This window comes from Phocoena phocoena, chromosome 3, assembly GCF_963924675.1.
Source record: "Phocoena phocoena chromosome 3, mPhoPho1.1, whole genome shotgun sequence".
NCBI lineage: Eukaryota > Metazoa > Chordata > Mammalia > Artiodactyla > Phocoenidae > Phocoena > Phocoena phocoena.
Window position 1 is genome coordinate 32244978 of NC_089221.1, and position 65245 is coordinate 32310222.

At 42.1% G+C, this 65245-nt stretch overlaps 1 protein-coding gene across 1 annotated transcript; it reads left to right on the forward strand.

Annotated features, from left to right (window-relative positions):
* The first annotated feature begins 38892 nt into the window (after positions 1-38892).
* Positions 38893-60037, forward strand: OSMR (oncostatin M receptor). The gene is made up of 6 exons (XM_065874220.1): positions 38893-38965; positions 47192-47364; positions 53202-53373; positions 57603-57878; positions 59195-59324; positions 59875-60037. The coding sequence occupies exons 1-6, from the start codon at positions 38893-38895 to the stop codon at positions 60035-60037; spliced, it is 987 nt and encodes a 328-aa protein (XP_065730292.1).
* Positions 60038-65245: the final 5208 nt, after the last annotated feature.

A 65245-nucleotide genomic window follows, 5' to 3' on the forward strand; every position in this document is an offset into this window, starting at 1 on the left:
AGCTGACAAAGGATTAATCTGCAAAATATACATGCAACTCATGCAGCTCAATATCAAAAAAACAAACAACCCAATCCAAAAATGGGCAGAAAGCCTAAACAGACATTTCTCCAAAGAAGATATACAGATTGCCAACAAACACATGAAAGGATGCTCAACATCACTAATCATTAGAGAAATGCAAATCAAAACTACAATGATGTATCACCTCACACCAGTCAGAATGTCTATCATCAAAAAATCTACAAACAATAAATGCTGGAGAGGGTGTGGAGAAAAGGGAGTTCTCTTGCATTGTTGGTGGGAATATAAATTGATACAGCCACTATGGAGAACAGTATGGAGCTTCCTTAAAATCTAAAAATAGAACTACCATATGACCCAGCAATCCCACTACTAGACATATACCCTGAGAAAACCATAATTCAAAAAGAGTCATGTACCACAATGTTCATTGCAGCTCTATTTACAACAGTCAGGACATGGAAGCAACCTAAGTGTCCATCGACAGATGAATGGATAAAGAAGATGTGGCACATATATATAATGGAATATTACTCAGCCATAAAAAGAAATGAAATTGAGTTATTTGTAGTGAGGTGGATGGATCTAGAGTGTGTCATACAGAGTGAAGTAAGTCAGAAAGAGAAAAACAAACACCATATGCTAACACATATATATGGAATCTAAAAAAAAAAAAGGTTCTAAAGAATGTAGGGGCAGGACAGGAATAAAGATGCAGATGTAAGAATGGACTTGAGGACACAGGGAAGGGGAAGGGGAAGCTGGGACGAAGTGAGAGAGTGTCATGGACATATATACACTACCAAACGTAAAATAGATAGCTACTGGGAAGCAGCCACATAGCACAGGGAGATCAACTCCGTGCTTTGTGTCCACCTAGAGGGGTGGGATAGGGAGGGTGGGAGGGAGACACAAGAGGGAAGAGATATGGGGATATTGTTTATGTATAACTGATTCACTTTGTTATACAGCAGAAACTAACACATCATTGTAAAGTAATTATACTCCAATAAAGATGTTAAAAAAATAAAAAGATCTAAAACAGCCATAAATAAATAAATATCAAGAAAAGAAAAAAGGAAACCAACTGACCATAGGTGTATGAGTTTATTTCTGGACTCTCTCTGGCCCATGTAACTGTGGTTGAGTGAGAGAAGAGTGGTGGGAGATGAGGTCAGAGGAATCAAACCTGGATTGTTCAGGGTCTTGCAGGCTGTAGAAAGGATTTTTTTTAAAAAATGGAAAATGGGCAATTGTACTCAAAATTAGAAAAAATACAAAAATTAAAGCCTCCGTGATCAGATAACATTTTATAGTTACCATACATACAAGAAGTAAGAATCCTGGCAATACCCAATATTACTGAAAATACACAGTAATAGTTACACTACTTGGGAAAATAATTTGGCATCATCTAGTAAATTAGGAAAGTAGCAGAAATCTCTAACTGAGTAACTGCACCCCAAGGTAGAGTCCCTAAAGAAACTTTTGCACAGTGTACTAGGAGACATACAGAAGAATGTTCATAGCAGAACTGTGTGTTTGTAATTGGAAAAGAAATTGAAACCAGACCAAATGTTAATAAACAACAGAATGGATAAATAAATCATGGTGCTTTCCCAATGAATACACCAATGAACAAATCAAAAAGCTACACTCACCACTGATGGAATTCAGAAAGGAAACACCGAGTAAAAAAGCAATTAGTAGTAGAACACAAGCAGAATGATTACATAATATTCAAGAACACTCAAAACTAGACAACATATTCCTTGGGGATTTAAATGTATGAGGTAAAACTACAAAGAAAAGCAAAGGGATAATGAACATAAAGATCCAGGTAGTAGTTATCTCTGATGGGGCAGAGGAGTGGGAGGAAGAGAAGGCTTCCAGAAACAATGATAATGCTTTCTTTCTTTCTTAAAGTAGGTGGTTGATAATGGATCTCTCTTGAGTTATTACTATTTAAACGCCCCAATTTTTAAAAGCTTTTTCTTTTTATACTCACATAGAAACGTCAAAAAGAGCACAGAGTTCCTAGGTATCCTTCATCCAGCTTCCCCCAATGACATCATCTGACATAAGCATAGTTCAATTAGCAAAACCAGAAAATTGACCTTGGTGCAATACTATGATGTAAACTGCAGACCTTATCCAGATCTCACTTGTCTTTTGGGTTTTTTTTGTGGTATGCAGGCCTCTCACTGCTGTGGCCTCTCCCGCTGCAGAGCACAGGCTCCAGACGCACAGGCTCAGCAGCCATGGCTCATAGGCCCAGCCGCTCCGTGGCATGTGGGATCTTCCCGGACCGGGGCACAAACCCGCATCCCCTGCAACAGCAGGCGGACTCTCAACCACTGCGCCACCAGGGAACCCCCAGATCTCACTAGTTTTTACATGTACTCTTTGTGTGTGTGTGTGTGTGCATGCACGAGTGTGTGAGTTTCTGCATGTGTACACTTTATGAAGCTTTATCCCATGTATAGATTCTTGTAATCACAACCACAATCAAGATACAGAACTGTTCCATCACCACAAAGAAACTGGATAGTCACAACCTCCCTCTGACACCAACCCCTGGCAACCTCTTGTCTGTCTTCATTACTATAATTTTGCTACCCTACACATTTTTAAAAATATTCTTTTGTATCTATTTAAATTCTTTTAGTAACTTAACTCAGATGGGGAAAATCCTTAGTACCTATAAAGGTGATCCCCATCATTTATCCCTGGCCTACGTGGTAAAATTTCCCTGGGCTTGCTGAACTGTTCACCCCAACTCATTTCCCTCACCCCTGCCAAAGGCATCAAGGGGAAAGATACATACACTTTTTTCTCCTCATGAGAGAGCCATCTTAGAATCAGGAGATCACCTTGTCTTCCCCAACCTGCCCCTCCCACTTGACCTCAGGGTACTGCCACAGGTGGCAACTTTTGACAGTCTCTGTTTCAGAGGATGAAGTTAGCCCAGCGTGGGGAAAGTTACCAAACAAATCAAACACAGAGGGAGAAGTTACAGATACACTGAGATTCATTTGATCTTGACTGACAGCCTTAGGTGTTACTAAATCATGCTTCACAGTTTTCATCCCTTTCCCCCAGGCTGGCTGGTTCCTTTGGAAGCAGAGTCCCTGGCTGATCTCAGACTCCTGTTGTCCAGCTGCTACAGGTACAGCCAGTTTAGTTTGAAACAAAAGGCTATAATCCACCTGAACCCCAGGCTTGTCTCCTGCCTCTCCTGGAGGCTACCTGACCTGTCCTTTAACGCACCTACTTTCCCTCCATCCATCCTACTGGGGACAAAGCCATCCCCTACTCTATTCCTTTTTATGTAAAAACGAACAAAACTGTTTTCCATCTGGACTCTTGTAATACCCCTGATGTTTACTGCATCTTTCAAACCTGGTTCTAAACAGCCTCCAGCCCCTCCCTTCTTTCTTCCCCTTCTTTTCTTCTTTCTGGTTAGGTGTGTTTTGTTTTGTTTTGTTTTGTTTTGTTTCCATTTTACAGCACTCAACCAGGCATGTATAGGCAGACCTTGGTTTCGGCCACCATCAATCAGTACTTGGAATTGTCCTCCTAAAGGGAATCATATTTCCTTTTAAGAACAATGCTGGAATTGGAAGTTGCATTCCTGAAGAAAGCCCAGCCACAGTTAAATAGGTTTATTAAAGTGTATTCTTTAGGATATTATCATGTGATTTGAATGTTGTGGACAAGTAACTCTGGGAAAGACAGGACTTAAAGTTAATCCCCAGCCCCTGTCACTAAAAGAATGCTCAGATCTTTTTGCGGGTAGAAGGAGTTGTTTCCTAAGGGCAGGCTACTTGAGTGTAGAACAGCTACCAAATTATAGGAGAATAATGTATCATTTTTTTTAAAGCAAAGTTAAAAGAGCTGAAGGCACTATTCTCTAGCCTCTGTAAAACGAGCATAAACATGCTGTATGTGGTGATTAGTCCTGCTTGCTTGCAGATCCACCCTCCACCTTGCCATCTCCCTGTGCGAGCTGACCTGTAAGAGCAGGTTCCTTTGCTCTTCACTCAGCCCTCTTCCACAAGTTGTTGATCCAAGAGCCATCCCAATAAATGAGCTCCAGAGAACTCAACCTGTAATAAGAGCTCTATTGATCTTCTTACCTGAAGGAACAGCCTCCTCCCTTCCCTCTCATTTCCAGAGGCGATTAGTTTCAACTCCTTTGATATATTCTTTGCATATCTCTGGAAAAAAATGCTTATGTTGCTACTTTTTGAAAATTTGCTTTAGACATTATTCATCAACTTTCCTCTGTAGAGACTGAAGATGTTGTTCTTTTTTATACACACACATACATGTACACACACAAACACACACAGTACATTTTCCATTCCCCCATGGTCCAGTAAAGTTAAAATCAATACTCAGTAACTGTATTATTGTGACTCTACGTAAATGATAAAGTTCAGCAATGTAATATACTGTGATTGCTTTTCTCTACTTACGTTTTTCTGTCCCTAAAGTTAATATATGTCTTTCTTTTCCATTTGCTTATTCTTCTATGTATTTATTACTAAGTTATTTCCAAACACTCCCCCTGTAAACCTCCTCTGGATATATTCAAACAAATTAAGTACTCCATCAATTTCATCTTCTTGAAGATGACTCTTCTAAAGCCTTCTGGCCTGCAATTATCTGGGTGGATTGATTTCTAAGACTACCTCCTGTTTTCTTGGAATATCCCTTTCTTATCACCCTGGGAATTTCCTTTATATCTCTTTTGGATTGGGTTTCTTGTTTTCCTCTTTATTGGTTTACTTCCTTGTTTTGGTAGAGCATACTCTTCAGTAGTTTCCTTAGAAACAGTTCATGGGAGGTAAATTTTTTGGGATCTTGCTTATCTGAAAAATAGGTTATTTACCTTTGCATTTCGTTGATTTGGGAAGGTGGCTGATCTAATGCCTCCTCCTTCTTTAAGCAAATAACTCTGGTAAAATCTTATCTCTTATACAGATGAGGAAACTTATACACAGATGAGGAAACTGAGGGCTGGAAAGGTTGGGACATTCTTAGTGACAGAGCTGGTTTTAAATCCAGCAGACTTTCCACTGCAGAGACATGAAAACTGAAGATATCTTTGGAGTAAAGTACACTAAGTCCCCTACATATGAACCAGTTCCGTTCTGAGAGCACATTTATAAGTCCAATTTGTTCATAAGTGCAACAAAGTTAGCCTAAGTACCCAAACTAACACAAACGGCTATATGGTACTGTACTGTAATAGGTTTATAATACTTTTCACACAAATAATACATAAAAAACAAACACAAAAAATAAAGAAAACATTTTTAAAATCAATTTTTAGCTTTATTAAAAGTGACACATTCACATGATCTAAAAAATAAAATGATACTACAAAACTTATAACAACAGCAAAACCCAGAAGCTCCATGCTTCCTTCTCTACCACCATTTACTCCCCCCAGAGTCATCCTTTACTCTGAACTGTTTCTTTTGGTATTTACATTACAATATTTACATTCCTATAGGGCTTTCACTTTGTTGGGCTTATTTTCACCTAAATGATTTCTTCAAATTTTCTTTTGTTTACTTGTTTCATTTCTTCCATATTATTTAACAACTATAAAATCTCACCCCATACTGTTTTCCACATAATCAAATGTATCAGGAATCTATTAGATGCACTTATGTTGTTTTTGTTTGTTTGTTGTTGAATTTTATTTTATTTTTTATACAGCAGGTTCTTATTAGTTATCCATTTTATACATATTAGTGCATACATGTCAATCCCAATCTCCCAATTCATCACACCACCACCATCCCCTCTGCTGCTTTCCCCCCTTGGTGTCCATACGTTTGTTCTCTACATCTGTGTCTCAGTTTCTGTCCTGCAAACCAGTTCATCTGTACTATTTTTCTAGGTCCCACATATATGCATTAATATACAATATTTGTTTTTCTCTTTCTGACTTACTTCACTCTGTATGACAGTCTCCATGTCCATCCACGTCTCTACAAATGACCCAATTTCGTTCCTTTTTATGGCTAAGTAATATTCCATTGTATATATGTACCACATCTTCTTTATCCATTCGTCTGTTGATGGGCATTCAGGTTGCTTCCATGACCTGGCTATTGTAAATAGTGCTGCAATGAACATTGGGGTGAATGTGTCCTTTTGAATTGCGGTTTTCTCTGGTTATATGCCCAGTAGTGGGATTGCTGGGTCATATGGTAATTCTATTTTTAGTTCTTTAAGGAACCTCCATACTGTTCTGCATGGTGGCTGTATCAATTTACATTCCCACCAACAGTGCAAGAGGGTTCCCTTTTCTCCACACCCTCTCCAGCATTTGTTGTTTGTAGATTTTCTGATGATGCCCATTCTAACTGGTGTGAGGTGATACCTCATTGTAGTTTTGATTTGCATTTCTCTAATAATTAGTGATGTAGAGCAGCTTTTCATGTGCTTCTTGACCATCTGTATGTCTTCTTTGGAAAAATGTCTATTTAGGTCTTCTGCCCATTTTTGGATTGGGTTGTTTGTTGTTTTAATATTGAGCTGCATGAGCAGTTTATATATTTTGGAGATTAATCCTTTGTCCATTGATTCCTTTGCAAATATTTTCTCCCATTCTGAGGGTTGTCTTTTTGTCTTGTTTGTAGTTTCCTTTGCTTTGCAAAAGATCTTAAGTTTCATTAGGTCCCATTTGTTTATTTTTCTTTTTATTTCCATTACTCTAGAAGGTGGATCAAAAAAGATCTTGCTGTGATTTATGTCAAAGAGTGCTCTTCCTATGTTTTCCTCTAAGAGGTTTATAGTGTCCGGTCTTACATTTAGGTCTCTATTCCATTTTGAGTTTATTTTTGTGTATGGTGTTAGGGAGTGTTCTACTTTCATTTTTTACAGGTAGCTGTCCAGTTTTCCCAGCACCACTTATTGAAGAGACTGTCTTTTCTCCATTGTATATCCTTGCCTCCTTTGTCATAGATTAGTTGACCATAGGTGCGTGGGTTTTTCTCTGGGCTTTCTATCCTGTTCCATTGATCTATATCTCTGTTTTTGTGCCAGTACCATACTGTCTTGATTACTGTAGCGTTGTAGTATAGTCTGAAGTCAGGGAGCCTGATTCCTCCAGGTCCGTTTTTTTCCCTCAAGACTGCTTTGGCTCTTCGGGGTCTTTTGTGTCTCCATACAAATTTTAAGAATTTTTTGTTCTAGTTCTGTAAAAAATGCCATTGGTAATTTGATAGGGATTGCATTGAATCTGTAGATTGCTTTGGGTACTATAGTCATTTTCACAATATTGATTCTTCCAATCCAAGAACATGATATATCTCTCCATCTGTTTGTATCATCTTTAATTTCTTTCATCAGTAGCTTATAATTTTCTGCATACAGGTCTTTTGTCTCCCTCGGTAGGTTTATTCCTAGGTATTTTATTCTTTTTGTTTCAGTGGTAAATTGGAGTGTTTCCTTAATTTCTCTTTAAGATTTTTCATCATTAGTGTATAGGAATGCAAGAGAATTCTGTGCATTAATTTTGTATCCTGCAACTTTACCAAATTCATTGATTAGCTCTAGTAGTTTTCTGATGGCATCTTTAGGATTCTCTATGTATAGTATCATATCATCTGCAAACAGTGACAGTTTTTCTTCTTCTTTTCCAAATTGTATTCCTTTTATTTCTTTTTCTTCTCTGATTGCCGTGGCTAAGACTTCCAAAACTATCTTGAATAATAGTGGCGAGAGTGGATATCCTTGTCTTGTCCCTGATCTTAGAGGAAATGCTTTCGGTTTTTCACCATTGAGAATGATGTTTGCTGTGGGTTTGTCGTATATGGCCTTTATTATGTTGTGGTAGGTTCCCTCTATGCCCACTATCTGGAGAGTTTTTATCATAAATGGGAGTTGAATTTTGTCAAAAGCTTTCTCTGCATCTATTGAGATGATCATATGGTTTTTCTTCTTCAATTTGTTAATATGGTGTATCACATTGACTGAGTTGTGTACCCTGAAGGTTCCTTGAATCCCTGGGATAAATTCCTCTTGATCATTTTTAACCTTACAGTACAAAACCTTGAAAAGTACAATAGTACAGTACAACAGCTGGCACACAGGGGCTGGCATCGAGTGAACAGGCAAGAAGAGTTACTGACTGGAGGAGGGAGAGGAGGTGGGAGTCGGTAGAGCTGAAGGATTGTCAGCAATAGGAGACGGAGGGCAAGCTGCAATTTCACTCACACCTGATGTTGACGGCACAGATTCTGGTTCCTTGCTGGACTCAATTCTATCCACCCTCTTGAAAAAAATGACCCAGTGATGTCTGGGTAATTCTGTACCAGCTACATCACCACTGCTTTTATGCTTGCTTCTGGACATCCTGGCTTAAAATAAAGATACTGTACTACTGTACTCCCTCTATACAGTACAGTACAGTAAAGTAAACAAAAGCGCTACCACTTGTAAAGGATGCAGGCACATGAAAATATATGCCAGACACATGAACTAACTTACATGATTGGACATGTGAACGCACACTCGCATCTTTGAAAGTTCACAACTTGAAGGTTCATAGGTAGGGGACTTACTGTAATTTATCTGGAGGCGGGATGGTGTGAAGTATTCGAGGAGTGCACAGAGCAGACAGATGCCAAGCCTGAGTGTCCTAATGGAGTTCTCTGGCCGGCCTGCTGTCTAAGAGCCACTCTGAAGTGGCTGCTGCCTGGTCTGTGAGCAGCTGAGACGGCAGGTGTGGACTCTCATCATCTTCTAGGAAAACCAGAGAGCCCATCTCTTTGGGAAAACACTTGAATGATGCCAAAGGTGCTGGTCAAACCGGACCTAGATAGGTTCAGATGTGAGCCTCGCATGAACTGCATCTGCTATAGTCACCAGCACGCCCTCTGGCCACCAATATTCATTTCTCTCTGCCTGTCTCTGCCTCTGCTCTATGCTTCAGGCATGGGACAGCGAGGCTGGTTCTGCCCCAGAAAGTCACCTTGCCTTCTTGAGTGACTCCTTCGAGCTTGCCCTCTCTATGTATAGTATCATAGTTTGCTCCCTTTCCAGATTTTTAATTGCTTCTCCAACAGGGAGAAACATGGTTTCTATCATCCTTGATTTCCTTATTTGATCAAAATATTTAACTAATCTCCCATTTCCACCACACATGCGCATCTCCCTCACCCTGATCAGACTCTTACTCTCCATGCAAGATCAAGGCCGTCCCTTAGAACAGACACTCAACTCACTCTGCTTGGGCTCTGACTCCCCATGCCAAGCCAACCTTAGTAAGAACAACTTTCCTCACCCTGCTGGAGCTGTCACACCCCACATCACACCACCCTCCCTAGGGATGCCTTCCTTACCCTACTCTGGCTATGACTCTCCTACTTCAGCCTTCATATGAACACCTTCTTAACCCTACTTAGACCCTGACATCCCACTCTGAACCACCAGGTCTCTCCTGGACCCCCCAACCATGGACTCTATCTTGCTCTGTCATATCTAATCACTTTAGGACTGAATTGTTTAGGAAGGAAAGAGGAAGAGAATGAAAATATGGATTAAAAAATTTAATGGTTATGTGTTTATGTCAATGTGTATGAAAGTATGATTAGTACATCAAACCAGTGGTTCCATAGATATTATTGCTTAGGACAAGGCTAAAGTAAGTTTTTTTTTAATCATTTAAAAAATATTAATATTAACTCAGCAACTTCTGTCTGTTCCAGAGGATAAAAACATGGCATTGTTATCGTTCTTAGTATTTTACATCAGGGTGTTTTGTCCCCAGAAGTAATCTGTTGGGATGAAGTTATTTCCAAGACAGGCAACCTATTAAGCCACTATCACCCATTAACCTCACAACACAACTGGCATATCGAGTATTCCACTCTAAGTTTTGGAAAGCAGATTGGAGGTCTTTGAGGGAATAGGAATGCTGTAGACTGAATGTTTGTGTCCCTCCCAAAATTCATATGTTGAGACCTAATTCCCAAGATGATGGTATTTGGAGATAAGGCCTGTAGGATATGATTAAGGCATGAGTGTGGAGCCCTCATGAATGACATTAGTGCCCTTGTAAAAGAGGCCCCAGAGAGCTCCCTTGTCCCTTTTGCCATGTGTGGTTATAGCGAGGAGACAGCTGTCTATAAGCCAGGAACTGATCCTCACCAGACACTGAATCTGCCAGCACCTTGATCTTGGACTTCCCATCCTCCATAACTGTGAGAAACAAACGTCTGCTGTTTATAAGCCACCTAGTCTATGTTATTCTGTTATAGCAGCCCAAACAGACTAAGACAAGGAATTAAGTACAGCAAAAGGCATGGTGTTAGAGTGGACCAGCAAGGCAGAGAGAGATTCAGAAAGCAGTGCAAAGACATATTTCTTCATTATAAAGGGACATGTCAACCTCTTCATAATTTCTGAAAGACTATTGCAATAAAGGTCAAATAATTTTAAAGAAAAACAAGAAAGAGGTATCATGGCAATGAAAATTTGCAATGATGATTTTTTAAACTAGTTGGCAAGCCTCCGATGCTTAGGGCTCAAATGGGAGTGCTATTGATCACCCTGAACCTCTCCAACTGTACACTCACACACACCACCACTACCACCACCTTATCTTCAATAAGCCACTTGGGAAATGCTGATGATAATAGTATTAAATGGCGAATTCCCTGGTGGTCCAGTGGTTAGGACTCAGCGTTTTCACTGCCATGGCCTGGGTTCAATCCCTGGTCGGGGAACTAAGATCCTGCAAGCCCCATGGCGCAGCCAAAAAAAAAAAGAAAGAAAATTAAAAAAAAACAACAACAGTATTAAATGACTTGGAGTTAAAACATTTGAAACTTGTTGGAGAGGCAACAATAGAATGCTATAGGGACAGCCCTCAAAGTTTGATGGCTGGCTAGTGAAACCAGCATGAAAATGTATCCTGATGTATAAGGAGAAAAGAAAGTTGATTTGCAGGAAAATGTAGAGCTCAAAGGACATTTCAACTAAGATATTGGGGAACACACGATTTTCTCAAGATGGTTAATTCCCTAGAAAAGTATTCAAGAACAGTAATAGGAAGAATTTAACAAACTGGCAACTGAGCAGGAAACCTCTTGTTTTGAATTTATTTAAAGTAAATAGAATCAAACGGTTCCAATTACAGTAGCTGAAACAACATGTTCAGTGCTAAGTTTTATAGATTAATGCCTCTGCGGTTTATGCTCTGATACTCACAGAAAATGATTATTGTAGTTATTTGAAACAGTTGTAAATAGTGTCTTACCAAAAAAACAACTTTGCTCCTTAATAGCAAGTTATACATTATGCTTATTTAGTTTTTAATTTCTTTTTCTTTTTTTTTGTTTTTCTTTTTGTAATTATTATTTCCTTCTTTTTTACAAACCCTTGTGTCGAGGGTTGACTCTCAATAGATCACAGCAAGGGAGCTGCTCGGCTACGCATTATGCTTACTTAAGCTATAATATTGATCCTGACAGTGATACTGGATTTTTTAAGGAACCCTTATCTTTTAGAGACAATACTAAAATATTTGCATTTGAAATGATAGAACTGTTTCAGATTTGCTTCCAAGTCATCCAGTAGAATGGAGGACAGTGACTTAGACATAGAAATGGTGTAAGATTGGCCAGGAGTAGATGCTTGTGTCAGCTGGGTGATGACTACATGGGTTTTGGATACCACTTTTTAAAAATTTTGTGTACATTTGAAATTTCCCATAATACAAAGCTTTAAAAAATAAGATTAGATCCCTTAGGTAAGAAGCTGGGGACTTGTGGTGGTTTTGATGGACGTAGTCTCTAGAGAATAGAATTCAATTCATCCCTCTGATGGGTGGCAGATGAAGTCCCTTGAAAAGGTAAAGAAACCAAACTTGGCCACAGACTAACGGGCCTTCATCCTAGATATCTTAACCCTTGGTTCCCAGAAAGCCCTGAGACCAGGCTCCTCCATGACTTCCAATTTTCATGGGCATGGGCTGCTCTCACCTTTGAGTCAGGGGTTTTCCTGATTCAGCTTAAGTGGTAAGACTGATTTGGTAAAAGTCAATTGTATAAGAAGGAATACATCTATTTTTTTAATAGATTGTCCAAAAAGAGTTTATTCCAGAGGTTTCATGTTTTCCTCTAAAGCAATTATACACATTAGCAGAAACCCTGAGAAAATGTTGGTGGGAGCCTTCTGAACTTCCTTATTTACCTCTCTCTTCAGAAAAAATAAAATACTCAAAATCAGGTGCATTTCCAGATGAAAAATTCATCAGAATATTAATACTTTAACATTTAATTTGGGTAACTAATTTGAAAACTTAGTAATATAATAAAAGTTATTTCAGGCTGCTTGTTGACTTTATATCTTTTTAAATGGCAAAAGAGATTTTCTTTCCAACAATATATCAGTATTCGTACAAGACCTTTCTTTCTTTTCTAATGGGGTTTGTTTTTGTTTGTTGTAGTTCTCATAGAGTTGAAAGTTCAAGAGGGGGAACTGTGAGAGAGAAAAGAAAAAGTTAGATCACCAAAGGCTTTTGTTTGTTTGTTTTTGGATGCACCTCACGGCATATGGGATTTTAGTTCCCTGACCAGGGATCAAACCCCTGTTCCCTTCAGTGGAAGCATGGAGTTTTTAACGACTGGACCACCAGGAAATTCCCAATCACTAAAGGCTTTGATTGTTAAATTTCCATCCCCATTTAAAGGAATCTTTAGTCGTCCACACACATGGGTCCTAGCCCCTCTCTAGAACATCCTTTCTCTGCAGAAGTCAACTCAATCTTTTTAGCTTTTCCTGTTTATTTTATGAACTGGTAGCTATTAAACAGTAGGTAGGACGTGGTCATCTTTGCGGACAGCCTTGGAAGCAGCGTCAGCACAGAAAAGATGTCTGACATCTGGAGCCCAAGAGCAATATTCTAAGCTCAATATGTACATTGGAAGTTGAGATAAATTTGATTAATTTTTAGAAAGTATGAATCCCAATTTCTTCTCCCCCAGAGGACAAGTATACCGCCCTACCACACAGACTTTGGCCTTGACCAGGTGAATCTCTTTGGCCAAAAAATGTGAGCAGACATGATGAGAGCAGGTTTTAAATGTGCTCGTGTGATTTGGCTTCTCTTAGGCTTCTGTGATCTGCCATGGGAAGAACATACCCTGAGTAACCGTCCATCACAGAGAATGTGAAGATACTCAGAGCAAAACTGAACCCAGTTGAAGCCTGAAGCCAAGCCCAGGTGACCAGCAGCTGAAGCAGAGCTGTGGGCCAAAAAATATAGAAGTTCTTATTGCAAGTCAGTGAACTTCGTGATGGTTTGATACGCGGCATTATTGCCTCAGTTGGTGACTAACACAGAAATCATCTACATACACAAGGAAATTGAAACCTGAGAGCGGATGCATTTTCTAGGAAGACTGTGTACAGCAGTGACTCTTAACCTATTTTAGAGTTATGGACTTTCTTAAGATTTCAATAAATACCTTGATCTGATTCTTCTCCAAGCTTCCTTGATTCCCTATGTCTCTCCCCAGGCTTCCACGTGAATCCACCTGATTGGCAAAATCTAGAACATGTCTGAACCACTAGCTGCACGGGACTTGGGGACATGTCATATTAGCCCTATTTAGCTTTCTAGCCATTGAAACCTAGGAGGAGGTTGCAGTGAGACTTGAGGGGGCCACCCTACTCTTTCTAACACATCACCCTGAGGAGGAGTTGTTTAGGCAGGAGGGGAATGAGAAAGTGAAGCCGGGGAGAATTAGGAGAACCTGGTATCCCAGAAATTATGACAAGAGGCAGTATGAAGAAGTGAAGGGTCAATCACTTAGATTAAATGATGCAGAGAAACACTATGTAAAGTTGTAAAGAATCTGTTGAATTGGGCAATAATGATATCCCTAGAGGCCAGAACAGCGACTACTTCACGGGGATGGTGAAAAGGTGAGACGGTAGAGATAAGGAGTCCCACAATATAACTCTTTCCAGAACCTTGGTTGAGAAAGAAAAAGGAAGGATGTGGTTACCATCTGTGTGTCCTTGTGTAATAGTGAATCATTCCCCACTGAGGGACTGGTAAAGCCAGAGGCTAAAAAAGTCTCAATCTCTCTCTCTTCTTTGTCACTTTCTTCATTGTCTTCTCCTCATTCTCTGAAAGAAGGGGTCTTTTCTTGGGTCTCCCAAGTCTTCTTGTGAGTCAACAGAAATGACTCTCATATTCCCTGTGCATTTTCTTGTTGGTTTATCAGAGCCCACAACTGTGGGACAGTTCCCTGAAATAGCAGCCATTGCTGTGTCTGTGCTCCACTCTCTCCTGGCCCCGCACAGCCTGCATCTCATTACTACCTCCTGGCAAGGTCTGTCCCTCACTCTGTGCCTTCTTTGCCCTGCAGTTCATATTAATTCTCACACTGCACCCAGAGTTCTCAGGCCTCACAGTTTTTTTAAGTCAAACCATCCTTGGCCTCATGGTGTTGGTAAATATTGCTAATAATCTCTCAATATCCATCTTGTCTTCTTCCTGTTAGTAAAAGAACCTCCAAGTTTTCCCTGAGCTTAAACAGAGACTAATTAGTCGGCTTCTCAAGCAGCTAGGTATGACCATGTGATTACATGTGAACCAAAGGGAGTCTCACTCCTCCTTCCTTCTAGGTGGAGAAAGGTGATGGCTGGAGCACTGTTGGAAGCCATGCATTTAGCATGTCAGAGCTGCCCTTCTACCCAGACCACTCACCTCTAGACTGTCAAATAAGGAGAAGATAAAGTTAGGTTTTAGGTAGACCACAGTGTTTGGTCTTAGACTGTGCACTAAATGATACAACAGGCACCAGACCCATCGCTCTCCTTAGTCCCAATGACTGCATGGCCGGGCTGCCAACCTCTAGGGCTGGCTTCACAGTGACCATTGCGTCTTTCTGGTCTGACCTCTGGTCTGGTGGTTTGTTCTCTTCCTCTTAGCAGTCTCCTCTGACTAAAATAACATCTAAAGATGTTTCTCATTTCTTATGATATTTGGAGAATTGGGGGCAAGAATGAATAGCAACTGGTAGGATTCCCCTGGAAGCTTCGTTTCCTTGGGAACAATATACATATTCTCCATGATCCTCTGGCATTGGCATCAGTCAGCTTGCAACAAATCCAGGCTCTACCACTTAACAGTAATGCTAATTAACCTTCCTGTGTCTCAGTTATAAAATAGAGATAATAATTGTACCTGTCTATAAAAAGTTGCTATGATGATAGTTTTAAGCGATTACAGTTCAATGACCTTATTTTTGCAAATTTTGTGGCAAAATATGACCATATGAACCAGTGCTTGAACCCCTCCCTGGATCTTGGCAAAGATTAGCTTCACAGGAAACCCATCTCTGCCTACCTTATAGGATCATTAGAGGATGACACAATGTAGACCCACGGCCACTAGCACGTAAGGCACATTTATGCTTCTTACACAAAGGTAGGAAGCTCCAGACACATGACTCAGGGCTTGGCCAGCAGAGCAGGGTTAGGTGTCAGCCCTCACTCTTCCCTTGGCTGGGTGCTTTCAGCATCACACAAATGCAACGCTGATGGTACACCTGTGAGGTGGGTGTATTCTCCAAGGTGCCTGGACAACGGGCCGGGGGTGACTGGGAACTAAACTGAAGTCCTTTTCTCTTTCAAATTGTTATGTCACGGCACGCAGTTACATATGCCTGAGAAGAGGGCATTTTTGCTTTCACACAAAGGCTCTGTCTCTCTGCCAAGACCTGCGCCCACTTCTTGGGAACGTGCAGAGGTACCATCAGGCTGTGGGTGGCCCAGCACATTACACCAGCACCTGTGGCAGCCCTGATACCTGGCACCAAATAAGCACTCTGCACGTATCCGTGCTGCGCTCTGGGGCCTCTCATTCTTTCCAGCCTGCGTGATCTTTTCCTTACTTGCTCACTCTTGCATAACTCAAGGTCAAGTTAATTTGCATATTTTCAAGGAAGCAATCGGAAACCTAAGTTGCTCCAGGGAATTGCTTTACCAGTGTGTCCCTGGGCTTTATGGTGGGCGTCCACACAGACAGCACCTTTGGGATTTTGCCAGCCTCGTTGGCTGTCTGCATCGACACACCGCTGGGAAGGAATTTGGAGTTGCAGCACCCGGGGAACACCCAGAACTCATTTTAGGCAAAGCCAAGCCAAAGGACTGTTCCTGGCCAGTACCGGAACCTGGAGGTAGGGGGCGTGGGAGGCCAAGTATCAATGCCTCTCGACGTCAGATTTGTCTTTTGGTGCCTTGGTGCGAAAGCTTGAAGCATTTCTTAAAGAGCCTGTTCTCTAAAAAGCAGCCACTAGAGGGTACTTTAGGGTCTCTTTCTCTGCAGTCTGTCCTGCTGTGAACTGACAGGTTTGCTGAGCTGCTTTGGACCTTACCAGGTCTGCCAAGGGATTGAGGACAGTTTTACCTCACAGGTTAGGGTATGAAGGTGGACAGCAGGAGAGCAGATGCCTTGGGCACCCACCTACATTATTTCTGTCAAGTGAGTTACCCTTAGACATTCAATTTCTCCATCAAAGGAAACATACATTTAAAATTTTCAGGGCTTCCCTGGTGGCGCGGTGGAAAAGAATCCGCCCGCCAATCCAGGGGACACGGGTTCGATCTCTGGTCCAGAAAGATGCCACATGCCGCAGAGCAGCTAAGCCTGTGCGCCACGAGTACTGAGCCTGTGCTCTAGGGCTCGCGAGCTGCACCTACTGAAGCCCGCACACCACAACTACTGAAGCCCTCGCACCTAGAGCCAGTGCTCCTCAACAAGAGAAGCCACTGCAATGAGAAGCCCGTGCACCGCAACGAAGAGTAACCCCCGCTCGCCGCAACTAGAGAAAGCCTGCGCACAGCAACGAAGACCCAAGACAGCAAAAAAATAAATAAAAAATTTAAAAATTTTGATAATACAAAGGCTAATTTATACTCCCAGCAACAGTATTTGAAAATTAACTATTGATTCACACCCTCGTTAACATTGGACATGATCAATCTTGTAAATTTTTTTAACATGATGGATTTAAAATACATACGGAGCACATTTTCTTGTTTTTAACGAGTATCTCTATTTTGTCTGTTCCTATCCTGTCAATATTCTTTGCCCTACCTAGATATTAAAAATGATACGTAGGGCTTCCCTGGTGGCACAGTGGTAGAGAGTCCGCCTGCCGATGCTAGGGGACACGGGTTCGTGCCCCGGTCCGGGAAGATCCCACATGCCGCGGAGCGGCTGGGCCCGTGAGCCATGGCCGCTGAGCCTGTGCGTCCAGAGCCTGTGCTCCGCAACGGGAGAGGCCGCAACAGTGAGAGGCCCGCGTACCGCAACAACAACAACAACAAAAAAGTTTAAATAAGCAGATAGTGATTATTTTCTTCTTTATATTTTCCCATAATTTTATGGTTTTCTACAGAGAACTGTTCTTTAAAAAAAAAAATAAGAATATTTGGAAAGAGATAAGCAGCATTATCTGGACGATGACTCCTGAAGTTGAGGTTGTTTGGCCATGGACTTCCTGGAACAGGGCTTCCTCTTTCCCATGGGAGGGTCTGTGCCCCAACCCAGCCCCTGGGGGTTAGGGGCTCTAGTTCCCCAGTTCTATGAAGCCAATGTCTAAAACAGCTGCCAGGAGCCCACATTCTCAGACAAGTGCTACACAACCTGCACTGTAACTCAGACTACATGGAACCTAGGTCTGTGTGTTCACACTGGATGAAGCCCACTGGTTGACATGCTGGACTCATGCATACAACACTTCAGATCAATGTCTCATTTTTTTTGTTGTTATTCATTATGTTTTTAAAAAATTTTAATGTTTTACTAAGTAATATATTTATATGGATAAAAATTCAAAAGATACCAAAGGGTAGAGTTAAAACTCTCCCCTCTAGGGATTTCCCTGGTGGTTCAGTGGTTAAGAATCTGCCTGCCAACGCAGGGGACACTGGTTCGAGCCCTGGTCCAGGAAGATCCCACACGCCGCAGAGCAACTAAGCCCATGTGCCACAACTACTGAGCCCATGTGCCATAACGACTGAGCCTGCAAGCCCCGAGCCCATGCTCCACAACAAGAGAAGCCACTGCAATGAGAAGTCCGTGCACTGCAACGAAGAGTAGCCCCCACTCACCGCGACTAGAGAAAGCCCACATGCAGCAATGAAGACCCAGCACAGCCAAAAATAAAATAAAAAACAAAAACAAAACAAAAAAATCTCCCCTCCATCCCTCAGTTGTCTTCCCCAGAGGCAATTAATTTTGTTTCTTTCATATCTATAAAGAGGTTATAATTGATTATAACTTGAGCATAGCAACCAAAGTAAGTAACAAATGAGGTTCCTTGTATTCTTTGATTTTTAAAGGTATTTCTTTAAAAGATAAAAACACGTGATAAAAAAAACTAATCTGTAAGACAAAGCTAAAATGAAAAGTACCAGCCTCCCTTACACATTACCCCCCATTTTTAGCCCTTCTCCCCAAGAACATCCGCAGTCACCCATTTCTTGTAATCCTCCTCAAAACAGGCTCATGCATATATGCCATAAACATCAACGAATTAAACAGATACATGGACGCACCAAATACACATTTCTGACTCTTAAATTTTTCATTTAATTATATATCTTGGATGTATTTCCATAGCAGTACATAAAGCACATAACCTTCCTTCTTTCTTTTGAAAGGATGAATCATAGAGTTTTCAGTATTCTATTGGATGATTTTAGTTTGTTACTAGCTTTTGCTATTACAAACAATATTTTTCCTACCATCTCCCCCACAATGTTTTTCTAATGAGAGTCTGTATGTGTGTGTGTGTGTGTGTGTGTGTGTGTGTTATAATTTTGCAACTGTGAATGTTTGTAAGCCTAAATTTCCAGGTAAGTGAATATTCTTTATTATTATTTTTTCTTTCTAAAAAGAAGGGGAGGTTTCAAAAGAAATTGTCTATTGTCATTCTTTTCCAAAACATTTATACCTTCATCTTTAGGCATCATTTTCCAATAATTTCTAGGAGAACAAGTTTTTATGATTATTTTTGCTACAGAATCTATTAACATTAATTTAATAACATTTCTCTCCTTCTTGAGTTTTTCATCTTATTTTAGTTTAGCTCGATTATTTTGTGTTGAATTTGAATGAACATTTCTCCCTGGCCTGTTTCCCACAAAATGCCCTTGGAATGTGGAAATTACCTGAGCATTATTCCACGGTGACTACGCGTCATCTGATAATATTTGATAATGGACAAAACAGTTGCTGTTGTGTTAGAATTAAATGAAAGAGGCTACATTTAATAAGCTGACAAGATCTAATATAGAAGTGTATAGAAGTGAGTGCCTTTAGGAAGTTTTCATTTCAGTCTAGGTAAAATTAATTTAAACACAAATGGAATCACTAGATAAAGATATAGCTTACCGTAACTCCCTCAAATAAATTTCGTTTTTGGCCTTTGAACAAAGTTCACAGGAAATTCAAGGACAAGTTTGACCCATCCTTTTTCTGTTCCTAAAATTCTTTCCTTAGTAGTGTAATGTGATTAATACTCATAAATTTTTACCCTAAAGTGATGTTTAAGATAATAGATTAACCTTACTTGATTCCAGTAGGCTTTCATCAATTTCCAGATTGAAGTCTAAGGCAAATATATTTCAATCTTTTGAAAAAACTGGATTGTTTCAGAGGAATATTTTATTGGAGAGAAAACTAACCTAGCAAATGGGAAAAAAAAAAAAAAAGAGTTCCTACCATTTTCTCCCAATAATCTCATCACTTAGCACTTCAAAATATAACTGTGGGGAGTACCCTTCCAGTCAGAGCTGAGTGGCTCCTATTAAACTGCCCCTCCTACATATGACAATATAAAACACTAGGAAAAAAAATAAGAAGCAGTTAAAAGCAGAATTGACAAAAACAGGAAGATTCTGGAAGGGAGTTAACACTTTGAAGCAGGGAAAGAGTAGGGAGGGAGTTTCCCACATTTTATGGCCCTTAGCCTGAGACCACACAAGTCTGGCAGCATGGGGGTAACTAGAGCTCTGTTAGAAAGACTACAACATTTCTGGCTTGAAGAACCAGAGGTCAGAGTTTGAAGCAACCACATCCTTTGGAAAATGAGGTGGGAAATGGCAGAAAAGAGATAGCTAGAGAGGAAGAAGCTTATATTCTGTGTTTAAACTTACATCACGGATAATCTCTGAATCATGATTGTGCAAGGCAGACTCAAAGGAGCCCAGCTAAAGCCAAAAAAAAAAACACAACTGAACTCGGATTTGAGCTTCTACTACTGTGATCAATATCGTGTTTGGAGTTTGAGTCTCACCACGTTTACTGCCCATTTAAAAAGAAAATCAATACCTTGGAGGAATGTAACATAATCCAGTTTTCATAACATAATATTTACAACATCTAGGTTGCAGTCCAAAATTACTTGGCAATCCAAAAATGAGTAAATAAACAAGCCAGGAAAATGTGATCCATTGTCATAAGAGAAACAATCAATAAAGACTGGCACTAAGGTGTCTAAATGTTGGAATGAATGAGCAGTGCTCTAAAGGCAGCAATTAGAACTACGCTCAGTGAGGTAAAGGAAAAGATGCCCATCATGATCTAAATGATAGTAAATATCAGTAAAGAAATAGAAAATATATATAATAAAGAAAAATTTGAGAACTGAAATTTACACTATCTATTTAGAAGATGAATTTGATAGCAAAATTAAGATTATAGGATAAGAGTCAGTAAACTTAAATACAGTTTGATAGAAGTTATACAGTCTGAAAAACACAAAGAAAAAATTGGAAACAATTAATAAAGCCATGTGGGTATTTGGGACTATATGAAGGGGCCTAACATATGAGTAATTGGATTCTCAGGGAGAGATGAGAAAGATAATGGAACAGAAAAAAAAAAATTGAAGAAATACTACCTGAAAATTTCTCAAATTTGTTAAAAGACATAAATTTGCAAATTCAAGAAGCTCAACAAATGTCAAACCTGATGAATAATTATAATAATATTTTTTAAATCTCTAGACACATCATTGTCAAATTATTGACAACCAAAGAGAAAGAATAATTTTGACAGCAACCAGAGAAAAATGACATATTATATATACAGGGAAACAATGATTTGAATAATTGATCATTTCTCATCAGACACAATGGAGGCCAGATAACCACAGAACAACATTTTAAAAGTGTTGAAAGGAAAAAGCTGTCAACTGAGAATCCTATACCCAACAAAAATATCCCTCAAGGATGAAATGAAGTAGAGACATTAAAAAACAAAACAAGACAAAAACAAACAAACAAAAAAAAACAACTAAGAGAACGTCTCTCCAGTATACCTGCACTAAAAAAATGCTAAAGGAAGTTCTTTAGGCTTAGGGAAATGAGATAAGATGAAAACTTAGATCTCTGGGAGGACTGAAGAACACTGGGGTAAAGGTAAATATGTGGGTAAATATAAAAGACTATTTTTCCTCTTAATTTCTTTAAAATACATATCACATGCCAGTTTTATCTTGTCATAATGCAATACATTTTACTACTGTAATGTAAAGGACCGGAGGCATGGTTAAATGGTAGGTGAAATGGTACAATATTATCTCAACCAAACAGTAAAAATTAAGGATGTATATTGTAATCCATTAGGCCACACACCAAAAAATCCTGTCAAGAGGAATAACAGAAACCCAAAAGGTAAATTTAAAATAAAATTCTTTTAAAAGTCATTTAATGTAAAAGAAGGCAGAAAAGGAGAAACAGAAGAAGAAAAAGCAGAGGGAACAAAACAGAAAACGTATAGTAAAGTGGTAGGTTAAACCCAACCATATCAATAATTACCTTAAATGTAAGTGTGCTAAACATTCCCTATCAAATTAAAATGCAGAGAATGTACTTTTTTAAAAAGTCCCAATTACATGCCGTCTATAAGAGATGCTGTTTAAATATAAACACGACTATAGACTTATTTTAGGTCAAGCTTAGCAAATCGTTTTCAAAAGTTCTCAAAGCTCCCACCTAACTCTCCCCCAAAGTACTTCCTTCCTAACTGGATTAATGTTCTATCCTGTAGCATTAATTACTGCACTCATTTTTATTAATCCCCATAACCATAGGTCAAGAGAATAAAAGCAGCTATCCAAGCAAACACATATTCAACATTATCTCTAAAGCCCACGGAGCAAAAAAAGATAAAGATTCAAAAAAGTTCTCCCCACTGTCTAGTTTCTGATGATTCTGGAATAAGGTGTGAACATAATTGCAATATCCAGGAGAGGGTGGAATATGTAGAATCAATCAATTCATCACCCAATCTTCCAGTAATATTTAGTTCAAGCAAGAAACTCCTTTAGAACTATTAAGGATGATGTTATCCCTCACTTAAATTCACTTAACAGACATTGAAGGAAAGCAATTCATACTCAAGTACTTATAGGTCATCCTCTGAAATTATAAAATATGAAAGCTCCACGTGGTCCCCTAACACTCAACATCTTGCTTTGTCATTGCCAGCTCCCTTGTTTTACTTGCTTTTGGATTATATAAATATATATATATATATATATATATATATTTGGAAATAATAGCTATCTCTTAACTAACCAAGCTTTATGATATACTTTAGATTAGAAACTTTTCAAAAGGCCTGTTTAGTTTTTCACAATACAAGAATACATTTACAAAATAACATTTTAATTTCCATTAAGTTTTCTTAGAAATAATGCCAGTATCACCAATACGATCATAACCACAGCAGCATGCTTTAAGACCTAAAAGTGAATCTTTACTATGTCAAATGTGATAACATGCCCCCCAAAATAGAGAATTCTTATCCATGAGGGTAATTGTAAATCATCATCTAGTACTTACTTGATGAAGCCACTTTCTTCAGAAAACTCCCAATTCCCTCAAGTTCTATCAGTTCGGTTACCAAATACTGCCAAACATGTAATTACAGATATTTGTAGCAGTTGAACAAATAGAATAATTATTATATCTCACAATTTACATAGCTGATTTTATATACCTATATCTATATCCATAGTTATATCTATGTAATGTTACTAACATAGAACTATATTTCCCCTGAGAAGTTTCATAGGGTAGGGCTACATTCCATTCATGCCTCCCCTGTCATAGTTACATATATGAGACTTTCTGGTGGAAGATGGCAGATGAGGGAGGATGGATGAAGGGTCATTCCCAGGTTTTTTGATTTGGTACCTGAATTAAAGTTTTGGCCATTCACTTAATACAAGAGAATCAAAGGGGGAAACATGAAGCGTTTGAACCTGGACATACTGATTTTGAAGTACAAATAAGTTCGTCTAGAGTTCAGATGAAATAATTGCAGTGGAGAGGAAGATTCAAGGGTCATCAGAGCACAAGTGATAATGGAAATCAGGACCATGGACGTGATCATTCGGGAGACTGTGCGGATTCAGAGGAGAGTGCCGTGGATGGAGCCCTGGGACACACCAACATCTAGGGGACACATGGAGAACAAGAAGGGGACAGGGAAATGATAAAGGAAAATTTCACATACCGAGGTACGAGGAAGTCACCCTGGCTTATGCAGGAGTTAACTTGAATTTTATGCTAACTAAAACAGCCTGTTTGTGGTGTATCAAACATACATTGTATGTCTGCTTTAATTATGAAAGAAAAGGGAGCACTGACCAGAAGTAAAGAATGTCCATGTTAAAAATGAAGATTAAATGCCTTCCTTCCTGGGATGCTAACGCTGGTACTCCTTCAATGACAAGACTCCCTCCCCAGATGCCAAGGACCATACTAACTCCCTGCGTACATGCTGATATGGGCTTTTTGAAACCTTGAAGGAATTTATCCCTGATTTGTTTAATGTTCTTTGTTTTGACAACATATGAAACTGTGTTTAAAACCATGCTTCTCTGTGCCTTTCTTCTGGCCTCTGCTGGTGGCCAGCCATCCTTGGCATTCCTTGGCTTGATGCAGAATAACTCCAATCTCTGCCTCAGTAGTCACATGGCATTCCTCCTGGGTATCTGTGTCCAAATTTCCCTCTTCCTATAAGGATAGCAGTCATTGGATTAATCCAGTCTGACCTCATCTTACCTTGATTAAATCTGCAAAAACAGTATTTCCAAATAGGGTCATATTCTGAAGTTCTGGGTGGACATGAATTTTTAGAGGACACTATTCAGCCTAGTACAGCATCCTAAGGGTATGATCACAGATTTACAGGTGCTATAGTAACTAGTCTCTAGAAAGAGGAATATATTCAAGAAATTAGAGTGGTGCACAAAATAAATGAATTGTTTGTGGGCACCTGTTTGAGGATGTCATTGAGAGGACGTGACCTCCGGTTGACCCTCCAACCCCAGGCAATTAGAACCTCTTTATCCCCTCCCCTGTCCTTAGAATGTATGTTCTGTCCACTGTTCCTGTACCAGGAGCCATTTTCAAGGATGTAGCCTTGAGAGAGCAATGTGTTGTTGAGATCATGTGGTCTGTACACTGGACTGAACCCCATTAAGGCTTCTATGTAAACTTTTAAGATTCTGGCAGGCAGGAGAGGAGATGTATTTATCTTGCTTCTGCCTGAGACAAGCCTTCTATGTAAATTAGCTGCCTATTAACACTGCCATCTACCAATCTGAATGGGTCTACCTCTCCTTGACCTTTGTGTAATGGGGCAAGTTTAGAATTTCACTAGGGGAATTCCCTGAGGTCATGAACCAACAGCACCGAATTTTTGTAACTCAGTTTCTTTCAATTGTTATAGGAGCCCAAAGTAAGTGAAGACTCACTTTGCAGAAATTCATCACACTCAATATGTTTTATTTGGCATCTCATCTGCTATAAGAAACACCCCTCTGAACTGTTTCTGTAAAGAAGAAATTAACATTTTTTTTCACTCAGTGAAATAGAGAATCAGAAAGCCTTCCTAACCCTTCCTAACCCTTGGGTAGCCACGCAGATGGCTAAACTAATGGCTCTAAAAAAACTCTTGGACTCCATTTAAAAAAAACTCTTGGACTCCATTAGTTTAGCCATCTGTGTGGCTACAGAACCTCTGTCAGACCAGGTAACCAAATATAAAATAGCTAGTGGGAAGCAGCCACAAAGCACAGGGGGATCAGCTCCCTGCTTTGTGACCACCTAGAGGGGTGGGATAGGGAGGGTGGGAGGGAGGGAGACGCAAGAGGGAAGAGATATGGGGATATATGTATATGTATAGCTGATTCACTTTGTTATAAAGCAGAAACTAACCACTGTAAAGCAATTACACTCCAATAAAGATGTTTAAAAAAAAAACAAACTCTTGGAGTAATGAGAGGTGTGGCAAAGGACCATTCATTTATTTAGACAAAAGTCCCTTTAACTGCATTATCATCAAACATTTACTATATGGAGCACAGTAATGCTGTCTTTGTGGCACCATTAGATATTATGTGTATTTAGGCCTAAAAAGAATTCTTTCCCTGGGATGGCATTGGGAGAGCAAAAAATGACATAAAGGAGCAAAAAGGACAAACATAAAAGTAACATTTGGGCTGATTCTGACATTATTTTGAGCCATCCAGTCAATTCCATAAGTGATTCTAAGATATGATTCATGGGCGACCCTTCTTGATTACTCGTGGCTCCCCCAGTCCCTGCCATCCGTGGTACTTTGCAGTACCTGAATCCCACCAGGCTTAGCTGACCAAAAACTAGGCCCCATGAACAAGCCTCCGGAGCTGCGGGGCATCCCTTCCCGACACCTGAGCCCCCCACTCTCCTCTCTGGGTCCAAGGCTACCACCATAGCAACCGTATTCAGTTGGTTTCCAAACCAGCTCCAAAGTCGATAAGCCTTTACAGAGTCCATCATATAACTACGAGGAGAGGGCAAATATGCATGTCAAAGGCCCTGTATTTGAAATACGTATTTCAAAGTCTGGACGGCATTATTAAGAGGAAAAGTAAGCCATGCTGCAGCACACACAGCTCTTTGTGAAACTAAGGTTTCAGGACAGTTGTGCAGGCGAGACTGTGACAGGGTGTTTCTAGAGAGGAACGCAAAGCAGGATCCTAGAACTACTTTTTATTTGTATTGCTCTGAACGCCAAACGGAAACACAGTAAGAAGTTTGTCTGGGGCGCTTGTCTTTTACCCAAAGGCTTTCTGCCCGGGAGCCCAGGGGTTCTGCCTCTAGGTTGGGATAACAAGTGGCCCCGCGGGATCCCACCGGCTTCGCTCTGCGCCCGCGGGGTGGCCGGCCGGCGGGGTCCGCAGCGCGGCACGGGGGCGCGATGCCCGGCCTGCCGAGTTTTCGGTTTCCACTTTTCCCTTCCAGGCCTCTCCCACTTCCTTTCCCCCCGGTCCCCACGTCCGGGGGCCCGCACCTCTACAGGGTCCCGTCCGCTCCCCCCGGGGACCCAAAGGAGGCGAATTCCTGTGGGCCCCAGAAATGCCAAGAGTGCGCAGCGAGACGGGAAATTGCAAAAGTCCTCGCCCCTCTGCCCTCCCCCGCGGCTTTCCCGTAACTCCCGCCCCTGGGCGCGCGCCCCGCAGCTGATTCATTGCCCGGGCGCGGGGCCGGCCCTGCACGTCCACACCCGCGCTCGCCCCCGCCTCGCACCGCGGCGGCAGCCAAGCCGACGACTCAGCCCGGCTCACGGAGCCTTACCGCCCGCGGGGTGAGTACCCACCCGACCGCCCGTACCGCTCACCTCCGCGCGCCCCGCCTCCCTCCGTGGCTCTTCCTACGGACGGACCTGGGTGGCGTCCGGTAGAATCCGACCCCTTTGCCGGCCCTTCCCGGCTGGACGCGGCCCGGAGCTCAGCCGTCTTCTCCCCTGCTTGGCGCCGCCGAGGCCCCGCGTTTGCTTTGGTTCGGGATTCGCTCTGCTCCGAGACGGTGCTTTGAGGGGTCCTCACCCGTGGCGCGCCAGCCTGGTGCGTAACACTGGAATACTAATTCTTCCCAGAGCGCACGCTGCTGGGGACACCACGACGGTTCTTACCCTGCTTTTACGTTCGCCATCCCACCGCCTCTTTCGCAGGTAGCTGGGAGTTAAAATTCCCGTTTGACCCACTTTTGCCTCTCTCCCAACACTCCAGAGTGAACTGCTGTCTCTAGCCTCCCCTCACGCTCCCTTAACCCCCACCTGACAGTCATTCCTCTCGCAGTCCGCGATCTCCCTCCACCCGGTCTCTGTTTACACCTGGAAGCGGGAGGCGCTCGCGCGCAGGTGGAGCGGGAAATCCCAGGGAGGTGTCTGGGGTAGACGCCAAGCGAATGCAAGGAGCGCCGAAGTGTCTGGCCGGGCGGTGGGAGCCTTGCGTTTGTAACTAACCCACCCCTCATCCTTTTATAGACAAACCTTTCCTAGGCAAAAAGCACGGAGGGGTTCAATAACTTGTCCAAGACCGTAGAGCTGGCCGCGGTGGCAATGACGTCGCGAAGCGCGGGGCTTTGCCCCTGACACCGAGAGCCCTTTCTTGACAGTCCTTGGCCCGCTCACGCATCCATCCGTCCTGCCTGCCTGTCCTATGGTGGGAAGCACAGTGCGCCGTGCCACTGATCAGGGACGCCTGGTAACTGACAAGCCTGAAGACTGAACAAGCTTATTCTCCAGCTCGAGAGGTCGATGTAGGCAGAGGATATGATAGAACTGAACGTAGTGTGTTTCATTTGAGCTAGAAGGAGGGAAGCTCTGGGTCTTATTCTCAAGTCTAAACTGACTTTGGGACTTGGGTCAGGTTAACTTTATGGCCTCAGCCTCTGTCTCCTCCTCTGCAAAATAATAATGGTTCACACTTACTATGGGACCAGGCACTATTCTAAGTACTGTACATACGTTAGACGATTTAAGCGTCACCAGTGAGGTAGGTAGCAGATTTCTCATTCTGATTTTATCAGTGAGAAAACTGAGACCCAGAGAAGTTAAGTAACTTGTCTGTGGTCACACAGCTAGCGCGTGACAGTCAGGATTTGGCTTTGGAATCTGCTTATAACCACTGTGTTGTGCCTCAAACTCTAGGACCCTTTTTAGAGTGTTTCCCACCCCACCCCACTCGTGGTGCTTCATTATTGTCCTGCTTTGTCTCTCTCCTTGGCTGTTTTAAAATGCACTCAGAGACCCTTGAAGCTGAAGGGCCCCAAAGGGTCATAGTGGCCAGGGGTTCCCAAACTTAGCTGTGTCTTAGAATCATTCTTGAAGCTTTTCAGAGCGCTGGCCTCCAGCTTCACCTGCCTACTCAGAATCGTCAGGGCATGCTAAGTTTGGCATCTCCCAGATAGCGTTCAGTATTGTTAGAATGCCTCCAGTGGGAGGGAGCTCACCAGCTAACGTGATTGTTGGACAGAGCTAATTCCCAGCTGTAACTTGCCTCCTTGTGGTACCTGTTCTGTCTCCTGTTGTCTCAGCAAATGTGTCTAAACCTCTAAACCTTCTGTATCAAAGGCCACCTTGAGAGGAAAGGGCTGGTCTTAGGTGTCCAACGGGGGCTGGAGCCACACTGGGGAGAACACTTACACACTGGGTCTTTTCCTTCTACCCCATTCTTTAACCTGAAAGAGCAGAAACATCTACAGGGGTGCAGGGAGGTGTTCCAGAGTCTCTGTTGTTTCTTGTAACCCTTTGTCCTGAAAAAGGAACCAAATCAGGAAAACTATCAGGGTGTTGAAAGAGAAATCCGTGGTGCTGTGATTTGACAAGAAGAAGGTGTGTGTTTTCCTTGTGGGAGGATTTTTGGCTTGGGTGGAAGGAAAACTGAGTGTCATCTTGCTCACTTACAGGAACAGTGAGCCCTGGCTCTCTTTTCCCTGGGGGAGGAAGTCCTCCTTGATTGAAAAAAATATATGGAAGGGGGAAATATAAGACAAATAAGATTTTGTGAGAAATACCCCTCCCTCCAAGCAGGCTTCCTTGCTCTGTAAAGCACAAGTTTCTTCTCCAGCAGCTGTGTCCTTGCTTTTACAAGGTTGTCTATTTTATTTTTGTGTTTTAAAAATAATGCAAATAATAAGTGAATATATATATGAACTATATGAAATGAAATGCACTCCTACTCCCACACAGGAGAGGGTAAGTTCAGGTTGGTACCTACTATTCCAAGATTTCTTCTTTTCTATACAATTGCATAATATGTATCTATACACTATGTTTTTTTAAAGATATTTTTCTTTTTTTAAAATTGTACAGTTATCTATTTATTTGTTTATTTTATTTTACTTTATTTTTGGCTTTGTTGGGTCTTCGTTTCTGCACACGGGCTTTCTCTAGTTGTGGCGAGTGGGGGCTACTTTTTGTTGTGGTGCACGGGCTTCTCATTGCGGTGGCTTCTTTTGTTGCAGAGCACAGGCTCTAGGCGCGTGGGCTTCAGTAGTTGTGGTGGGAGGGCTCAGTAGTTGTGGCTCCCGGGCTCTAGAGCTCAGGCTCAGTAGTTGTGGTGCACAGGCTTAGCTAGTCCGTGGCATGTGGGATCTTCCCGGACCAGGGCTTGAACCCGTGTCCCCTGCATTGACAGGCAGATTCTCAACCACTGTGCCACCAGGGAAAACCTACACTAGGTTTTAATATATGTAAATGAGATCTTACTATCATCATGCAGCTTATTTTCTCACCCCCAAGTCCTAGCGCTCTAACATCTCCGTATGTACCTCTTTTGCTAATGGCTACGTGTTATTCTAAAGTAATAATGCTTATTCTTGTTTCTTATTATTTTAGAGACATTTTTTCATCCTTTCCCTTATTGATGGACATTTGAGTTGTTTAAAATTATCCAGCATTAGCAACAGTGCTTCAGGGAAGATTGTGCGTTCATCTTTGTGCTTAAGCCCGAGTATAATATCCTAGGAGAGAGATTTGTGGGTCCAAGTGTTTATCCATTTTTCAACTTGATAGATAAAACCCTTCAAATTGCACCACTGACCCACCCCAGGTACTAATTTAAACTCAGCCCATGAGACTCTATTTCCCTCATCCTTCCTAAAACCAGGTGTTATCTCTTTTTTTTTTAATTTAAATTTTCAAATCTGGTAAATGAGTGAAACCCAATAAGGCATTTTAATTTGCATTTTGCTGATTATTGCTGCCATTTAATATTTCTAAACACAATATTTGTGGATCATGTGTGTCTCCTGTCAATTACCTGTGCGTATCCTTTGCTCACTTTTCTGCTGAGTTGCTTTCTCTTATTTCTGTTTACTGCAGAAGCTCTACAGGTACTCAGTTTCTTAATCTTTTGTCTGTTGTAGATGATGCAAATATTGCTTCTAGTGTAGTGCTCATTTTCCAAATTTTTTTGATTATGGTAAAATACATAATATAAAATGTACCATTTTAATCACTTAAAGTACACAGGTCTGTGTCATTTAGTACATTCACATTGTTGTGCAACCATCCCCACCGCCCATCTCCAGAACTCTTCATCTTGCAAAACTGAAACTGTACCCATTAGACAATAATTCCCCATTCCCCCTCTCTTCCCAACCCCTGACAGCCATCATTCTACTTTCTGTCTCTATGCATTCAAATACTCCAGGTACCTCATATAAATGGGGGAATCATATAGTCTTTGCCTTTTTGTAACTGGCTTATTTCACTTAGCAAAATGTCCTCAAGGCTCATCCATGCTGTAGCACGTATCAGAATTTCCTTCCCTTTTAAGGCTGAATAATATTCCATTGTTTATGTATACCACATTCTGCTTATCCATTTATAATGCTTTTATTTATTTATTTTCAAAATAAATGTATTTATTTATGTTTTATTTGTGGCTGCGTTGGGTCTTCGTTGCGGTGTGTGGGCTTCTCACTGCAGTGGCTTCTCTCGTTGCGGAGCACGGGCTCTAGGCGTGCAGGCTTCAGTAGTTGTGGCACACGGGCTCAGTAGTTGTGGCACGTGGGCTCAGTAGTTGTGGCTCACGGGCTGTAGCGCGCAGGCTCAGTAGTTGTGGCACACGGGCTTAGTTGCTCCGCGGCGTGTGGGATCCTCCCAGACCAGTGATCGAACCCGTGTCCCCTGCATTGGCAGGTGGATTCTCAACCACTGTGCCACCAGGGAAGCCCAATGCTTTTATTTTTAACTATCTTTTGCTGCACAGAAGTTTTAAATGTTTGTGTAATCAACTCTGCAATCTCATGCTTTCTGTGCTTTGTCTAGCTTAGAAAGGTCTTTTTCACCTAAAAATTATTTTAAAGTTTTTTTCTAATACTTTTATTATTTAGGTTTTATATTTAGCTCTGCAAATTTTCAGATTTTTGTATAAGGTGAAAGGTAACTTAACTTTTTTCTTAAGTTTTAAGCAGTTGATCCAATACTGTTTATATAATCATACAACTTTTTTCTAACTCATTTGAAATTCTATTTTTACAGTAAAATAAATTCCTATTTATATAAGGCCCTGTTTCAGGATTCTACCCTATTTCACTGATCTATTTTTGTCTCTTCTTCTGCCAATATCACCTGTGTTAAATGCTACAGCTTGATGGTATATTTTTATATCTAGGAGTATATATTTGTGGTTTTTTTCCCTCAGAACTTTTTTTGAAAATGATTCTCATACATTTTCATTTTGTATAAACTTTACAAATAACTTGTCAAGTTTAATAAAATCCTATTGGAATTTTTCTTAAGATTTTCTTGGCTTTCTAATTATCAGTAATTTTTTTATGCCTTAATGTTGATTGTCGTATGCCTTTCACACAGGCAGGAAGCAGCGTGATGTGACTGGCGAGTGACTCACATGGCTCAAGCTCTGAATTGACTGTGTCAACCTGGACAAGTTACTTTTAGCCTTTCTTAGCCTTAATTTCCCTATCTTTGTATGGGGATAATAATTGAATCTCCTTTCAGGGGGCTGTTATAAGGATTCTATTAATGAATGCATGTAAATCACTTAGCAAAGCACCTAGCAGAGGGTTAGCACCCAGCACGTGCTAGCTGGGATCATTTTCACATTTCCCTTCCTATCCTGCTGTGGGCACTGCAGTGTGCCTTGTCAGAGCAAGAACTGCTAAATCTTCTCCTTCATATATCCATAGTGTCCTAGGAGACAAAAATATGTAATAAATATTGAATATAGTAGTGCTTCTCAAACTTCAGTGTGTATCTGCATCACCTGGGGATCTTGTTTAAATGCAGATTTTTATCCCACACTTTGCATATGTAGTCTCTCACTGATATATATGTGTGTGTGTGTATATATATATATATATATATTTTTTTTTTTTTTTGGCTGTATGTGGGCCTCTCACTGTTGTGGCCTCTCCCGTTGCGGAGCACAGGCTCCGGACGCGCAGGCTCAGCAGCCATGGCTCACGGGCCCAGCCGCTCCCCGGCATGTGGGACCTTCCCAGACCGGGGCACGAACCCGTGTCCCCTGCATCGGCAGACGGACTCTCAACCACTGCGCCACCAGGGAAGCCCCCATTTATCTTCTGATGGGCACATGGGTTGCTTCCATATCTTGACTATTGTAAATAATGCTGCAATGAACATAAGGGTGCATACATCTTTTAAAATTAGTGTTTTCATTTGCTTCAGATAAATACCCAGAAGTGGAATTACTGGATCATATGGAGTTCTGTTTTTAATTTTTTGAGGAACCTCCAAAGTGTTCTCCATAGTGGCTGCACCAGTTTACATTCCCATCAACAATGCAGGAGGTTCCCTTTTCTCCACATCCTTGTCAGCATTTGCTATTTGTTGTATTTTGATGGTAGCCATTCTGACAGGTGTGAGGTGGTAACTCACTGTGGTTTTGGTTTGCATTTCCCCGATAATTAGTGATGTTGAGCATCTTTTCATGTGCCTGTTGGCCATCCATATTTCTTCTTTGGAAAAATGTCTATTCAGGCCCTCTGACCATTTTTTAATTGGGTTGTTTGTTTTTTTGATGTTGAGTTTTATGAGTTCTCTGTTTATTCTAGTAAAGCTAATGGTCTTGCATTTACATCTTTGTTCATCTGGATTTTATTTTGTTGAAGGAAATGAAGCAGTAGCAATAATGATCAAATTAACATTAATTGGATTTACTGTGTGTATATTCTCATAATCTTATGTGATCCTCATGGCAATCCTATGAGGTAGGTTATTTATTCTCATTTTACAGAAAAGAAAATCGAAGCCTAGATGGTTTAAGTAACTTGTCTATAGTCATATAGTTATTAAGTGCCAGGGGGGGATTAGACCCTAAGTAGTCTTATGTCAGAGCAGCTGTACGTAACTGTTACAGCTTCCTTTTCCCATACATGTCTGGGTTGGTACATTGTTCCAGTACCATTTGGGTGAATAATGTATCTTTTCTCAAATGAAGTATCACCTTTAGCATTTACTAAATGCCTACATATTCTTTGGGTCCAGTATATTCCTTGGATCCAGGTTTTCCAGTTCTTTCTTTGACTTCACATACAACTTAGAGACTCAACTTTACTCCTATCTGGAATCACAGATTGCAAGAATCGTTAACTAAACATTGCTTAAAAAAAGAAGATGAGCTGTGAGTCAATTCAGTCTCATAAATCAGGATTGACCTTACAAAACTAGTAGAAACACTTAATGGGTAGGTTTAGAGGGCGGGGAAGAAGTGCTTGAACCCTGTGCGTGCCTCCGAGTGATGGATACTTAAGGAGGAAGGGGTGGTGGAATTGGGGTGAAACCTTGGGGGTTATCAATCCTATGCTGTAACGGTGGAGGCCCTCTCAAAGGGGCTCCGAAAGACAAATGGCAGGGCTCTTAAAAAAAAAAAAAGAACAGAACCTGGAAGATGTGGGCATCCTCCATGAAGTGGCATGCAACTCTTTATACTGCCACATAGAACTCTTTCACAAGGTACACACACGGATCCCGTGTCCTACTTGAACAGCTTCTTCTTTAAAATAGTATTTGCATATGACATCACTGGGGCACCCAGCCAATTTTGAAGAGTTTGGAAACACACCCATGTTCTTGAGAAGCAAGTGATCGATTAAGCTGCTTCCCATGGGGATTATTTGAAGTGGGGAAACTTCTCAGGAATAAATATTTCAGTAATGACAGAACAAGAAGTGCTGGTGAAGAGGGGCAGGTTTTTCAAAATCTGTGTTTTCATTGCACATCTAGTTTTTATTACACATGTAGTAGATATTTGAATATCCCTCTAGTATTACACATGAGGGATATTCAAAGGCATCTTCTTTTTGCAAAGAGACAAGATTTGAATGAGAGGTTCTACGAAAGGAGTGGGTAATTTTTCTTTTCTTTCCTCCCTTTTTCCTCCAGAGAAGGAATGTCAATGAAAGACTATGAATTCGGCAACATTTGGCAACAGAAAATGTAGAAGGGCCTGAAAAAGAATCTATTTTAATTAAAATAAAATTGAGGGCTTCACTGGTAGCGCAGTGGTTGAGAGTCCGCCTGCCGACGCGGGGGACACGGGTTCGTGCCCCGGTCCGGGAAGATCCCACATGCCGCAGAGCGGCTGGGCCCGTGAGCCATGGCCGCTGAGCCTGTGCGTCTGGAGCCTGTGCTCCGCAACGGGAGAGGCCACAACAGTGAGAGGCCCTCGTACTGCCAAAATAAATAAATAAATAAATAAATAAAATTGAAAGCAAGGAAGAGAGAATGCAAGAAAATTGGTACAAGTTTTTGTTCGTTTACTGGCTATTGACTGGGTAGCAACTGTGTTCTGGTACTGTGACAGACGTGGGGAATAAGATGTAGACCTGTCCTCAAGCAGCTCATAGTCTGGGTAGGAAAAATGGAGATCTGAAAAATAAAAATCAAGAACAGATTTTGTCTGGATTTGTTAATCCCATAATCCTAATAACAGATACAAACTACTATATATAAAATAGATAAGCAACAAGGAATTACTGTGTAGCATAGTGAACTATATTCAATATCTTGTAATAACCTATAATGGAAAATAATCTCTCTCTGTATACACACACACACACACACGCACACGCACACATAAACTTACTGTATGCCTGAAACTAACACAATATTGTAAATCAACTGTACTTCTTCTTTTCTTTTTTTCTCTTTGGCCGCACTGTGCACCTTTGTGGGAATCTTAGTTTGCCGACCAGGGATTGAACCTGGGCCCCGGCAGTGAGAGTGCTGAGTCCTAACCACTGGACCGCCAGGGAATTCCCTCAACTATACCTCAATTTTAAAACACTGGGGAAATTTTTTTAAAAAAGAGAGAGAACAGATTTGGGAAAGGACAATGTCATGCAGATGGGGCAGGAAAGTATTTTTCCTTTCTGAATTCTGCCACTTCGTACTTCCCAGACTTCCTTTTCTTACTGGAAAGTGGACGTGGCAATGCTCCTTGCTCATGGTCATGGAGAGAGAAAGCCTGTTGAATGAATGGGAGAGCTGGGTAGCTTCTCTCGGGTCAGAAGCAGAACTTCAGAGGAAAAACCAAACCCTGCTTGGTGCACCCTGAGCATCTGTAGGGGAGCTTGCCAAGCAGCCGCCTGGTGCTGAGGGACTCACCAGCCCTCATCCTTGAGGTGATGGGGGCAAGCCTGGCCTAATCTTGGATTTTCATTTTGATCTGCATAATGGGGAGAACTGTAGGGTGTAGAGCACCCCAGAGCTATGTGCTCGGACCTCTTTCTCTTTTCTGTCTGTACACCCTCTTGGAGATCTTTCAGTCCTATGGCTTTAAATACTATTTGTATGCACCAGGCATGCCTGGATTTATACCCCCAGCCACGACCCCTCCCATGGCCCCTCCACATGATGTATCCAGCTAGCTACTTGACATCTCCACTTGGATATCAAGTGAGCATTTCAAATTGAGATGTCGCAGGTTGGGTCCTTGATACAGCCCACTAAATCATTCTTCTGCTTCTCCATGAATGGTGATTCCATTTTCCCGGGGACTCAGGCCAAAATTCTTGGAGCCATCCACGATGTCTCACTTTATCACCACCCCGCACACCCTGCCAGCTCTATCTTTAAAATGTCTCCCATTTCATCACCGTTCCCATGGCCGCTGCCGTGCCCCCCGCCGGGTCTAAGCCAGCATCAGTCTCCCCTGGACTATGGCCGTGACCTCCGCCTGCACTCCCTCATGCTACTCTTGCCCCCTTCAATGTCTTCAATACAGGGTCCTTCCTGTACAATATAAGGTAGACCGTGTTACTCCTTTGTTTAAAACTACCCAGTGGCTCCCATCTCAGAGTAGAAGCCGACGTCTCTAAAGCGTTTTCCCTGTCTGCTCTGCCTCACCGCATGCCCTGTGATTGCCCCGGCCGCTCACCTCCTCGCCCGTGCCAACACCTGGCTCCATGTTGTTCCTTGACTATATGCCCAGCGCTCTGCCACCTCGGGATCTCTGCACAGGTCACTCCCTCACCTGCAGGCTTTTCACTCTGTTACTGGGGGTCTCACAGGGAAATAGCTGATGCACTCAGAGTCCGATAACTCGAGGAGGATTGACGTAGGAGGCGTGGAGGGGAACCATGTGGGCTGTGCAGCAGTCACCTGGGGCTCGGAAGAAGCTGGCCCAGAGCCCTTGGTGTCTGTGTTTTTCCAGCAGCATCAGGCTCTGTACCTACAGGAAATCTGTTCATAGGGCATTTCCCAAAGTGGGTTCCACAGGGGTCTCTGAGAGGTTCTCCCATCTGCTGACTCTTGTTCTGCAGGTTTTGATGAACTGTTTTGATTTTAGGATTTCAGACAAGGCTAGGACTCGTAGTCCTTCTGCAAAAGGTCCTGAGGTGTTCTGGAGCCTGAAGTATCGGGATGGTGGCTGCCCGGTCACAACACTGGAAATAAGCACTTTGTTCTGTGCAGGCAGTGACCACTGGGTCACGGCTACCACCTGTCCAGCATGTGTAAAACCATGCCCATCAGAACTGATGAAAGGAAAACCAGGAAATCTAAGTGGCTGCTGGAATGAAGGTCCTCAGCTTCACAACCTGCCATGTGTGAGATGGTCAGACCTTAGAAGTACATCCCTTGTAAATACTCTTGTCCTTCAGTTTTGTTATATGACAACTTGTATTCTTTAGTTTCTGGTTATCTTTAATTGGTAGGTGGCCTCTAACTTCTAGTTTTAAGTTTCTCTGCCCCATGACTTGTTTAATTTTTGTGACATGTAAAATATTTGATTTACTAAAACTCCACCTTTTTACAAACATCTTAAATAGCCCTTTCGTGCAGAGGACACGAGGCAGCGTCCATCTCACCCCCGGAATCACCTGCTTTTTTTTTTTTTTTTAATTCGGGTATAGTTGTTTTACAATGTTGTGTTAGTTTCTACTATACAGCGAAGTGAATCAGCCATATGTACACATATGTCCCCTCTTTTTTGGATTTCCTGGAATCACCTGCTTTTGAATTGCAGGGATGAGCTCTTCTCATGGTGGTGGCTCCTGTGTTCCTTGGGTGATGTAAGTGCCAGGAGGATGGGACCCTGTGCTGTAGACCAGGATTGGATGGATATTTGAATGAACAGTGAGTGTCAGACAATTCACTGTGCCATTTTCCTTTGCCTCCCCTTTGGTTCTCAGCAGAAGATCTTTTCTCTTGAGTCAGTTTTCCCCCAGCTTTGATATGCAGTTGTAATAGGAACCTATCTGAAGTTGCCAGTAGAGACTTCAGTGCAGTATGGATGACCTGTTGCCAAAAATTGAAGTAGCAGAAAGCAGTGCTTAAAGAATCAGGAAGTAAAGCTGTCACTTGAAGACTTGTGCTCCCACGTAAGCAGGTTTGACCACCCCAAAGTAATTGAATGGTTTGGTTTACCCTCTTCCTGTCTTCACTGTCGTCCCCATTTCTTGTAAAATGCCATTTAAAGGAAATAAATGGAGGGTGTGGGCAGTGAAAATGAATGATCTGGTTCATGGAATTTTGAGCTTTTGATGAAGCCCAAGGGGACTAGATGGGGGCAAAAGATGACTTTGAATTTTTCTTTGCTTCTCTCCATGATAAGTCAGAGTTTGAAGTAGAAAAGTGAAATTCAGTACTTCCCCTGACTAAACGTTTCTTATGAAATGAACATTTTAGCCTCCTTGAGGCCATCCAGGCTTATTCTGTGTGCCCTCGGATTGTCCAATGGTCTGAGGACCTGATGAGTCAGTGAAGCTCTTTGACCTGTAGTTCACAACCCTATTCTAAGACAAGGAAAACCGGAAATTATCTTGAACAATGAAACTCTGCCTGTCTTCGTCGGTGCCAAGTGCTCATTTCTCTCAGGTGACATTTTAAGGAGGGAGACAGGGCAGGGTGGAGATGACTCCCCCATGAGGAATTCATTCAAATGTAGCTCTTCTGTGACCGTTTTTTTAATATTTAACTTTTGTTTCTCTGCTTTATCTTTCTTCACCAACCTTTGCTTGGTTTGAAGAGATTGGTGGATCGTTATCTATTGCCACACAGACTCAGTGGCACATCTGGGAACAGCTGCTCTGGGCTGGGGCGTGGCCGGCTGCTGGCTGACCGAGGCTGGCCCCTGCTGGAGCAACTCAAGGGCTCAGCTCTGCCTCAGGTTTCTTGTCCTCCTCCTGGGTCTAATAGAATAGCCCAGAAATGCTCTTTTCGTGCCAAAGGTGGAAACACAAAAGAGCAAGCAGAAATACATAGTCTCTTGAAGCCTAGGCTCCAAGCTGGCCTACCATCACTTCTGCCTCATTTACGGGCCAAAGCAAGTCAGATGGAGCAGGGAGATTGCCTCATTGTGGGGCGAGGGGGGACTCCAAATTCACAGTGACGGGGGTATGGACATAAGGGGGAGAGAAGAACGGGAACCTTAATGCCATCGTCTTCCACAGTTGGTTCAAAGAAACTTGCTCAGAGCTAAAATTAAATAAAATTTCCCTTCTTTGCAATTTATCTTTTTCAGAAAACCAGAACCTATGGCTGTCTTTGCAGTTTTTCAGACAACATTCCTCTTGGCATTGCTGTCCTTGAGAACTTACGAAAGTGAAGGTAAGAAGTGGAAAGAACAGTTAAAAAAAAAAAAAAAATCACCTAGGGGAAAAAAAACAAGGTGACAGGTACTTTGGAGAAAAATCAACAGGTCATTTTTCTTTGAAAATTACTCGGAATTGGTAAGTAGCAGTGATTACCTTAGTCATGAGCTTCCTGATCTTGATGGCTCATTTCAGTAAGCTATACCTTAACCTTGATTTCCTGGTCAGTGGAGTAAGCTATACCTTAACCTTGATTTCCTGCTCAATGGAGTAAGCTATACCTTAGCCTTGATTTCCTGGTCAGTGGTAACTTGTCAGTGAATCTAATCCCAGAGAATGTCATGATCAATATATGGTCCATGGCCATTGCCAGAGGAGTTCCTTCTAAACTTGCTGGGTAGAGATGGGTTATGTGTCCAGTGTCAGCTGCAAGGTTAGAGCAAGTTGGGCTGTGCTACAACTGCGTTCTTTGAGAGGCTGTTACCTGCAAGATAATATGCTAAGTGCTGAAATGCTGTTTATGGGTAAAGAAATAGTATTTGTCTCTTAGCTCCTCCCACAGCGAAGGTATTTGGCCATAAATCAACTTTGTAAATAAAGTCAGTAAGAATTCAACACCATTAAAATGTTTATACATATTTTATCACTTTGAGCCAGTTTGAAGACAGATTCAAACTTGAGAGAGTTTCTACGGGTTTATAAAGTTTGTGTTGCTTTTACCTGTATTTTATAAAGCTTTACCTTTTCCTCTTTCTGCATTTATTCTTTGCTGTATACTCCCTTTGTAACAGAGGGTACAGGCATATGCTCTTAGTAATTACTCACACAATTCCTGTCCATGGATTCATGAAAATGATGTTTGCAAGAAATATCCATAGAAGTTATCCATTTCCCTTGAAACTCTGTGATAAGCTATTTGGAAATAAAAGGAAGATTTTGTTCTGATAAGAGCTCAATTCTCCGTCTGATATTCTTGAGGTCTGGGTTTAGTTTTTTATTAGGTTCAGGGCACATGAGAAGGTGCTACTTTTATGGGTTCTTAAAAATCACAGTTTGATTGTTGGTTTCTTCCATAATCTGGAGCTGAAAGGTGGAAATTAGGAGGACTCCTCTTTTGTAGTATCGATACCCCTCACTCTATCGATCTTACTTGCTAAAATCTAAGCATGACACACTGGGGCTGAGTGGGTGGTCTGTACCATAAGAATGTCTAGGCTCAGTTAGAGCTCCTGATTCCCAGACAGACCCAGGGCCCCAACTCCAGGCTCTCCAGAGAATCCAGGTGTTTAACCCAGGTGTTTAACCCTAAGCTTTTGGCCCAGCTCACTTCCCTAGTGAAGTCTCCATATCTGAGCTGACAAGTGTTCACTGTGAGCCTTCTACTTACAAGGGACTCTGCTCTCAGGGCAAGCTCTGTTGCTCACCCTTTCAGCTTCCTTTATTTAGATCCGACTTGCATTTACCTGTTTTTCTCTCCACCAGTCTTTGTTTCTGCTTCCAGCTTTCTCAGCTAAGCATACCCGCTTTGCGAAGTGATCCTGCTTTGTCCTCACCTTAACTGCTTGGATTTCTTGTCTCGATTTCTGCTGCATCTGACCCAGTACCTACTAAATGTCCACTCAAACCACTGGGCTTCTCACTCAATCACTCAGCCAGGCTCAGGCCTGAGACTCCCTTTCAGGTAACCTAGCTTCTCCTGTCCAATGAGACAGAGCCCAGGCTCACTTCCTGTTGGCCCTGGGCTCACTCTCCATCAGCCAGAGATCATGACTAGCATTTGGATGTATTTTCTTCCAGTCTCTTGTGCGTATGTATGCACAGACAGAGAAAGAGATATAAATGTGTAGGGTTTTTTTTATAGAGGTAAAATTATACTATATGTACACTGGGAGTATTTATACTATACATACTTTAATAAGTGTATATAGTATAAAGTTTATATATAAAGTATACTTATTGAAGTATAACTAGTGTAAAGTATATATAGTTATTACAGTATATATAGTATAAAGTATATATATTATATGTAATATAAATATATATACTAGGAAGTTATACTATATATACTTATTAAAGTGTATACAGGTAAATTATTAAACAAGTGGAGTATATATACTTTAATAAGTTTACTTTCGTATATACTTATCAAAATAATTAATACAATATATGATGAGAGTTTTTACCTTTGATGTTAAAAGTTTTTCTAGAAATAACATTATATTTAATGGCTGCATGGTATCCCATTTTACGAATGCTCCACGGTTTATTTCCTTAAGTAGTGTTGTTGGGACCAGACAGAGAAACAGGTTGGGGAAAATAGGAGGACAGTCCGTGACTAGATCTAGGTCTGTCTGATTCCAAGCCTGCCCTTTTTGGCCACACGCCGGTACAGCGTTATAAATTAAAGAGTTGGGCCAAGAGCCTTGGGTTCTGGTTGGGTTGTGTGGCCTTGGGAAAGTCACTCCCCTTTTCTTAGTTTCAATTTACTCATCTCAATTTCCTTTATCTCTCTGACTTTCCCTTGGCATTTCCTGCTATTTCCCAAGGATGTCCTAGATTGCTTTCCACCCAGTTATTTCTGACTGCTGTCTCTGGAGTACCTGAGTCACTCAACACTCACCAAGAGCATATGTCAATATAAAGAATTCTCCTTTTGTCTAAAGCGTCATATGGCAGCCTTCTAGAGCTTCCAGAAGTAAAGTTGATACTTGTAGGTGACTCACTCATTCAGCAACCAGCCATGGAGTGTCTATACCGTGAGAGGTACGTTACGGTCTTGGTTCCAGTGTGCTGAGTAAGACTCAGTCCCACCCATGTTCAGCTCACAGTCTGCGGAGAGACAAACACACAACAGGCTATGACAGCACGCTGAGATCAGGGCTCACACGCTGGGTGGGAAAAGCAGCCCTGGGGAGAAGAGATTGCCAGGAAGGACGAATTATTAGTGAGGGGCTGCTTGTCAGGCAGGCACTTGATATCATGGTGATGCTGGATCTGTGATTTGAGATCCGCATCTGCTGTGGGTAAGACGTCATGCCAAGTTCTGGGGACAAGAGTTTGTTCAAAGGTGCATAAGCCTCCGCCTCTGTCCTCCAGGAAATTTGAATCTAGAGTGAGACTGACAGCAACGAACGACCATACAGGCAAGATGAAATGAGGGCTAGGAAAGGTGGGGTGACTTTGCATATACCCTGCTTCCCTGGTGCTGATGGCTCCACGGCTACTGAAACAACTTCCCCCATTCCATAAGGGATCTGCCCTTTCATCTCTCCCCATCTCCCGCTAGTTCACTGTATGAGGCTTGGAAGACACAGATTTAGGGAGAGAATGAATAACAGCTGTTGCCTCTAACTAGAGAATTGAGACATTTTATTCACAGAGGAGATAAAACCTCTAGCCAAATAGCAATAGAATATGACCACCATGTTTGGGCTTTGAGCATTCAGGAATTCCAACTTACTTCATTTACCTTTGAGTGAATAGGGCCTGATACATGATTCACTCTGCCCAAACTCGTTAAGAATCAGAATGCCAATTTATTAACTTTCAGTGGGGAATAAAACTGGAAAGATAACTGGGGCTCAGCCTTTTGGTGTAAATTTAGAAGACTAAATTATGCATTCTGCAGTGTCATTGTAGTGAAGTGAACCAGGTATCTTAATATTTCTTTTAAAATCTAGCATATTAAGCTCAATATAAAAAAAACAACCCAATCCAAAAATGGGCAGAAGATCTAAATAAACATTTCCCCAAAGAAGATATACAGATTGCCATCAACCTCACAAAAGGATGCTCAACATCACTAATTATCAGAGAAATGCAAATCAAAACTACAATGAGGTATCACTTCACACAGGTCAGAATGGCCATCATCAAAAAGTCTACAAACAATAAATGCTGGAGAGGGTGTGGAGAAAAGGGGACCCTCCTGCACTGTTGGTGGGAATGTAAATTGATACAGCCACTATGGAGAACAGTATGGAGCTTCCTTAAAAAACTAAAAATAGAATTACCATATGACCCAGCAATCCCACTACTGGGCATATACCCAGAGAAAACCATAATTCAAAAAGAGTCATGTACCACAATGTTCATTGCAGCTCTATTTACAATAGCCAGGACATGGAAGCAACCTAAGTGTCCATCAACAGATGAATGGATAAAGAAGATGTGGCACATGTATACAACAGAATATTACTCAGCCATAAAAAGAAATGAAATTGAGTTATTTGTAGTGAGATGGATGGACCTAGAGTGTGTCATACAGAGTGAAGTAAGTCAGAAAGAGAAAAACAAATACCATATGCTAACATATATATGGAATCTATAAAAGAGGTTCTGAAGAATGTAGGGGCAGGACAGGAATAAAGATGCAAAGGTAGAGAATGGACTTGAGGACACAGGGAGGGGGAAGGCTAAGCTGGGACGAAGTGAGAGAGTAGCATGGACATATATACACTACCAAATGTAAAATAGATAGTTAGTGGGAAGCAGCGCATAGCACAGGGAGATCAGCTTGGTGCTTTGTGACCACCTAGAGGGGTGGGATAGGGAGGGTGGGAGGGAGACGCAAGAGGGAGGGGCTATGGAGATATATGTATACATGTAGCTGGTTCACTTTGTTATACAGCAGAAACTAACACACCATTGTAAAGCAATTATACTCCAATAAAGATGTTAAAAAAAAAATCTAGGGCTTCCTTGGTGGCGCAGTGGTTGAGAGTCCGCCTGCTGATGCAGGGGACACGGGTTCGTGCCCCGGTCCGGGAAGATCCCATATGCCGCGGAGCGGCTGGACCCGTGAGCCATGGCTGCTGAGCCTGCGCGTCCGGAGCCTGTGCTCAGCAATGGGAGAGGCCACAACAGTGAGAGGCCCGCGCACCGCAAAAAAAAAAAAAAAAAAAAAATATCTAGCATATTATATGGTTCTGAAAGTAATACGTGTTTTCTAAAGAACATTCGCAAAGTACAGAAAAGCATAAAAAAGAAAGTTAAAAAAAAATTAAAAAAAAAATAAGAAAAAATAAAAAAAAATAGAAAGTTAAAATCACTCAACCTCACCATCCAGAAATGACTGTTAACATTTTAGTTTCACTTCTCTTTATAGCTTTTTAAAAATAGTGTAAGTACTTTAAAAAATATAAAATGGAGTGCATAGTTCAATATGATTTTTTTAAGTGTATGGAAAAAAATCAAGCAAAACATACATGATTTGAACTTGGCAATGGAGTGAGAGTGGAGTTGGTAGGATGCTGGGGATTCAATTTCTGTATTATTTGAACATTTTTATCATGATCATGTATATTTTAAAAATAATTTTTATTGAGGTGAAATTCATGTAACAAAATTAATCAGTTTATGGTTAAAGTGGACAAATCAGTGACATTTAATACATTGAATATGTTTTGCAATTACCACCCCTATATAGTTCCAAAACGTTTTTATTATCCCCAAAGGAAAGCCTGTAATCATTAAGAAATTATCCCCTATTCCTCCCTCCCTCAGCCCCTGGCAACCACCAATCTGCTTTATCTCTCTATGGATTCATCTATTCTGAATATTTCATATGAATTGAAACATACTATGTATATGAGACCTTTTATATCTGGCTTCTTTCACTTAGTGTAATGTTTTCAAGGTTTGCCTAATTTGTAGCATCATTCCTTATTCCATCGAATGGATATACCACATTTTGTTCATCCAGTCATCTGCTGATGGACATTTGGGTTGTTGCCACCGTTTGGCTATTGTGAATAGTGCTGCTACAAACATTTGTGTACGAGTATTTGAGTCTCTACTTTCAATTCTTTGGGATATATACCTAGGAATGGAATTGTTGGGTCATATGGTGATTTTAACTCTTTGAGGAACTTCCAAAATGTTTTCTACCATGCTAAAGCCATTTTACGTCCCCACCAGCAATGTACAAAGGTTCTAATTTCTCAATATCCTCACAATGCTTATTTCCATTTTTAAAATTATAGCCATCCTGTGAGTGTAAGATAGTATCTCATTATGGTTTTGATTTGCATTTCCTTAATGACTAATGATGTTGAGCATCTTTTCATGTGCTTTTTCATCATTTGTACATCTTCTTTGGAGAAATGCCCATTCAAGTCATTTGCCCATTTTTTAAACTGACTTGTTTGTCTTTTAGTCGTTGAGTTGTAAGAGTTCTTTATATATTCTGGATGCTAGATAAGTGATTTGCAAATATTTTCTCCCATTCTTAGTTTTTTTTCTCTTTCTTGACAAGGTCCTTTGATGCACAAAAGTTTTTAATTTTGATGGAATTCAATTGATCTATTTTTTTCTTTTTTGGCTCATGCTTTCATGTCATATCTAAGGACCCGCTGCCAAATCCAAGGTCATGGGAGTCCATACTGAGATTTTAACTGGTACTCTAGCCGTCCCCAGCACCGCATTTACAAAATATTACAAAGGATGGGTATCTTTTTGGGAAGATAGTCATTGATGGCTAATAACTTGGATTTTATGGACACTCTTGTTAACCTAACTTCCATAGAATGAATTTTCTGAGATTTTTAAAAATAAATTCTGAGGCTAATGCTTTACTTGGATCACGAACCTGTCTACCATGTGGACCATTCACATGAAAAACTTCATGCTTATATCTACCAGGAATGCTTCTCAGCTTATCTGGCTGGGTCCAGAGCCCCGTCCTTTTCATTTGTATCCTGAGTTTGGCAGGACATGGTGGGAGCCATGCAGCATGCTTCTCGACATCCCATTCCATGTGACCTTTGATTGGGCAGGATGCGCCTGCCTTAACAGTTGGCGGGCAGTGCAGTAAAGGGGAGCAAGGTTTTGGTATTAGATCTATACTTAAATCCCATATAGCTTTGTGTAAATCATTTAAGCTTACTGAATTTTAGTTTCCCCATCTATAAAAAATTACTGTCTGAGTTTTACAGTGGGCATTACACGAGACAACGTATGTAAAGCACCTAGCAGTGTGCCTGGTAAATAGTACGTGTTCAATCTTGTTGCTGTTATTTTTACCTCTCTGTGAGAAAAATAGCACATGTAGAATGGCAGTTTTGGAACATTTTTTTCCAGTATTAGAGATTCTTTCCATTTTTATTCTCAAAAGAACATACTCTCTTGCCTTTTAAACTAGGTGCCAGAGGGTCTCAGATCACTAGGGGAAACCCCCAAAGAACTAGAAAAATGAATGCTGAAAAGATGAAATCTGCTCCACCATGGACCATCAATTATCAGTTGTTTTTTTCTCTACAGTCTTAATCTTTTCAGTACCTTTGCACCATTCCCAGTTTACTTTAGACTCCCTCAGAAGGGAGTGAAACCAGTTGATTCGGCAATACACAATTCCTTTTGAATCTGTACAGCATTTCCTCTGCTTATGTAAAAAGTGGTGCTTTGTTCTTCTCCAAGAATTAGCAGTGATCTCACTCACTCCATCAGGCCCCATCCTCTCTCTGGGCTGTTTCCTAGCTCACTGACCTCAGCAAATCTGTTTTGTGTTTGAATCTCTGCTCTTTGACAGACTCTATCACACCACTAAATATTCTAAACTTGCAATGACTCATTACTTCTTACGAGTCTGTTGTGTCTCTCCAGCTAGGTTCCTTCCTTGAGCTAGAAACCTTGTCACAATTATTTTATTTCACACTAAGTGCCTAGTCTCATCCGAAGAGTCCAGTGAATTCTTGCCAGAGGTGTTTTAAGTTCAGTGCATTGAGATTTAAGCAATAATATCTAGAGATGGAACTTGCTGTCACTTTATAGCTACTTAATAAACTATGAAATACTGACTTCCAAAAAGAAAACTTTCATTTTAGATGTTCTCTTATAGCAAATTTATAGCAAAATGTCCTCTTTCTTTATTTATAGCAAAAAGTCCTCTTGAAATGAAATTTATAGCAAAATGTCCTCTTTCTTTATTCAGCCTTATTACAAATTTCTGAACCATTTAGATTGTTCAATAGAGTATCCTTTTGTCTTGTGAAGCTGTTTATCAATTTATTAATTTGCTGTGTATCATTGAGCAAGTCATTTCATTCATCTAGGTCTTAAATTCTTTATCTGCTGAGTGATTTCTGAATTCCCTCCAGGTTTTCAAAGTGTCTAATTCTAGAATGTATATGTGAGCAATAATTTCCACAGCTAAACAATGATGATATTGAACAGTTTAATTATCTGTGACTATTCAATCATACTCCTATTAAATGTTATTTCATATCTTGTTTTGGCCTTTCAGTCTTATCTGAGCCTTTACCATTAACTCCTGAATCGCTGAAAGTTTCTGTCAATTCTACGTGTCAGTGTTTGCATTTACAATGGACTGTCCACAGCCTCGCTTATCATCAGGAATTGAAAATGGTTTTTCAGATACAGATCAGTAGATTTAAAACATCCAATGTCATCTGGGTGGTAAGTATTTTTCTTTTTCGCTCAATATTTAAAAAATCCTTTTCTGACACTGTGTTTTATCTTTTATAACATCCCCCCAAATCCCAATATGGAAATATTTGGGCAACTCAGAATAGTTGTCGTAAATAATCACATTTCTGTGTTTTTAGTTAAGAGGGTCCCGGACAGGGCTTCCCTGGTGGCGCAGTGGTTGAGAGTCTGCCTGCCGATGCTAGGGAACACGGGTTCGTGCCCCGGTCTGGGAAGATCCCACACACCGCGGAGCGGCTGGGCCCGTGAGCCATGGCCGCTGAGCCTGTGCGTCTGGAGCCTGTGCTCCGCAAAGGGAGAGGCCACAACAGTGAGAGGCCCGCGTACCGCACAAAAAAAAAAAAAAAAAAAAAAAAAAAGAGGGTTCCGGACAAAATAACATGACAATATTGGTTTGGTAGGTTGGATGGGCTGTGCTACGAATCAGATCATTTTCTCAGTTCTGCTCTGTTCCCTGTGGAAGCTGTTGGGGTCTGTCCTTGTGAATACTGGATTCCAAAAATCCATGAAGATCAATCACCTTATTCCTCTTCCTTCTTCCTTCCCTGTCCACCAGAGATCTTCCTAAATCAGATGTAGGAGTTTGGCAACATTTTTCATGCCCCTGTGGCTCGCAGGCTGTTTCTTTACTAATGCTATGCTGAGATGCAAGGAATAAACCATTCTAGCATTTTCTGCCCTAATCAGTGAAGAGGTTCTCCATGGGCCATGTTGGAGAGTAACTTAGAGTCCTTTGTTGCCTCATATGTGGCTTTTTCTACCACAAATTAAATTAAGAAAGTCCTGAATTTCACACACTTTTTGCCTTTGAATTATTTGGGAGCGATTTTTCACTTGTCTGGTTTAAATCATGGTTGTGTCTGTTTTGTGTGATGCTTCCCCATCTAGTGCATTGGGACACTTTGGTAGTTGATTTATTTATTTTTCCTAACATCTATATTGGAGTATAATTGCTTTACAAACTTTGGTAGTTTCTTTCAATTACCATTTATGGTGCAGGGAACCTTAATAATCTATGCCCACCTCATGATCATTTATTAGCATGGGATGTTGAAGGACAGTGAGATATTTTCCCACTGAAGGGAACAGAGAATTTGCGTTGGAGGGAAGGGCAACACAGTGCTGTGTCATTACTGGGGACCTCCGTTTGCTAGTGGACGGCCACTCTCCTCTCAGGTGCTGGAGGCGTGAGTACAGGGAGCCAGGTGGTCAGTTCCTTTAGCAAAGCATAAAGGCTACTAGCTTTAAAGGCTCCAGTTACTTTCCTTATCCATCACTGCATTTGAGATCTGAGTGAGTGGCCTAAGTTAAATATCATTCTGACTGTTGATTTAGGATTGATACCAGGTCTAGAATTCCACCCCTCAAAGGGCAGCTTCCCACCATGAGAGTTGTTCGGTGTTGGGTTGTTTTTTTTTTTTTTTTTTGAGGCCAAACTTAGTTTATTATTGTTAGTTCTGCAGGCCAGGAGACACAGATCCAAGAAGCACTTGCATTGTGTTCCCTGGTGTTCTGACTTTAAACAACAGCAATGCTTATGTACAGCTGTTCCCTCCCCACCGCCAGCCCATCTTCCCACCATCCCCCTCATGCTAATAATTTTTGTATTTTCCTATTTTTTGTATTGTTGATGGATACACTGGTTGTTGATTTGGACCCAGTACAACATCGAGCAGAGGTCATATTGAGGCTAAGAATTATCTAAGGAAAAGAAATTTGAGAGAAGAGCTGGAGGAATTCGTGGAAAACTAGCACTTAACCCCATTAGCGAAAGTAACATTAACCATAGACCAAGTTGATCCTATTCTTTATTTTTCTAAGACACTTCTTTCTGCTTTCATAGTAGAGAAAATAACAATAGCAACATGTGAATAGACAGTTGTTCGTATCTGTTTACACCTTTGATTCAGGTAGTTCTCTTTTCAAGGTAAAGCCACTGGTGAAACCTCCTTGTGTAACCTACCAAGGCTGGAGATGTTTGAGGGTAGTTTTGCCTTGTCGGTTATACGGTCCCCATAACACCCAGGCCAGCCTGATCCCAACAGAGGAGAAAACTAAGGCACAGAGAGGTTTGTGGTGCTGCTTTTTTTTTTTTTCTTCTTTTTCCTGTCATTTATTCATTTGACAAAAGATGATCATACCTGCCTATGCCAGATGTCAGGAACAGGAAAAGAAAAATCACCTTTGACCTTGAATTGTTTACAGCACAGTTGAGAAAGTCCAGGACACACAGAACAACGCTAAGAGGACAATTTAAGAAAAACTGAGACGGCCTCACCCTGACCGTGTCCACACAGAACTCTCCCTTTTCCTGCTGGGGTTGGGTGGTGGAGGACCTGCCACACCCAGAGGAGGGAACTGCCCCTCTCAAGGCAGCTCTGTTTCTGGCTGGAGCCCCGGGCCCCCCACAGGGGTGACAGCCGCATGCCGTCTTCCCAGGTCATCAGTCTCCACGTGTCCCAGAACAGACGATGCCAAGAGAAGCCCTTGTCTGAACCTCTCAGGCCTGAAGTCAAGGACAGACATAAGGTCCCCCTCCGGTTAAGGGTCAGACAAAGCAGCTGAGAGAGGTCGCTTCCGTCTGGACCGTGATCTCCCTTTCATAGAGCAGGTCCCTGTAACGCACCCTCACTCATGCCTCAGACTGTTTTGTTCCCAAACAAGCCACAGGAGAAGCATGTTGACCGAGGCTGTCACAGCTGGACCAGGGACTCTGAGCTGCCTCCTGGCCGGCGCTGGCCACTCAGGCTGCACTACGTGCTCACCCTGGCCAGGGTTCTGCCCGCAGCCTCTCCAGCCACTTGCTTTACGGTTCCGTCAATGGCAGGAGAAGGCAGAGTAGAGTAGCAGCTCAAGCTTGGAAGGAGGCTTGGAGCGCGAGTCAGTGAGGGATGAGCTCACTTCTCAGGAATGAATCAGTGATCTCTGTTGGACTTCTGTGTAAATGCCGGGTTTTTGTAACATACTAATGTCTGCCAGGGCCCAATTAAACTTGCCACTGGGATGAATGAAAACAGCCCAGACACAGTCATCACATTTTTAAAAGTTGCTGAATTGAGGCATTCAACGAAAGGTTTTATCTCCTCCACAACGGGCCTATAAAGACCACAGAGCACAACTTGTGGTCAGACGGAATCCACACAGAGAGTGTCTGGGAAAAACAGAGCTCACTGCATAGTAATGAACGGATGAAACCCTTCAGCACAGAGTTTTAGACTGTGGGCTCAGGTCCAGGCATTATTCCAGGCATGGGGCTGTGAGTGCTGAGCACAAATAAGGAGATGATCACGCAACTCAGAGTATCCCAGGCGTGAGGAGTGCAGGTCGCTGACACGGGGCTGTGGGGTGAGATCAGGCCTGACCTTCTCCAGCACCTTAGAGGAAGGGCAGTTGGAGCCAAAATAGGAAAGAAGATGAGAAGCTAATTTAGCCTGGAGGGTGAGGAGGAATGTCCCAGGAAGATCCAGCTGGGGTGAGCAGAGGTCCTGAGTGAAAGGGGCTGGGAGCCTTCAGGCCTGAAAGCGCGGGGCATGTGGGGTGGGCAGGACAGGGCTAGACCACACACACACCGAGGGTCATGCCCAGGTGCTGTTTTATATCCAGGGAGCGGTGAGAAGCGGAGTGATGAGCTCTGATTGGAAGTCTTAAAGAACGCTCACTCCGGCCACACAGTGGAGAGAAGTTGGGAGAACTGGAGGAGGTGAAGTGTGACCATTTGGAATGGAAGCAAGCAGCGGGGTCGGTCTAGAGGAGAAGGGCCTGGAGTGGGTGGTGACCGTGGTGACAAGAGAAGTGGCCGAATTCCCAAGAGATGGGGGAGGCAAAATCCAGCCGGCGGCTTGTTGACATTACAGCGAGGTCACTAGGACTGACAGAGTTCCTTTTATTTATTTATTTTGGTATTGGTTCTTAAATAATAATTAAGAAAAGGTACCTGTGATCGCTCGTATTAGACAGTAAGTGTTGCATGGATCAGGACCACAGAACTTGTACTTAAAAATGTATGTTTTGGGGCTTCCCTGGTGGCGCAGTGGTTGAGAGTCCGCCTGCCGATGCAGGGGACACGGGTTCGTGCCCCGGTCCAGGAAGATCCCACATGCCGCGGAGTGGCTGGGCCCGTGAGCCATGGCCGCTGAGCCTGCGCGTCCGGAGCCTGTGCTCCGCAACGGGAGAGGCCACAACAGTGAGAGGCCCGTGTACCGCAAAAAAAAAAAAAAAAAAAAAAAAAAAAAAATGTTTTGTAATCTAGGGATAAAGGAATACAATAAACCGAAATAATATAAATGTTTTACAAATGGGAGTTCTGCTTAGCGTGAGAAAGGACGTGCACGACTAGGTGCCTTTCAGGTGGACGAAGTGCTTCTCCTTCCGGGGCTGTGTTTGGTTCGGCCAAGGCCACTGTTTAAGGTTGGCGGCCTGGGGAGGGGAAGGCACAGGTGGAGGAAGGCCTCCAAGTCTGGTTGCGTGTGACGTGTGTGCCACCCCCCTCGTCTTCACTGTAGGACTTGCCATTGGCCCTTAGAAAAATGGATGCAGACTCAGTTTTCCCCAGGAAGGGCAAGATTTTTGTTGTCCCTGTCTCCCAGCTGTGGGTGCAGAAAGCAGGCGTCCTGGAGGGGCCCACTGAAAGCATGGGTGCCTGGAGCTATGGTCCACGAAGAAGAATGAAGCCCATTCCCTGCTTTCTGGGTGCCATACTTGAGTCAGAGGCATAACCACAGATGAAATGCCACCAACTACCCCCAGTATGCAGGGGAGCTCGGGCAGAGGTGGGGATGGGAGGAAACCAGAAGGAAGAGCAAGAAAGACTTCATGAAGAAGATGGGGTATAACAGGGGCTTGAAGGTTGGGACTAATTCCCAATTCAGAGGGAGAGTTGGGGACGCGAAACCTGGAAGGCCGCGTGAGCAAGTACTGTGGAGTAAAGCATACAGCTCTTCCCGAAGTGTGGGGCGGACCACTGTGTCTGGAGACAGGAGTCCTGCAAGGGAGAGGCAGTTGGAGTCATACTGTAAATGGCCTTGGACGACAGGGTCAGGTGTAGAAGGAGCTGTTGAAGTTTATTGCGTTAAAGAATGAAAATACCACTGTCTTAGAAAGATTAAGACTAAACGCTGTGCGGGAAAAGCAAATTACAGTACAACTTGGACAGGCTTCCCAAGAGCACAGTGTAGGGCGTTCCCATGAGGTTGACATCTCTGGGGACTAAAGATTCTGAAGGTTGGAGCTCAAGGGAGGGGCGATGGTCCATGTGGCCACCGTATCTGAAAAGACAGGAGACAAAAACCAAAGCAATCATTGGGAGTCATCTATTGACTTCTGGGAGACAGTGGAATTCCTGGGAACCATGAACGACTGCCCGCTCTACTGAGATTGGGCCAACTTGATCTGATGAATATTAGAAAATTCTCATCAATCTTGCTCATTTTTAAAAGGGTGCCTCAATTAATTCTCTAGTGTGCAAGAATCTTCTTAGCACGCTCTTGTGACCAGCACTGTGTGCACACCTTCTTTCTCTGATCTTTTCCCCCAAGACTCCAGTAGCTTCTGTTTTCTCTCTCACTTGAGCCCTCTGGAATTGGAGGCCCAGAGGGGTTGGGAGCCAAGTTTTCGAAAGGCAGGAGGCCAAGGCTGGTTCCTTGCTGGGCCGTCAGAGCTCGGAAGCTGGCTGGCTGAGAACAGACTGCATTTGTCCATATCCTGGAGTTACAGTGGACTCTTGGGTGTGTGCTTTGGGATAAGTCCAGCCAAGCCATTTCCCAGGACCACACGGCTATATGTTTCCAAGTATTTCTCTTTATTTCTAGGAGAACTACAGCACCACTGTGAAGCGGAACCAAGTCCTGCATTGGAGCTGGGAATCCGAGCTTCCTCTGGAATGTGCGGCACACTTTATAAGAATGAGGAGTATGGTGGATGACGCCAGGATTCCCAAGCCAGGGTTCTGGAGCAACTGGAGTTCATGGGAGGAAGCAGATGGTAAGAAGTGAGGTGATAAAAGAGTGAAGGGGTTTACTATCTAATATTTCTCGGGGACCAGTAGTCAAATAGTGGAAGTCCCTGTTGAGAAACCCTGGGTAGACACCAGCATTATTTTTCTTTGGCTCCTATTGGGTCTAAAAAGCATAGGTGTGAAACTTGCCACCAGGAGACAGAGGTCTAAGGATTTTCCCTCTGAATTTATTCATTGAGGTAATTATGCAAATTCAGACAATTTAGTATTCATTTTCCATAGGTGTGAAGTGTGTATATTATAGAATGCTAAGTGAACAAAACAGGACATAAATTGTACATATGTTTTTGTTAGAACAACACAAAATGTGTATTCATCTAGAGCAGAATTTGGGAAGCTTTTTCTGTAAAGGGCAAGATAGGAAATACTTTAGGTTTTACAACCCTACATTCTCTATCGTGACTATTCAACTCTGCCATTGTAGCATGGGAGCAGTCATAGGCAGAGTGTAAATAAATGAGTGGTTGTGTTCCAATAAAACTTTATTTACAAAAACAGATGGCGTCTGGAATTGGCCCATGGGCCATAGCTTGTCAACCCCTAATGTAGAGACAAGGGAGGGAAATATGGAAAACTGGAAGCAGTTCTTGATTTGAGATCATGGATAATTATGAGAGAGATCATGGATAATTATGTTTAATTACTAAAAGGTCTCTTAATTTTGATTATTTTGTTATTAAAATTTAGCATTTTGCACAATTTCTTATGCTTCAGCTAAGCTACAGGTTAGTTGTAAAGCACTGGCATTTGGTGCTCTCAACTATATACGTTGACAGATTATCTGAAATTCCTGTCAAGAGAACCATTCCTTAGCTAAGTGTTTATGCAAATGTATTCATTCAAACTGATAGCATGTTAACGCATGAGAGGCCCAATGATTAATTTAATACTAATAATAGAATCAAATCTGCATTCTAGTCACTGCTTTCGGCACTATATGTATTAATTTCATCTTCACATCAGCCCTATGAAATACATATAATTCTTATCCCTACTTCACAGATGAGGAGACTGAGGCACAGATAGCTTTAAAAAAATCCCATGCAGGGCTTCCCTGGTGGCGCAGTGGTTGAGAGTCCGCCTGCCGGTGCAGGGGACGCGGGTTCGTGCCCCAGTCCGGGAGGATCCCGCGTGCCGCGGAGCGGCTGGGCCCGTGGGCCGTGGCCGCTGGGCCTACACATCCGGAGCCTGTGCTCCGCTGTGGGAGGGGCCACGGCGGTGAGAGGCCCGCGTACCGCCAAAAAAAAAAAAAAAAAAAAAAAAAAAAATCCCATGCAGGGTCATCAGGCTAGGAAGTGGTAGAGCCAGAATTCTAACCTGGACAATCTGGCTCCAGAGGCCATTCTCTTAACCATCACATCCTATTGCTGAGAGACACACTTAACAGAAAAAATAGAGATTAAAAAGGTAGCAATAGAGAAGGAAAGAACAACATTATCAACAACTTTCGTACAGTGGACTAGGTTTACCAAAACTATAACCTCCAAACTAACTCAAGAAAAGCTGATTATTCCTTAAAAAATTTTTTTTTATTGAAGTATAGTTGATTTACAATATCCTGTAAGTTTGGGGTATACAGCACAGTGATTCAGTTATACATTTTTTTTTTCAGATTTTTTTCCCTTATAGGTTATTACATAATATTGAGTATAGTTCCCTGTGCTATACAGTAGGTCCTTGTTGGTTATCTATTTTATACATAGTAGTGTTTATATGTTAATTCCAAACTCCTAATTTATCCCTTCCCCCCACCCTCCTTTCCCCTTTGGTAATCATAAGTTTTTATTTTCTGTATCTGTGGGTCTCTTTCTGTTTTGGAAATAAGTTCATTTGTGTCTTTTTCTTTTCTTTTTGATTCCACATATAAATGCTATCATATGTTATTTGTCTTTCCCTGTCTGGCTTACTTCACTCAGTATGATAATCTCTAGGTCCATCCATGTTGCTACAAATGGCATTATTTCATTATTTTTTATGGCTGAGTACTATTCCATTGCATATATGTATCACATCTTCTTTATCCATTTATCTGTCAATGGACTTTTAGGTTACTTCCACATCCTGGCTATTGTAAATAGTGCTGCAATGAACATTGGAGTGCATGTATCTCAAATTATGGTTTTCTCTGGATATATGCCCAGGAGGGGGATTGTAGTATCATATGGTAGCTCTATTTTTAGTTTTTTAAGGAACTTCCATACTGTTCTCCATAGTGGCTACACCAATTTACATTCCCACCAACAATGTAGGAACATTCCTATTTCTCCACACCCTCTCCAGCATTTATTGTTTGTAGACTTTTTGATGATGGCCATTCTGACCAGTGTGAGGTGATACCTCATTGTCATTTTGATTTGCATTTCTAAAATGATTAGTGATATTGAACATTTTTTCATGTGCTTTTTGGGCCCTCTGTATGTCTTCTTTGGAGAAATGTCTATTTAGGTCCTCTGTCCATTTTTTGATTGGGTTGTTTGTTTTTTTGATATTGAGCTGCATGAACTGTTTGTATATTTTAGAAATTAATCCCTTGTTGGTTGCTTCATTTGCAAATATTTTCTCCCATTATGAGGGCTGTTTTTTCATTCTGTTTATGGTTTCCTTTGCTGTGCAAAAGCTTTTAACTTTAATTAGGTACCACTTGTTTATTTTTGTTTTTATTTTCATTACTCTAGGAGTGAAACCAAAAAAGATAGTGCTGTGATTTACGTCAAAGCGTGTCTTGCCTACGTTTCCCTCTAGGAGTTTTATAGTATCTGGTCTCACATTTAGGTCTTTAATTCATTTTGAACTTATTTTTGTGTATGGTGTTAGAGAATGTTCTAATTTCATTTTATTACCTGTAGCTCTCCAGTTTTCCCAGCACCATTTATTGAAGAGACTGTCTTTTCTCTGTTGTATATTCTTGCCTCCTTTGTCATAGAATAAGTGACTATAGGTGTGGGTTTATCTCTGGGCTTTCTATCCCTTTCCATTGATCTATATTTCTGTTTTTTTTGCCAGTACCATACTGTTTTGATGACTGTAGCTTTGTAGTACAGTCTGAAGTCAGGGAGCCTGATTCCTCCAGCTCCATTTTTCTTTCTCAAGATTGCTTTGGCTATTTGGGGTCTTTCGTGTATCCATACAAATTTTTTGTACTAGTTCTATGAAAAATGTCATTGGTAATTTGTTAGGGATTGTAGATTACCTTGGGTAGTATAGTCACTTTGACAATATTGATTCTTCCAATCCAAGACAGGATATATCTTTCCATCTTTTCATGTTCTTCTTTGATTTCTTTCAAGGCTGATTATTCCTAATCCCCAAAGCAATGATTCTCAACCATGGCTGCACATAGAATCATCTGGGGACCTTAAAAGAAAATCCCACACCCAGGCCACTCCACCTGGGTGACCTTAGTGATGGCAATTTTATAGCCCTGGTGGGCCAGCAGCCAGACTGCAGGGGCCTAGGTGAGCAGGGGGTGATCGACAGCTGAGCGATGGGCACAGGCAGGTCCTTGGGGAGGCTGACTGTGGAGGAGCGGGTGGAGAGGAGGCTGGAGGGAGGCATGGAGGATGGTGAGTTTGCCTAAAATGACAGAGACCTGAGGATTCTTACGTGCTGATGGGCCACACAGACGGAAGATGGAAATGAAAGGAGCTCTTTGGGTGCATGGCATCTGAGAAGGTGGAAGAGGAGTGATCTACAGGACAATTTAGAGATTATGAGGGACACGTGGCTTGGGAGCTGGGCAGATCTGGTGGGTGTGAATGTGGCTTTGCCACTTGCTGGGTGAGTGAACTTGGGCTCAGTCCTGCCCACCCCATTGCTGTAAGGTGGTAAGGATGACAAGAGAGAATATACATAAGCACTTAACACAGGGCCTCCCACATGGCTGGGATTAGTACAGAGCAGCTACTGCTGTCCTAATAACCTATAAGCAGGAATGACACGATCATCGCAGAGCGACAGTCATGGTGCAGTCTCCATAGTAAGAACAAGAGCAGTGGTATTATCGCGACAGGAGGAGGGATGGTACAGAGGATTGTTCGCACACACCAAAGTTTATAGATTTGCTGTAGAAATTTTAGGTTCCTGTTTTCTCCAGGAGGCAGAAAAAGCTAAAGTTATCTGTTGAGAGTGAGGCAGGAGGGGGCTGGTTTGACTTTTGTGTCCGAGTCTAACTGAGCTGTCTTCTTTTATCTTGCAGCACAGAATATGCTTGGACATGATCCATTGTTTGTTTTCCCTAAAGATAAGCTGGTGGAAGAAGGCTCCAACGTCACCATTTGTTACGTTTCTAGGATCCATCAGGATAACATATCCTGTTATTTGGAAGGTGTACAGATATATGGAGAACAGCTTGATCGAAGTGTGTCTGCATTCGAGTTGAAGAACGTGTCTTTTATTAGGGAAAAAGGGACAAATGTCTTCTGTAAGGTGGACCAGGGAGGTGTTTTGGGAGGCATCGTTCTCTTTGTCTCAAGTGAGTGTACACATCTCTGTGCCCCCCTCCCATTTCCTGTGGAATAGATCAAATTTCCTTTCCCAGAAGACAAGGAAACGTTTCCACTCGTGGCCTCAATTTTCTTTTGTTTCCCAAGTCTTCTAGGAGAGACTCTGGCAAAGACAGTCTGAAGCAATACTTGTCGGATTTCCTGTTGTTTTCTTGAGTTTACTGACAGTTTTATTCCTAGGAAGCAAGAGCGTTCGGGAGAAAGTTCAGGTCATGACCTGGACCACTGGGAAGATGTCCTGCTTTGCGTTAGCCATGCTGGAATGGCTGCAGGCTGGGAGAGGGAGGAGAGGGGCTGCAGGCTGGATGGCCCTAGAGAGACAGCCGAGGTGGTGGCCGAAGACCCAGGTTTGACTCTTCTTGCCACGGCTGGGAGTGCCTTCTTGGCCAGGTTTCCCAGCCTCTTCAGCTCAGTGTTCTCCTTTGTGAATGGGCCCAGTAACGGCTGTTGTGAGGGTTACTGCATACGGCCAGGGCCCCGCACCGGTATGGTGGCCGCACGCGGTAGGACTTCCGCAGATGAGGCCGCTGCTGTTCTTAACTGGGTGCGGAGGTGTCAGGTACCTCCATGGGTGATGGCGAAGGGAGAGAAGGCAGCGTTTCACTTTCCCTGTAGGTCTGTGTGCTCACCCAGTGGCCTCCCTTCCCCTGCACAGTGGGGCGGTATCTGCAACTCCTCCCTCCCTGCTTCCCCTGCCAAAGGCTGTTTTGATCTCCCAGACGCCTGGTCACCTGTGCCACTTGGCGTGGCCTCCGAGAACTGCGGTGCCTCGGGGACTTGGCTGCCCGTACATTTCTTGGAACTCTCAGCCTCCAGCTGCTGAGGTTAGCAGGGTCCCCAGATCTGGCTTCCCGGCATCCCAAGCACAGCCCAGGTTCCCTGTGAGCCAGGGCATCTACAATGAAACACCAAGCAACGCTGACCCCATTCATTCATTGTTCTGTTCACTCCGTCTGCATGTGGCAGTACTGTTGAATGCTGCTAGCAGGCACTGGGGCTACAACTTTCATCAGGTAGACAGAGTGCAGACCACATGCAGTACACGTCTGCCATCCTCGGTGATACCCCAGCAAAGCAGCAGGGAAGGAAAGAGTAGGGACCAAGATGAGGTACCCGCAGTGTGCCTTTCTGGAGCTGCTGATGCGTTGGCCCCCACTGAAGTAATCTTTCCATTGTTCAGAGCAACTCTGTGGCCTCAGACCCCAAAGAGAACTTTCCATTTCACTTGTCTTTCGATAAAGAGCTCCAGCTAGGTCTTTCATCTCTTTTTTCCTTGTACGGACAGAAGTGCTTGAAGAGCCCAAGGACTTTTCTTGTGAAACCCAGGACCTCAAGACTTTGACCTGTACTTGGGATCCCGGGAGCGACACTGGCTTGACTAAACAGCCTTCCCAAAGCTATACTTTATTTGAATCGTAAGTGAGCTTTGGTTACATTAGTGACGGATTCTTCCTTGTTTAAGGTACTTGTGACAGTGTTACAGAAAATTGGAACAAATATTTTCAAACCACCTGCCAGGGTCAGGAAGAAATCTTTAAGTGGTCACAGGTATACAATACTTTCTACCTGAGTTTTGTTAAAGGACAATGTAGCATAAAAATGATAAGAAAGGCTGTTAATGGTGAATCTTGATATGAAAATAGTTCCATGTGGTAATCTAGGTCTACCTAATTTCTACCTTTTTAAGAGTATCCAAAGTAAACTAAGGAAAGTTTTCACCACCCAAGAGGAGAAGTCAGCAATTCATCATTACACATTTAACCGCATAGGTCAAATTTTTTGAAACAATATTTTCGTCATTGGTATTTGTTGGTGACGGATCGATGCTGTCGTGTGGAACATAGTTTGAAAGCCACTGAGTGTGTCTCAGGGGTACTCAGTGGATTCAGGGATACATATCTGCATTGACAAAAATGTAAACCCTGAAATTGTTGTGTGGTGTTTTTTGTTTTTTTTTTCCTTAAGATTTTCCGGAAAAAAGACACTTTGTAAACACAGAAACTGGTGTGATTGGCAAGTAGCTCAAGACTCACAAGAAACTTATAACTTCACACTCCTGGCTGAAAACTACTTAAGAAAAAGAAGTGTCAGTATTCTTTTTAACCTGACCCAACGAGGTGAGACTTGAGTGTAGCCCACTGTGGTCACGAGCGTATCTTTCTTTGACACACTGTGTGATCAAGTAAACGTGCCGTAGATTTTCACCTAATTCACATCCTAAGCGAAGGTGTTAGTTTATAACTTGTTTGTGCCAAGTTATAAACTTGGGTGCGTGCATGACTTGTGGTCCCCATTATTTGTTTATTTTGATAACGTAATAAACACCAACGAGCTTACCTCAAGTTCAAAATAGAAATCTGACAATCACTTACTTCATCTCCCATCCCACAGCCCCCCCACCCTGCTCCTTCCACTAAGATAACAGATTTAAATCGTGTGTGTGCATGTGTATGTATTCTCATTTTCTTATGAAATCCCCAAAATACTGTTTTTATTTTGTTTTAATGTATATGACACATCAAGCTAGTAATTGCTTTTATTCAATATTAAATTGCTAATATTTACCCATATTACTGAGTGTACGTTTGACCCCTACGACAGCAGTCCATTTTCGCTGCTGTAGAGGATTTCGTTGCATAAATAGACAGTGTTTTCTTCATACATCTCTTTTGGTGGATTTTCAGATTGTCGCAAGGTTTATGCTCTTGGATACAGTGTTAGTAAGAGCATTGTGATATACATATGCAGTACACACCTAGAGTTGTAGCTGTTTTTCTTGCGTATATACCTATATACCTAAGAATGGAATTGGTGAGGACTCAGAAAATGTGAATGTTCTTCAACTTACAAGATAATGCCAAATTTGCTTCCAAAGTGGTTGTACCAGTATATTCTCTCCAAGTTGGTTTTGTCGCCCTTTGCATTTTTGTCAGTTGAATGGATGTTAAGTGGTATTTTGCAATGGTTTGGATCTGTACAACCTGAAGTTGAATATCTCTTTCTATGTTTTGACCACACCCCTGCCTCTCCTATGAAATGCAGCATCTTTAAACTCGTTCATTTTTTCTGGAATTCTTGTACTTCTCCTTTGCCTTCTTAATTCTACACCTCATTTAGATTTCAACTTAATGATCACTTCAGTCACCTAATTACAGGGTGCCACCAATGTAGCAGGCACTGGGCACCCAGCGGTGAACAGAGTTGAGTAACTGCCCCTAATGTGTGTACATGCTAGTGTGTGTTTGGAGAGAGGCTTGAGAGTGGGGCATGGAGACACACAGTAAACATGTAAACAAGTTAATAACGTAATTTCAAGCATCGCTAAGTCCTGGAAAGAAGATAAAATTCAGGTGAGGGATAGAGAATGCCTGGGGTGCTGCTTCAGTTGGGATGAGGGCACTGAAGGATGAGGAGGCAGAAAACATCTAGAACATTTGGAGCAAAAGAACAGGATTTGAGGGCTTCCCTGGTGGTGCAGTGGTTGAGAGTCCGCCTGCCGATGCAGGGGACACGGGTTCGTGCCCCGGTCCGGGAAGATCCCACATGCCACGGAGCGGCTGGGCCCGTGAGCCATGGCCACTGAGCCTGCACGTCCGGAGCCTGTGCTCCGCAACGGGAGAGGCCACAACAGTGAGAGGCCCGCGTACCGCAAAAAAAAAAAAAAAAAGAACAGGATTTGAAAAGGCCTTGAGGTGGGAACATGCTCTGGGTGTTTCATGCAGGGAAGAATATCCTTGTGTCTTTCCCATGAGAGAAAGGAGATTGGAGTGGTAGGCAGTGGCCAGGTCACATAGCAACTGTGGAAGTGCATAAGGTGGAAGGTTTTTTTATTTCAGATATTCTATTTTTCCATTCTGAAATTTCCATTTAATTCTTTTTTTAAAAAAAAAATAGTTTCTGTTTCTCTGCTGAGAAGTGTTTTCCTTTTATTCATTTCAGATGCAGTTACTTTTTGGTTTTTTAATAAATTTATTTATTTTTGGCTGCGTTGGGTTTTTGTTGCCGTGCGTGGGCTTTTCTCTAGTTGTGGCGAGCGGCGGCTCCTCTTCGTTGCGGTGCGCGGGCTTCTCATTGCGGTGGCTTCTCTTGTTGCGGAGCACAGGCTGTAGGCGCACAGGCTTCAGTAGCTGTGGCACATGGGCTTCAGTAGTTGTGGCTTGTGGGCTCTAGAGCGCAGGCTTAGTAGTTGTGGGGTACAGGCTTAGTTAGCTGCTCCACGGCATGTGGGATCTTCCTGAACCAGAGCTCGAACCCATGTCCCCTGCGATGGCAGGCGGATTCTTAACCGCTGCGCCACCAGGGAAGTCCCTGGATGCACTTACTTATACCTCATGGATCCGTTTTAAACTCTTTATCTAATTGTAGCATTCTAAGGGAGTCATCTTGAGGCGTGGGTCATCTCAAAGTTGACATCTGCTGATTGTCTTTTTCCTCGAAAATTGGTGACATTTTCTCTTTTTTGGTTTTGTTTTGTATGTCTAATAATTTTGGATTGTATCCTTGAAACTGTTAATGTTACGTTGGTTAGACTCTGGGTTCTGTTATATTCTCTTTGATGGGCCACTTCAAGTTTTGACTCCCCTCTACATTCTTGACTGCTTTTGTTTAATTTTAAGAGTCCTCAGTTTCTTTTTGTATTTGTTCAGAGTTTCTAATGTAATCAGTGAGAGAAAAGGCTATACTTGGCTTACTCCATCTTGGCTGCAAGTCTGGTTTTGTTTGCCATTTTCTCAGAAATAAACAAAAATGCTTATTGAACAAATCAATATAAAAATGAACTGCCTATTTACCAGTCCTTTTAGATCTGTGCTTGAAATGTTTTCATTTTTTCATTTTTTTTTTTTTTTTTTTTTGCAGTTCATCCAATGACTCCCTATAACTTATTACCTAAAAATGTTGGTGCCACAAAAGCCACCATGACCTGGAAGGTACACTCTATTGGAAACAATTCCACACTTTTGTGTCAGCTTGAACTCCTTGCTGAAGGAAAAGTGATACAAGTAAGTGTTTAACTTTCTATTTTCAAGAATTTCTTTGTGTCTAAACAGAGAGACTGGTGAGTGAAATCTCTTTAAACTCTTATTCCTATGTGTGTTCAAATGATATGGGTCATCTGTTTAAAAGGTCCAGGAAATTAATCATAAACTTTTAGAGTCTAGAGATTTTTTTTTTCTCAAAGAAGAACTAGTCTTACTCCAAATCAGGTCTTACTCTGTGTGTGATTTGGCTTTGCAATGAAGTATGCTCACCAATACTTCTGTCTTCTTCTCCCCCCAACCTTTTTTTTTTTTTTTTTTTTAATCAAGCAAAGCAATGTTTCCATCAAGGTGAATGGTGAATACCTCTTAAGTGAACTGGAGCCTGACACAGAATATGTGGCCCGAGTACGCTGTGCTTATACCAACCACTTCTGGAAATGGAGTGAATTGATTAGTCAAAAATTCAACACAGCTGAAGCTGGTACGTTCCGCTCCCTGACATCCCAAGGATCTAAACTGACTGACAGGAGACGGGTGGGCTTCTCTGAGAACTTTTGTTTGTACCAAAAACTCAGGGGAAAGTGTAACAACAGAGGCTTGGTACCATCTTTAAAACACAACAACAACAAAAGACTAAATTAAATGCCTAATGAAATACGAGTGGGAAGATATCTACCTCAGACATTTGCCATCTGAGTTATTTCTACTGAACATTTTCTCTCTGATCTTCAATTTGCCAAAGTGGTTTCTAAGCTAAAGGTATTGCTGGATTCCCGTTGGATCTGGGGCTGTGTAAATTAGTATAAACTTTTAATTCAGGACTGGGGACAAACAGTAGCGTTTGTGCTGAGGAAAGCACTGATCTCACGCTAAACAGCCTCGGGCTGTGTTTGGAAATGGAATGGTATTTGGAAACTGAATCATCCTTGTTAAGTTTTTGGTTCCCCCGGTGACAACAAACTGGGAGCCTTCTCATCATGCTCTCCGGGGTCATTTCCTCAATAATGACTGAATGAATGACTTTTTCCCCCAAATAACTATGTCTTAGACCTCAGATAAACCTCAGGAGATGAGATGGCCCAGCCTTGCTTTCACCTCCTTCCAATCCCAGATGATAAAGTCTTACTGTTGCCCACTTTACACACGAAACAACTTGGGCCCCTAAACTGGGGAGACATGCCTGGTTTGCAGAGTTAATGAAGGGCAGAGACGTGACAACAGTAACCAGGGCAGTTACCGTTTATCTAGTGTTTAGTGTGTGCCAGACACAGCTCCAAGTGCTTGCAATGTTTTCCCCTCAAATCCTCCCACCATGCAGTAGGTCCTGTTATTATCCTCACTTGATAGATGAGGCCGCGGAGGCCCAGGGAGGGTGAGGAGTTTAATTGGCCCCGCTAGCAAGGGACTGAGCTGTGACTGTAGCTCAGGCCCAGGCTGGCTGACTCCAGAGCTCCCCCCTGATCTGACCCAGACTGGCATCTGCGTGGTCTGTCTCTCGGGGGTGTCATTACAGCCTGGAGATCTTTGTGATTCAAGTACTGGCTATTTTGCTGCCTAAGGAAGGATTGTATCTATTTATTTTATTCCATCTTATTATTTGTGTTTGTAAGCTGGTGAGTTCTTTCTGTTTCAGCCCGGGGGGCATGTTTTAAAGCAGTGACTCTGATTGGCGGGCTGGCGAGGGCAGTGCCTGAAAACCCACACCCAGGGCTGGTCACCAGAGGTGCTCAGCAGGCCTCCTCCCCTTGTCAGCCCCCCCACCACTCCCCTCCAAGACCCCAGTCATTTTTCTTGGGGGTAGTCCCCTCCAGAGCCCTGTTCCTGATGGTAATTTGGTTTATTCCTCAGTTGTGTTTCATTAAAGAATTTTTACTTTATTAATACTGCATTGCTTTGGGATTTTTTTGCAAATTTATTCCAACATTACACCTAAAATTTAGTGCAATGAAAAATAACAGAAAGATGGCATTTTTAGTAAATAGTTTCTTTTAGATTATAGTATCATAAACTTGCAAAATACTTAACTTTGCTTTCGATGATGACAAGGAAATGAGATGCATCTACTGAGGGTGAATCCATAGACTTTTTTTTCATCTTGAATAACACTTTGCTTAATGCTGGCAAAGTCAATGTTTATGTGTATTATAATCCTACTTAAGCAGAGTCACGGTGAGCAGAGCTAAATGACCCCATGGGAGGAATTATATTGACATAAAGATGGAGCACCGTCAGCTGTGCCGCAACTCTCTCTTCTTGCAGGTAGTCCTGTACAAACCAGCTGAAGATTCTGCATTGAGCTTGGGGGTCTCTCATTGAGTATTTCAATATGTTTTTGATTTAATATTGGCTTCTCCGAC

Excerpts from the sequence above, each read along its gene's own strand:
- OSMR (XM_065874220.1), top strand. The coding sequence starts at position 38,893 with ATGGCTGTCTTTGCAGTTTTTCAGACAACATTCCTCTTGGCATTGCTG. Across the intron at positions 57,879-59,194 it reads CATCGTTCTCTTTGTCTCAA|AAGTGCTTGAAGAGCCCAAG; the intron begins GTGAGTGTACAC and ends TTGTACGGACAG. Across the intron at positions 59,325-59,874 it reads AGCTATACTTTATTTGAATC|ATTTTCCGGAAAAAAGACAC; the intron begins GTAAGTGAGCTT and ends TTTTTCCTTAAG.